Source organism: Lycium ferocissimum, chromosome 10 (genome assembly GCF_029784015.1).
Source record: "Lycium ferocissimum isolate CSIRO_LF1 chromosome 10, AGI_CSIRO_Lferr_CH_V1, whole genome shotgun sequence".
In the NCBI taxonomy this organism is placed as follows: Eukaryota; Viridiplantae; Streptophyta; class Magnoliopsida; order Solanales; family Solanaceae; genus Lycium; species Lycium ferocissimum.
The window spans coordinates 31,625,062-31,676,361 of record NC_081351.1 but is presented as its reverse complement, the minus strand read 5'-3'; the positions used below and the strand labels follow the sequence as shown (position 1 = coordinate 31,676,361).

The 51,300-nt window shown below is 34.0% G+C and overlaps 2 protein-coding genes and 1 long non-coding RNA gene across 4 annotated transcripts; 1 reads left to right on the top strand and 2 right to left on the bottom strand.

Annotated features, from left to right (window-relative positions):
- Window positions 1-15,394: 15,394 nt before the first annotated feature.
- Window positions 15,395-23,581, bottom strand: LOC132033392 (probable BOI-related E3 ubiquitin-protein ligase 2). 2 transcript variants are annotated; one of them, XM_059423356.1, is made up of 4 exons: window positions 23,378-23,581; window positions 23,180-23,283; window positions 22,557-22,858; window positions 15,395-16,042 (listed from the first exon to the last, which is right to left on the bottom strand). In XM_059423356.1, the coding sequence occupies exons 1-4, from the start codon at window positions 23,461-23,463 to the stop codon at window positions 15,515-15,517; spliced, it is 1,020 nt and encodes a 339-aa protein (XP_059279339.1). In that variant the 5' UTR covers window positions 23,464-23,581; the 3' UTR covers window positions 15,395-15,514. The 2 variants fall into 2 exon arrangements, with proteins under 2 accessions (XP_059279339.1, XP_059279340.1); XM_059423357.1 differs by having other exon boundaries at window positions 23,393-23,580.
- Window positions 23,582-40,699: 17,118 nt separating this feature from the next.
- Window positions 40,700-43,084, bottom strand: LOC132033390 (uncharacterized). Its single transcript, XM_059423355.1, has 3 exons — window positions 42,360-43,084; window positions 41,662-41,847; window positions 40,700-41,344 (listed from the first exon to the last, which is right to left on the bottom strand). Exons 1-3 carry the CDS (start codon window positions 42,849-42,851, stop codon window positions 41,063-41,065), a joined length of 960 nt encoding a protein of 319 aa, XP_059279338.1. The 5' UTR covers window positions 42,852-43,084; the 3' UTR covers window positions 40,700-41,062.
- Window positions 42,216-42,513, top strand: LOC132033391 (uncharacterized). The gene is made up of 2 exons (XR_009408732.1): window positions 42,216-42,255; window positions 42,299-42,513. It is a non-coding gene; the product is annotated as an uncharacterized LOC132033391 (long non-coding RNA).
- Window positions 43,085-51,300: the final 8,216 nt, after the last annotated feature.

The window sequence follows — 51,300 nt, the reverse complement described above, 5'->3', positions numbered from 1 at the left end:
TATTACAATGAATACAATATTACATTGGTTTCCTTTTCATGAAGCACATCATTAATTTTGTAGACAAACCTTAAACAATTCGATCGAGCATTCCTTAATTTCATCGTGATCTATCATAAGAATCCATCAATATTTTTTTTTTCCGGATTTTATACGAGATCGAAGTCATAAGTGTATGATGTTAATATCTTTCTTTTTCTTTTGCTTCCGAAGTCAAAGCATATCAGTGATATAGTTATCGTTAGTGTATTGAAGATAAACTCCACCTAAAGTAGTATTTTTCCTATTTAATTTCTCTAATGTACCGTACAACTTTAACTGTTTTCATGGTAATATTGATCTCTTTTGTCCAAAAAAATATTTTTGTTCTAACTAAAAATTTCTGAACAACGTAATGCACAGCATGCAGTCTGTACATTGAACACGTCAACAACATGGGGATAGACCTAAATTTGACCATATATACAAGGTTATCGAATAGGACATGAAGTTAAAGAAGCTCTGAATATCGGTACATTTGTTTATATATTTAAGGAAAAATCCATTCAAACACAACCAATATTAAAGAAAAACAATTTAAAATATTAGTATTATAGAGGAAGAGTGTCAGCTTTTTTTATTCAAGTTCCGATAATTTTTTGTTAATTCTAATTCTGAGAAGAAGCCTCCCAAACCTTCTCTTCCTCACTATTTTTTCTTACCCCATATGCTATTTTGTTCTCAGCCAGTAGTTCAAATTTTGCAGTTCACACTCCATAGCCACTGCACACTGTACACTGTTTCAGCGGCTGACATGGAAACAGGGTCCTTGTTTTTTTTTTTTTTATTATTTAACGAGTTTACTTACTTTTGGTGTATAATATTTTCATTTGTTTTATTATACCTTTCTCGTGATTCTTGCAGTTTGGAATTTTCCACATCCTCCTATATTTATTCCCACCACTCTACTTCTCTATTCATGTTACATGCTTATATGTGGGAATATTTCACATGCACCTCTCTCCCTTTGCATCAATCTAGATGTACAATCTCAAATGTACCTTCTATTTTTCACCTTTTTAAACTCATCTGGAACCAATATTTATCATCATTTCTTCCTTTTTTATTTTGTTTTTAAGTTTCTAGTCAGTGGTAGGAAGCTAAATGTGTTATGATAGCTAGTTGTAATATGAGTTTATGATTAGTTATGTAAATTATTTTTCATTATTAGGAAATTATGAAGTAGAGAGATTTGTTGATCAATCAACAACAAACTGTGCATAACACTATAATGAGCAATAAGCATTTTTCAGTAATGTAGGAAGGTAAAAATGATCTAAGAATCAAAGCCATTGTGATAGTTGTATCATTGTAGAATGATAAAGAATAGATGATTTCAAGTTTCGGTTGGATAATTATGAAGTTGTTAGGAATAATTATGAAGTAGTTATTGGAAATCTTCTCTACGTAAATAATTCCTCTGTGCAAATAAAAGAAGCTGCTAACTAATCGCTGTTTTGCTCCAATTACATTTTTTAAAATTATAATTTCCATTTTTAAGTGTAAGTAAGTGTTCATTTTAAAATGGCCCTCGCTGCTAAGAATATTTCATGTTGGTCCAAATTATATCAAGGATAATTACCAAGGGAATCATGAAATCGGAGGTAGGTAATTATCAATTTTATATACATATTTATTACTCCCTCCGTCCTAATTTATGTGACACCCTTTGATTTATTTTAAGTTTAAGCAAGAAATGAATTTTTTTGAAATTTGTGGTCGAAAACAAACCTTAGATATTTGTGTGATATAACTCATTTCATGAAGGGTAAAAGGAAATTTTCACTTTTATTTGTTTCTAAATATAAAAATGTGACGTTCTTTTTGGTAAAGGAAGAATGCCACATAAATTGAGACAGAGGGATTACTTAATTATGTATTCTAGTTATATTTTTAATCATTAAGATTTTTTTTTTTTTTAGTTTGTTGTGAACATTAGATGCGGATAAATATTTATTGTCATGATATAGACAGTGGTGAAACCACCTAGGCACCTATGTTTAATAGGAGTCAATTAACAGCTTTTCCTCAAAAATTACACAATGTAAATAGGTAAAAAAAAAAAAAAAATTAAAGTTTATACTCCATGCGATACGTTAAATCTTCTTAATTTTCCTCTCGAGTTTTTTTTTTTTAATTTTAAATTTCTTTACTGAAATTTTGCCATTCCTACTGAATATAGGATGCAAGAAGTAGAAGATAAGAAAGTAACAAAAATCTATATAATCTTTTTTTTTTTTTAAATATTCTATATAATTAAAAAAAAAAGAAAAGGAGAACTGGAAAATCTAAGAGAACATATGGACGGAGCCCACCACATATAAAATAAGTATAGTCCTATTTAATTGATAGTATCAGGTAAGAACATGCAAACACATTGGTTTTTGTTTTGGGTATATATGTAAAATCTTGGGAGAAGGAAGGGATAGTGAGAGGAACCAAGAAGATTCTATTCTATTATATCTCATACTGTATTTTTTTTTTTGCAGTGAAAAGTGAACCCCACTTGAGCACCCTCTCTCTCACATGACCACTGCCTATAAAATACTGTAGCAAATACAAATAAAAAGAATCCTCAAAACCATCATCATCATTATATAATGTAAAGATGAGAATTCCAAGGAGAGACAGCTTAAAACACAGACCGAATACGGATAAAAACACCTACTCTCTTAAACCTAGATACTCTCTCAACCCCACACAATGGCTCGTACAGTTTCATCTTCTTATCTTACTATTTAATCAAGTTAATTAATCTTTGATTGTGTGAATAATGACACAAATGCACACCTTTTTGTTAAAGCTGAAATTAGAAATAGAAATAGAGAGAAGAAAGAATCAAAACGAGTTTAGTGTAGGACAAGCTACAAGGTTCTTCCCTCTGTCTCTTCTCACACTCTCTTTTGTCCCATATATTGGACCCTTTCTGCAGGGCGAGAAACTCCACATTTTATTCCCCCTTCTTTTCTAATAGTATTATTTTTAAGTTTTAACTATGACCCTAGTAATTTTTTCTAGGTTTAGTTTCTTGCACCATCTAGATTAATCAGCTGTTTCCAAAGCAAGCACTCAATAATCTGCCACTTACTAGTATTTTGTTTTAAAAAATTCAGCTAACCTATTAAGATTCCTTACCTTTTAGCAAAATGATGATTTCGAGTAGGAGTGTTAAATAGAAGGGTTGGCTGAATGGCGGGTTAAAAGGGATTAAATATAAAAATGGATAGATTATTGACCCTTTCAAAGATTACTTGGGTTGAAATCAATCGAGTCAAAATGGGGCAACAATGAATAACCCAAGTCATTCAACTTTTATCAAATTTTAATTTAGTAAAACGACATAATAGCAATCCACCCACAAAAAATAAAAAGCCTAGAAAATGTTTAATATATGTATATAAATAAAATGGCTAACAAATGTAAATATTATTCACCGAGTGACCTAATATGTAACTTCTCCTTTAATTTATTCGTTTGTTTTTTTATAATTTATTTTAATTACCTAAATAGGGTATATAACCTTAAACTATCGTAAACATGTTACAGCAGGTTAACATTAGTGTAACTTTGTTTTATGTTGTAGTTGTATATGACTTAATTTCGTCTGACAGCGTATTTACAACAGATTAAAATTCACCGATGATATAAGTTAAATTCTTGTAAAAATGGGTATGACATAATCAACTTTCTAAAACACGGATCAAATAGGGTTTAGTCAAAGTTGGTCGTCTGCAAGATGCATGGGATTGTCTGGTAGTCTGCATTTTGGTCATATATGAAAGAGGAGAGACGGGGCAGGGAGAGGGGGAGGGGGAGGGGAGGGGAGGGGGATAAGAAGAAGATAAATTGGTCACGAGGGGGAGGGGGTGGGGGTATAATTGATTTGAGAGAGTAGTAAATGAAGATAAAATATTAAATTAAAGGGATAAATACATGAATACAATTAAGAAAAAGGGTACACACGAGGAAGTGGCCATCTGAAATAAATGGGCATAGCGCAGGAGAAGAAGGTACCATTTTCTTTGTCTTTTTTTTTCTACACAGAGTCTCTGATTCTGCACACAACTCTCTATACACTGCCTTGTTTTTATGTCCTTTTTTCCTTTGCTTTTCTAATAATATGACAAAATCCTTCTGTAGTGTCTAATCCTTCTGTAGTGTCTACCCATTTTCCATTTTCCACAATTCTATCTCGCTCTCTCTCTCTCTCTCTCTCTCTCACAGTTAGTACCTATTTTTCAGGCCACGTCTACTCCATTAATGCATGCACGTTATTTTTCGTTACATTTTCACCTTAATCCTTCTCCTTTTCTTTTTCTGTGCCTTTTTTTCTCTTTCACTACTCTCTACAGTGGATTTTCCAAAAATGAAGATAATTGTCTCCTGGTTTTGAAAGTTGAACTTGTCGCTTCCGTAGATTAAAAAAAAAAAACTTGGAATTATAACAGAAAAATTTCTGAGATAATTGATGTCCCCAAAATTTAAGAAAGATGAATTGGTATTCCTTTTGTTAAGTGAAATAAATAATAGAACCAATATATTACAAATCAGAGATGAATTCAGGAATTAAAATTTAGTTTCTATAACATTTTACATTCATAGTCATCAAATATTTGTTAGATATTGAGTGAACTTAATATACATAATTTCAGCAAAAGTGGGTTCACGTGAACCCATAAATTATATATTGGTAAATCCACCCTTGACTACAATAAAAGTATAACTACGACCACAAAAGATAACCCAATGTATTGTGGTAACCTAGTCGATAACATTTGCTTTACAAACATGGCTCCTTAGAAATATTAAAGGCTATGTAGAAAATGAGTAGATTTCTAAAGTTTCTTCATTGTTTTTGGGGGGGGGCAGAAAAGAGCCCTTTTATTTGTCAACCATATAGGGATCGGTCAAGGTTGCATCTATGGTACCACAATTTTATAAAGAAATGCCAAAATAAAAAGTTAGTAAAGAAAGAAGAAAAAGGAGGAACTTTGTTTCACTAGTGTTCCTTTGTTTTTCCTTAGTCAGACTAATTTTTTTTTTCTTTCATCTGATTGATTAGGTAGGAAACTAAAGCATCTATAAGTAGAAGATGGATTTATTTAGAATAGTAAAGGGGTTTTGGCCTCCATGCAAAAGCTCCTTTAAGTGAAAATCACCATTAAAAAGCTCCTTCAAGAAAAGATGTGGCTAGACTTGCATGCATGGCTTGGCTGTTCATTTTCCTCTCTTTTTTAAAACACTAAAGAAAGCACATTTTAATACACTTTATTAGAGTTACATTAAAAGCAGAGAAAACAAGGCTCATCTTTCCTCCATTTTCTTGTGTTTGCCTCTTTTCATCTCCTCCTTCTTCTTTTCCTTTTTTATTTCTACCTTTTTTTCCTTTCTTTTTCGATGGCCCCTCTAAGTAAAGAACAATATGTTGTTTGTATATTCCGGGTGAAACCAAACCAAAGAATGAATTAACTACAAAGAGAACAGGAAAAGAGGAAGGTTGAATTGGTTAATTTGTAGCTCATTACAATTTTTATTTTATTTTATGTCAAATTTCTCAAAAAAAAAAAAAACTTTTAAAGTGAAAATAAAATACAAAAGATATTTATAAGGTCATTTTTTCCTTTCAAATTATAAAAGGATATGCTGGAACCATTTCTCCTAGGATGCGACATTTGACGTGTATATACTATATTCCCATAGGAACGTGGGCCAATGCGGATTTAGGATTTGAATTTTATGAATTCTAGCGACATCTTGCTTGTAACTGAACTCGTAACCCATTTACGCTATTGGATTTGCATATTATTATATATGTACATATTGAGTAGATTTCCTAACACATATATACAGCTTAGGCTAGAGTAATTAAATTCTGCAAAACCCGTATAATAAACGGTGTATACGCTTCTGAACGTGAGTGTAACAAATACTTTTATATTATACTAAGTACATAGTAAAAATGAAAGGACAAACATTTTTAAAAAGATGATTGGACCTAATTGACATGAGATGGTAAAGGGACCCACAAAATAAAGGGGATCAAAGGAAGAGAAGTTTTGATGATTAAACAGAAAAGTGGAATTAGTGAGGGAATGTCAAAAAAGACATGAATAGAAGGGTAAAAATAGGTTAGAAGAGGGGAACATAAAGGCTGTTGGATCACATGCATATCACCTCTTTTTCTTCTTCTGTTTGCTCTTCTTTTTATACTGTGTGTGCCTCATCAACGTTAAAGATAAAAAGTTTGTCATTAACAAAAATCATGTCCCACACCTACCAAGGCTGCTTCTTGCACCTCCTTAATCCAAGGGATTCCTATATCATGATAATAACTGCTCCTAATCAGAGGCGAACACAGAATTTTCAGTACCGTGTTCATTATTTATTTGAGTGTGCGTATATATATCACAGTATAATTTTCTGATAAAAGATATACAAATGAACCCTCTTTCACGTTTCTAACTCCGCCTCTGCTGACATCTTAAAAATTATTTACACTATCAGTATAGCTTGACATGTGATAGCAAGATATAACGTTACAATCTTTACCAAATTATTAGTAATAAATACTAGTTATAAATACTTTACCTCTAATTTCCTCATTAACATGTGGAGCTAGAAACAAAGATACGTGTTCCGTCCAACCAATAACCTCAGTTTATATAGTATTTGGCTTAAGAAATTTATTTAATATATATAAATTATTAATTTAAAAATCATAACTTAAAAGGTTTAAAATCTTGAAACAATAAGGTTCAAATCCTAAACCCGCTTCTACGTATAAATAATTATACAAAGATTTTTATACTATTGTGCCTATAGAACTTTGAACTCTTTATTCTAAAGAAAGGAACTGGAAAAACAATCCCCACATTTGGGTCCCTCCATCATATTTGCCATCATTTCGTTCAGATGAAAGACACATCCCAACTCTCATCCATTTACTCACAAAGCATGCTTAAAGTCGAATATATTTAGATTTTTATTTCTACTTTTTTTTCTCTAAGGTCATATATGACAGCTACCAATAATGCAAAGAGGATATGAATTGTAATTTGATTGGAGTAATGAATATCTCATGATATGGGAAACAAAAATTTTGAAGGAATTTATGAGCCGTTTGATGGGGTTATTATTCATTCATCACACCATATCGATCTTGGAGAAAGGGCTTGAGAGTTGAGTAATAATATCATCACTGAATCATTTTGGGAGTATTTATTTTTGCCTTTCTCTCTGTTTCTTCTTCGGGTTCGGTGATAGGAGGTAAAAGGGTTCATGTAACTATATTTTGAATCATTTGGTCTCAAGATTCCCTATATTTTTCCATTTCTTCTAGTTACATATTATAGCTTGAATGTAGATAGCTGGTTCGATAGAATCACATAATTTGGTTCAAATCTTATATTTATTTTAAAAAATTTATTGAATATGTACGAGTTATTAATTTAATTCTCTATAATTCTTAAAGATTAAAATTTCAAACTCATAAACTTTAAATTCTGGCTTCGTCTCGAGTTGAAATTACTTTAGGAAAAACAAGTAATATAAATAAACTGTTTGTTCACAATCTTTTCAGCTACTTGATAAGTCAATAAATACTTTTTTAGTTCCCAGTAATTCGAAAAGAATTTTTGTAGAAAAATTAGTATATACATACATATATTTGTGATGTATAAATTAATTTAACTGCACGAAGAGTCTTTAATTTTCAGCAGTTATTAGTCGTTAATCCACGATTGAGCATAAACTGTTGCTCAAAGTAAATTTTTGAAGCACATTCAAATCCCAAAAGGCAAAAGTCGTGGCTTTTTATTACGCTTGGTCTCAATCTCCACACTAAATTGAATTCTCCTAATCCCAAAGACTGATCGAGCTGAGTACGATTGTCATATCACCGCAAAGTCGAAGCTGGTAAAAATATGTGACTTTACTTCCAACATTTTTTTTACATCATTAGATTCCAACAACTAACCGGAATTCAGGCTTTAATTCTCAAGAAAGATTTTAGGAAATTCAAATTATAAATATCGGACAAATGGTTAGTCGCACTCTGTGTTTATACTAAATCAATGAATGCAAGACATATGTCTTTCAATTTTTACTTTTTAACTACTAAGATTACTACGTATTTGATTTGATGTAAACAACAGGTGGAGATAAATTTTCATGTATTATATATTCACATTGATTATGAAGTTTATTGTGAGTTTACGAGCTTAATGAATATAAGGAGTATCAAAGGATAGAAACACTAAAAACTTCTGATTGCGACAGAAAGAAAGATATTAAGAGCAATTCTTAATTAATTAGTCTATAATATGTTGAATAGAGCTAGCTAAGTGCCATTTAAGATACTCAAACACCGTGTTTTGATACTTTGGTGAAAATCAATGTGACCAAATTGAAAAACATACAAAAAATGATGCTTAAGATTATACCTTTAGAACATCCTATTAGTTACATGTGAAGAAATTTTACAGTTGGTGCTATTTTCCACCTAATTTAAGCTCATGTTGTAGAAATTGAAAGCAATATCTACTTCCTTATATCAACATATTTTTGTGGTACTTTTGCTGTGGTGGGTGATACAGCCATAATTATGTTCTACGTCCGAAGTGGACCTATCTACATGCAAAAGAGATACATAGATTTCGTCAAAGCAGATACACTGCCTTAGCACTATGGAGTTTGCAAAGATAAGGACAAGCTAAGGAACTACTTGAAATTTGGAACTTTTTGTGTTACAAATATGGTGAGTTAGACTTGCTTCCCAAAGGGAAATTTATTATTTGAGTCTCCAATAAACTCACGTGCTCTCTGTTACAGACTACTAACTCAGTGCTCCTTCCCCTTTTCCCTTTTGTGTCTATTTGGCATGAAAGAAAAAAATTCTTTAAAATTGATTATGTGGTAAATATTTATCTTGTAGAATTGTTTTTAGTATAGTATTTGAAATAATTAAAGGTTGGAATAACCTGCATCAACAATATCAAATTAAAAAAAATCCAGCCGTAAAAAGCGACGGCCTACGGATATAATTTTTCTTCTCGTGTTATAAAACATAGTAGTATGTAGTTCTTAAAGAAAACGTTTCAATTAAAGAAAGCAAAATAATTATATCAACTCTAACTTTACCATACCAAACTTTTTTTTTTTTTTTTGTCAGAATCATTTTATTGGAAACATGACTTTAGAAAACGCATAAAAGGATAATGCGAATAGCAAGACCAGCTAATTAGTACAGAGCTTTAGTAGTATTTTTCACTGAACACCACCTAAAGCATGCCCAGGCAGAACAAGGTTTCGACTTTATGGGTTTTGGATTTCAAAACGGCAACTTAATTAATTAAGTGCTAATAATTGAATTTTAAATTCAATACTTATAAATAAATAAAAATTATAAATAAATGAACTTCTTCGTACAAATACATCATTTGAAAAAAAATTACTGGATTCAACCGAACCCGTATATGAGAAGGCAAGTGTACTAGCTCTCTTTGTTTAGCATAATAAGGACGAGTCGAATGTACTTTAATTAAAGATAATTGAAAGGAGAAAATTTTAGTATATCTTTCTGCATATCCATAAAAATACGATTTTACTTTAATCGGGGTTTGGCCTTTAGATTATAAGTCGTCCCAGGTGGACCAAACAAAGGTTACAAAAGGATGAAACTTTGGCAGAGAATATAAAGGAAAGGAAATGCATGTTTGGATTCCAGAACAAAAATCCACATAGATACAACATCAACATCCCTGGCATCAGGCCAAAAAGATATACAAAGTTGAAGTTTAGAAGAGGGCCTGACGACCCCACCCCCTCTCAACACCACCAAGTGAAGAGAAAAAGATAAGAAAAACAGCTTTATGGAAATAAGGAGCTGGCTTTCCATGATGATTGAACTTATTACAAATAAAACTTAGTACAATTTTTACTGTCTATTCCATTTAGTACACGTCTCCATACGTTCAAAGAAAATATGGAAAGAGGTGAGTTAGAATATAACAGCTAGAGCATGGATAGACCTTTTTTTTGTTTGTTTGTTTAATGACAACCCCAAAAAAGGAATTAGCTACAAAATCTGTTGCTAAACAGCCCATAGCTACCAGGATATTTTGATAAGCTGTCACTAATCCGTCGTTAAATAAGATTAGCAACTAATTGCTACAGTTAGCGGTAAACATCATCCATCACTAATTCATGTATTTTCTATAGTGAATTTTATGATGACCGAGAAATTCTCAAGTGCACTCAGGTACTTTGTTTTACATTAATATAGAAATTCTGGAAGGCAAACTATATACAGTTTGAAACTTGGTCGAAATGCTAGGTTTTAATGATTTAGTCTAGTGTAGATCTAATTTGAACTTGTGACATGTGCTACACATAATTGTGTGTCGCATTCTTACTACTAAACTGAAGCACTTCAGGAGGCTTGAGCGTGGCTAACCATTTCAGCCAGGTAATTTAAGTACTGGAATTTTGTCATACTTATTCACACACACTAAATAATTACTAACGGGGTTTGAAATATAACAGAGATAAAGATGCCATCATGGTAAGAAACAGTATTATATAGTCTCAATTAAAGGAAAGAAAATATGGCCTAAACAAATGAGTAAGTATTTGTTTTGCTAATAATCAATTTTGTTTTGTGACAGTCTGATTAGAGAATTAATGCCCGCAAGGGCTAGCAAGGAGTGAGGACCGTGAATTTTCATTATTGTACAGTCGTTCTACTACAAAAAAAATCAGTTTTATGTCATATAAACTTAAATTTCAATGTCGTCATTAATGATCAAGAAAAATTTAACGGTACCTCAACAAGTCCTGCAAGGTATGGAGGGAGAAAATGAATAGAAGAAATTAAGACAGTGATAGGACAGAGGTCGGTTGCTGGTAGAAGGTGGGAACAATAATAATAACAATAGATTGCAATATAGTTGTGATAATCATGGAAGATGCATTATTCACTTTCCTCTTTGTCATCACTTTCCAGAGCATCATTAACAAAGAATCTAATGTTCATCTCAATTACTTAAGTAGTCTTTCTTGCAACTTGCTTTCTTCCAATAGAATTACAAGGTAAAAATTTACCTGTACTGGATGTTTACACCAAATTAATAAATACAACACATGTAATTTTTTTTGATTATACATCTTGTACCGGTCCATCATTAACAAAGTATTCCTCGTGATGTTTGTTGCTAAAAATGATCGAAACATCCCGGAGAGCGAGCAGCGAACCTATGAAAGAAAATTATCTTTGTATCTACAAGGTCAAAATTAATTTTTATAGATGTTGAATCATCTTGACTTCTTCAGGTGCTTAATTACTTATTTATACTTTGAATACCATTAAAAGAATCTTGAATCCGCATTTGATCCTGGCATACCAAGTTAAATAGATAATGTGGGGTTAATCTTCCAATATATGTAGTGTTACATTCCTAAACAGGCAAATGAAAAATTGGAGGCAAGGGGTTCCAAGTCAAACTCATGACCTAAATAATTACTGAACCGCCTTTGGTCACTAGATTCGAAAAAATTTCCTTGTGTTAATACAATTTAACAATCAATATATACCCATAAATTGACAATAAAAAAACTTTCATCTTTGCACAATGAAATTTTTCTGACGAAGGAAAATTAGTTGACAATCCATGAGCCACTGGGCAAACGTATAATAAACACTACGATGAAACCGATGATTTTGCATTATATGTTACGTCTCCACGCCCTTTTGATATAGTGATGAGTTTCACATACTCTAATATCGGCATACTATCTCTGAATCCATCTAATGATCCAAACTGAACATATTTTATTTCCTATACACCTAAATTATGTTTGGTCTTAGCCAAGTAGTTTTCGGCGACACCTTTTATAATACAGTGCCCAATCCATCATCCTTTTTCGTTTCTCTTTATTTACCCACCGTTTAACAGATGATAATATCTATTGTCATCTTACTTCCCCTCCAAGTTTTAACCTCACGGAATAAAGAGGAGGAATATTTAAAAGCTTGACTAGGCCACTGAAATCGTAATAATAAGCAAGTCAGAGGGAGAAGGTAACTTTTTCTCCGATTAAATAGGCTCAAAAAGCAAAAGAACTCAATTGATTCTCTGTAAAATTGGCAATCCAAAGAGGATATTTTTTTTGACTGTCTAATCACTTCATACTCTCTGATGCCTGCTCCACTAATTAGTTAGTGAAATATAAAGGTGCACAGTTACTTTGCTGTCTTTCCACAGCGAAAGCCACCGATTTTTTACCTTTGAAAAATATCACTCACGAGAAAGTTGCCTGGATTAACACACTTTACATAATATAAAAAGTGTAACCACTAGCAATACATAAAATTAAATCGGTATGTCATAAGAATTCTAAGTGTCTGAAAACTGGAAGTTACTAACTAGTAGTTATGTGGCAAACAAGTCAGGAAAGCATTTAAAACCAGGAAGCACTAATAAAAAGAATCAACAAGGGAATGAAACATAAAAAGCTCCTAAGATAACCGTAAATAAAAATTAATGCACCTACCTTTATTTGTTAACAAGTCATCCGTAAATAGGTACCAATATATGAATACTTATTATTTTGTTTATCCGACAAGTCAGTCATAACAGAAACATAATATTCACTCGGATAAATCAAAGAACCACAACATCAATCTCGAACTAATAGGCACCAATATATGAATACTCTATATATTTTGTTCTATGACCGACAAGTCATTTGTTTTTTTACTGCAAAGCGCAAACTAAGACTTGTCCAACATAAGCACTGTGTTTTGAGGTCTGAATGAGAAAAAATCCAACTTATTCCTATCTCAGACCCAATAAGTGCTAAATTTTTAAAAACAAATGCACTTAACCTATAATGTAAAATTAAAAACAACTCAGCCTTAATCCCCACTCGCTGACTTCGACCATATGGATACTATGTCCCGTACTCTATTTTTAGATGAGTCCACATTGGTTATCATAGTACCTTCTCTGATTTCGTTCTCCGAATTATACCTTTTTTTGACTCATCCGATCGTGTACGGCCGTACATCTATCTTAACTACACACGTGCATATTGTACTGTCGGTCTCACAACCGCCTATAGAATTTATCGTTCGCTTTGTTACCGTCGTACTTTAATTATATATGAACCGTCGTCATTTATCATGCCACTCCTAAAGACTGAACCTAAACATCTAGATTGTTTGCATTTGTACACCATAATCATCTCACTTCACATTTATTCTTTTGATGGATTGCAAACCTGCAATACAGATGTTGGTTTCTTCCATTTGTCCCAAAACTCTACTTTTGTTTCTCCGTAGTCTCAACTTCTGAAAGTAATAGCAACTATGACTCTTCTTGGAATCCAGCCCATAAACACTGGTTCCATAACCCAGTGATTTTTCAAATGGATAGAAAAAATCAGCATCAGGAAACTGTACTGTTTAGTATTTTATCTTAGCCTGTTAACTCACAGGTAAGCAAATGATTTTACGAACCATATGAAGTGGTTAAGTTGCTATACGCAGTGGTCAATCTCTTGCTCATAGTGAATCTATACAGCAGTGCTTAGCTAATAAGCTACTCATAATTCAACAGATGGAATCCTGCTCATACCATCTGATTTCCTATTGTCCTCAAAACGTTGACTAGACCACTTCATCCGTCTGAACTAAGATAAACTGTGATGTAGTAATTCACTTAACCTTCGACAACAACACACCCCCAAGACCACCTCTATGGGGTAGCATCAACAAAGTATACAAAAACAACTACGCCTCAGTCCCACACACATATTCGGAAAACTTCTGGTCCAGTTCTCGATCTGTCAGTGCCACAAATATCAGGTGTCACGCTAATCTTTTCTGTGTTAAAAGATGGAGAAGGTTGACGATTGTAACAGAAGAGAAGCAGGTAAACAATGTTCCGAGAAGTGTGGAAGCAATTAGACCAGTTTTTTCTCTTTTTTTTACTATCTGGAATATCCCAAGGGCCAATGTCACAGCTCGAAACTGGATGGATAATGTGCCTTCCCCTCTACCCTTCTCCACTTAAATACTAAACTTTTGCCTATAACACAGTTTCAACCCATTACGTGTGCCTACCCACACTTCAAGCCTTGTGCTATCACCACTAGACCAAAGCCCAGTGGGCAGTTAGAGCAGCTATATTCCTCAGGATAGGCTGATAAACTTGACTTATAAGAGACCAAAGTTTCAGTGGCATAGTCTTCTACATCCATTTACTATGCACAATAACCTGCTATGCCAATGCCAAAATTTCACTCACAAAGATTCAACATTACAATCAGTTTTATCTTCTTAACAGATTACTCTAAAACTTAGCGTCCTTTTTTAGAAAAATAAATTCTGAAACATGGTGTCACAGTTGATAGATAAGGTCATCCACTTTAAGCAAGACTTAGCTGCCACAAGTGCCCTATCTCACTTTCTTAACCATAATATCTTAAGCTTCAACCATCATTCTCATTAGTTACATATTGCAAAAGGAATGAAAAAAGATATATATAACAACCAATCAACTAAACCTGTTGCAGAATCAAGTTGTGTCCTCAATTGTAATGAAATTCTAGTACAAAAATAAAGCACACCCCTTTAGTAGAGTTGAATCAGCCAACTATATGCTTGATAAAAAGAAAGATTAAACCGAACTAATTTAAAACAGCTAGGTGAGCAAGCCTTGAACACAAGAAGTCACAGAGATCAATACAAGTAAGAAAGATGTCTGAAAAATGTCACTGATCTAATGAATAGGGTAAACAGCGCACACAGTATTGCAAAATAAAATGAATCTAAAGTGCAATGAGCATTGCAGTGTTGGGAAACACCATGACCCTTGCTATAGAAACAGTGAAAACACAGTCTCGTATTGCATGCAGAAACATGGTTTCCTTTCATGCCTTTTTCAGCAGCCCTAGATTTCCTTTCAAGTGCAAACTAGTTTTGCTGAGGCACCAGAAACTTCTAAACAAGGACGGCTTTGATGAACTCTTGTGCTAAATTAAATGTTGTCCATGACCATACAGAAGGAAATAGGTTATCTGACCCTAAAATTCTCAAGCAATGCATAATCTTTGGCCTGTCTTCACTACTGGAAGTCGTTTGCTATATATCAGAATGGCAATGTTGTCAGCAACTAGACACGACAAAGTACACAATGTTGCTTATAGAGAGAATATGTCATTACAGAATGGTTACCAGCAAGCCAATATAGACATCAGTATATACTGGTTCTGAAGGAAATGTAACATCAGATGAGATAATAATTGCCATTCCATCCAAGGAATAATCTCTCAATGACAATTAGACTGCCAATAATTTCTAAGAAAGTTTTCCAAAATATTTAGGTGGTGTAGAAGTGTATACAACAAGTCAGTTGACCAGGACGTAGGACATAAAAGTTGGTGAAGGCATGTACATTAGATACACAATATCCAACTACATGTAAACTTCCATACCTATATACTTAGTGGACTGACACAAGGGACAAAGACTAAGCTTACTTTCACACTCTTTACACAGGCAGAGATGCTTACATGGTAACAATAGCATGGAAACTTCATTGGCTCTACAGACCCTACACGTCATCAACTCCTTCATTTCCTTGCTATCCCGGCAAAGCAGGTGGAGATCTTTGGCCCGTCCATTACAGCATGATGCCGTGTCATCTACCTCACTGTCACCACATCCTTCTTTACTATCTCTGCTCTGTGCATAAACATGTTGTAGATTTACCTTAAGCGTGTTAATCAAGTTTTCATTGTATTTGGCACGCTGTTGCCAAGCATTGGCTTCCAAAGCCAATTGTTCCATTCGCAATTCAAGTTCCATATTTTTCTTGTTGATATCATCAACCTCTGCCTCTTTTTCTCGAAGTTTCTGAAGGACCTTCTCTTCAACATAGGTGATAGCCTGAATCTGATTAGCTTGAACCTTCTCCAAAATAGCTTGCCTCAAACGGTCACCCTTTTTGAAAAGAAAAAGGAACAACATAAGAGCATTAAACAGAACATATATAATGAAGTTAATCTTAATACTCATAATTATTATAAATGCCACTATGTCGACTACTGTATATGGACAGATTCCTGACGAAGAGAACTTAACTAGTCAGAATATCTAAACGGGAGTTTAAGATGCCATAATCCAAAACAAGAAGACTAGATATAAGGACTTCCATTGTTATAACCAATAATTTACAGATTCTTAACCTTACACGAGCATAACAAGCAAACTCGAATTTTTACTAATCATGAACCCAAACAAGTATACACACTTTGAATAAGAGCCCTGTATACATTTGGTAGGAAAAAGTTTCAACTATGCATCTCAATTACCTATCAAACTATCTCAAGATAAATGAGAACATCAAATTGACACAGCTAAAATCCCTAACAAACGCAATTTACTGGCTTTTCTTCCCCTCGAAGAAGCGAATTCTCAAAAAGTTCCATGCCTGTAAGTTCAGAAATAGTATACATTTTCCCCTATAGAATCTATACTAATGGGTAAGTTAATCTGACTGGATAACAACAAGGCTGTATGTTCATTAATTCAGCAACATCCTTGTCCCACTCTAGTTTCAAAAATCCCTCGCAACTAGACTAGTTGACGCTCTTTAACAGCCCAGCCCACTAATAATTGTCCACTTTGGGCCTAGGCCCACACGGCTTTAAACGCATCACTACGGTCTAAGGCTTTTTGCTTCCTTATATACCCAGCATCTCTCCTGTGTTATGTCGATGTGGGATTCGCCTAGGGCGTTGCATACACCCCCCTTAGGAACTCAGCATACTCACTGAGCTTTAGCCCACCATTGTTAAGGCTGCACACAGTGTGGCTCCGATACCATATGTAACAGCCCTAGGCGAATCTCACATCGATTGAAAAAAAAAAGGAGAGTGGGTTCTTACATACTGAAAACCAAAGGAAACTGCTATTTCGGAAATGCATAAAATAAAAAGAATAAAACAAAGACGATACAAGTGTCGTTCGTACCCTAGATATAGTACCATCAGCAACCTCAATGTCACCATCTCTGAAGCAAATTATACTTCCAAAGCACGACAAATAAGAGATTATAATTTCTTTTACTGCCAGGCAGTACGGCAAGTTCCCATGGCGATAGTTATAAAGGTAGTATCGCTTCACTTGGCATGAAAGCGATCTATCGACCTAACACTTATGGTTTTCTCCTTCCGATCAACACGTTTGACAACCCCCATACGTTCATAATTATTCAAGACAAAGTACTGATTCAACAAAGAACTCATGAGCCTCAAGATCATAAATTGGCTTCAATATTGTTGAAGTTCGGTGTTTTTCCATATATATATACATACGTATATTCCTATACTTTTTTTATTTTAGATATTCCTTGTTTTTTATTGGTCATCAAATAGGTGATGACCTTGACTTTATAATGGCCATAGTGTTTAGCAACCCATCTTCAAATAATTCATTTTTTTCTCTCTTTCTCAACAGTTTTAAACCCCCTTTTTTTTTCTTAAGATCAAATGGTCAAAGGAGGTTTTTATGTCGTTTGCAAGGGGAGAAAGCAAGGTATCTTTAAGAGTTGGTAGGAGTGCGCACCTTATGTAAATGGATTCAGTGGAAACATCCACCAATGATAGGTAACTTATGAAAGCATTAACAAACTACAACCTTAAACAACAATCTAGAGTTGTGGAAAATAGCATAGTTTATGATGAAAATGCCTCTAGGTTAGCTTTTTTTTTTTTTTTTGCTGGAATTTTAGTTGGATTAAAGATTTCTAGAAAAGCTCCCTAGTTGCTTGTAAATCACTTTTATTTGTATAATAATTCTGTCTTATTTTGGTGTTCCTAATTGTTATTTCTTGAAATATTTTTTCATACTAAGTTCATAAGAAGAACACAGTCTAATTACTAAATAAAAAAAGGAAAAAAAAAAAACATTATGAAGAATTCATGGCAAGAACATATTAAAACATTAAACAAAATGAAATTTCATATTAACAATTATCCATCCACCACAACACAATATAAAAACCCAAACCATCAACACTAACTTCACAAGTACCCAACCACCACCATTAACACTAACTTCACAAGTACCCAACCACCACCATTAACACTATCAACACTAACTTCACAAGTACCCAACCACCACCATTAACACTAACTTCACGTGTACCCATTATAAATTGCGCCATCGTCAAATTGACCAGTGTCTTTGAAACAACTTCTGTCTGATAAAGCGAAGCTCTCTTCGTAGTTCATCATTTCTCCTGAGAGAATCCATCTCTCGTTTGAGATCATCAATTTCTTGAGCAAGTCGTTGATTTCCAATAATAGCATTGTTATGATAAGTAATAAGACGGGCGCGTTCATGTGATTAGCCATGAGCATGTGCAATCTTTTTTGTGAGATGAGGCCATTTTGTACATGATTCAAATCGGTTTTCGGATTGTAATGTGTGTGTTTTTTTTTTCCAGAAATAGTGTTGTTTTATATAGAGGTAGGTAGCAATTCCCAAGCATCACCATTTTGAAGTGTTGCACCGATTAGAGTGTAATTGGATGAATATAGTCATTTTTTTTTTAGTGTAATTGGATGAATAATCCCAAAAATCGCCATTTTGAAGCGTTGCACCGATTGATGTGTAATTGGATGAATATAGTCATTTTTTTAGTGTAATTGGATGAATAATCCCAAGCATCACCATTTTTTCTTTTCTTTTTCGTTTTTTTAGAGCGTTGCACCAACTAGTTTTCCCTTCTTTTTTTTCTTTTCTCTTTTCCTTTTTTTTTTTTTTTTTTTTTTTTTTAGCTTCTTCAATTTTGGTAGATAACTTTGACCTAAAAATTCATACATTGAGTGTGTTTGGCCATTTATCAATTAAATTATGTAACGTGGGACAAATTAAAAATTTATGACTTAACTGTAATTAAAATAGAAATCTTTATAATACATTTTTTGGATGTTAAATTGTGTTTGCATATCATTAAACCTTTTCTTGTTCTCGAACTTCACAGAACATTTGATTAAAAAAAAATCGAGAACAAGAAAAGGTTTAATGATATGCAAACACAATTCAACATCCAAAAAAATGTATTATAAAGATTTTTATTTTGATTACAACGGAAAAGAAAAAGAAAAGGAAAAATGGTGATGCTTGAGATTGTTCATCCAATTACACTAAAAAAAATCGAAAAAATGACTATATTCATCCAATTACACTCCAATCGGTGCAACACTTCAAAATGGTGATGCTTGGGAATTGCTACCAACCAATATATAAAGCAACACTATTTCTGGGAAAAAAACACACATTACAATCCGAAAATCAATTTGAATCATCTACAAAATGGCCTCATCTCACAGTATTGCACATGCTCATGGCCAACCACATGAACATGCCTGTCTTATTACTTATCATAACGCCGCTATTACTACAAATCAATGACTTGCTCAAGAAATTGATGATCTCAAACGAGACATGAATTTTCTAAGGGGGTCTTTACAATGCTCTCAGTAGAGAAATGATGAACTACGAAGAGAGTTTTGCTTTGTCAGGCAGAAGTTGTTTCAGCATACTGGTCAATTTTACGATGGCGCAATTTATAATGGGTAAACGTAAAGTGCTGATGGTGGTGGTTGGGTGCTGGTGAAGTTAGTGTTGATGGTTTGGGTTTTTATCTTGTTTTGTGGTATTGTGTTTGTGGTGGATGGGAATGGATAATTATTAATATGAAATTTCATTTTGTTTAATGTTTTAATCTGTTCTTGACATGAATTTTCCATATTGTTTTTTTTTTGCCTTTTTTATTTAGTATTTAATTTGTGTTCTTGTTATGAATTTAGTATATTCTGGAAAAAATATTTCAAAAAATAACAATTGACAACACCAAAATATTATTATACAAATAAAAGTGATTTACAAGCAACTAGGGAGCTTTTCCCGAAATATGTAATCCAACTAAAATTTCAGACAAAAACCATGCTAATCTAGAGGAATTTTCATCATGAACTACGCTATTTTCCACAACCCCATATGATTCACCAGATGATTGCCCAAATTATTGCCTAAATTGTTGTTTAAAGTTCTAGTTTGTTAACGCTTCCATAGCTTCTTCATAAGTTTCATACCATTGGTGGATGTTTCCACTGAATCCATTTACATAAGGTTCACACTTCAGACATCTCTTAAAGATACCTTGCTTTCTCCACTGACAAAAGACATAAAAACCTCCTTTGGCTATTTGATCTTAAGAAAAATAAGGGTTTAAAACTGTTGAGAAGAAGGAGAGAAAGAAAAAAAAAAAAAAAAAAGTATATGAAGCTGGGTCCTGCTAAACCCTATGGCCATTATAAAGTGAAGGTCATCACCTATTTTATGACCAATAAAAACACAAGGAATACCTTTAAAATCAAAATTATCGGAATATACGTATATTTTGATCCCGATAAACTTGAACAAGTAGTGAAGAATAATTGGTATTTTTGTATGTATGATCATGAAGACAACACTTTGCTGGACATCACATCTGACCAGTTGCAGGCTTGCAGCGTATCACAAATATTGATGAGAGGTTCGAGTATGATGGATTTGTACGCAAGGGAGGAGTCTTTATCCATATTTACAAGATTGGAAGGGAGGAGTCTTTATCCATATTTACAGGATTGGAATACCTCTGAGGGACCTAGTCCACTACATCCGGGACAAGAGGTGATGACTTCCCGTAAAAGATGTACGATAGCAAATGTGTGATGGATCTGTATTTGTTGAGTGGACTGCTGAGTCTTGTAGCAATAACTCCACTCCTCCCCATAATTAAAAAAAACCTACCAGTTTGACACTAGCGGACTTTTCATCTCACCCCTTCTGGAAGATAAGAGATGTATGTCGTCATGCCTCATAACCAGAAAGTTTTTCTACTTGTGGATGTTAGAACTTTCGTGGATGTGGCTTGGCAAGACAGCTCGGTAGAGAAGCACCTAACGTCAACAGAAGCCAATTTTTTATCTTAGACTCATGATTTCTTTGTTGATCAGTAGTTGTCTTTGAATAATTATGATAATTATGAACGTATAGGGGTTGTATGGGGGTTGTCAAACGTGTTGATTGAAAGGACAAAACCACAAGTGTTAGGTGGATAGATCTCCCAAACGAGGAGATCTTGAGTTCATGCCACCTAAAGCGACACCACATCTATAACTACCACCATAGGAACTTGGTGTACCGACTAGCGGCAAAAGAAGCTGAAATCTCTTATTTGCCATGCTTTAGAAGTATAATTGTCTTTAGAGATGGTGACATTGAGGTTAGATAGTCTGATGGGACTACATCTATGATACGTACAACACTTATATCACTTTTATTTTTCTAAATAAAAGTTCCCTTTTGGTTTTCAGTATGTAACAGCCTAACCCACTTGTGATATTGTCCGCTCTCGGTCTAGGCCCTCACGAGTCACGGCTTTAAAACGCGTCACTAGGGTCTAAAGCTTGTTTTCTTATATACCTCACATCTCACATGTGTTTTGTTGATGTGGGATTCGCCTAGGGTGTTGCATACACCCCCCTTATGAACTCAGCATCCTCACTGAGGTTTGCCCCACTATTGTTCAAGGTTGCACGCGAAGAGGCTCTACACCATATGTAACAGCCCAACACACTACTAATATTGTCAGCTTTGGGCCTAGGCCCGCACGGCTTTAAAACACGTCACTAGGGTCAAAGGCTTGCTTCCTTATATACCCAACATCTCACATGTGTTTTGTCGATGTGAAATTCGCCTAGGGTGTTGCACACTCAAGGTTTAAAAGGAAAATTTCAGTAAGGACTACAAAAAATATGTATGCCAGTTGAACCTTTTTTAGACAAAAAGCAACACACTCTTCCGTTATACAAATCTCAGAGATGATAACACAAATCTCAAAGAAGGTACCTACCCACTTCCCTAAATTGCTGCACTTTAATAGAAATGGTAAAATTTCCAAACCATAAAATGTAAGGTCAAGAAACAGGCACGGTGTTTTTAAAAGCGAAGAGCCCAAAAGAGTGACAAGGTCCAGGGGATTTGAAGCGAAAAGTGAAGTGCACACTTTTTTGAATTGAAGCACACAAGTTACTGAACATTTAACGATTTAGCATTGTAATAATCAAGTTGTAATAAATTATTACAGTGCTAAATCTTTAAAGATGCTATCCGAGATCAATTAGCCAATCTAGATTTACGAATTATTATAGAGAATTCTCATCATCCTATCATAAAATCCCGAAGCTGTCAATAACCATTTAAGCATTCAATATACAATGACGCTCATATTGATAAATCCCCCAATGTTGAGATTCAAAGTAGCAACTGCTTCACGTTTGGATCACTATGGGTGTCATTATTTGAAGTCCACCTAAACACTGAGCGAAAACATACTTTTGATAATGAAAGCTAACTAAATTTGAGTAGCTGCTAAATAACTGATTGATGGGGTAAAAACCTGAACTTTGATGTATCTATCAATCTCAGCATCTTGTCTCTGCAACTCTCGCTCAATATCATCACCCACAAGCCCAAGAAATGCTGAGTCACCAGACGAAGCCAAACGTCCATTATCCAGAGACAAACCCAAGCCAGTGGACACCGACCGAGGCTGCAATAGATCAAGAGACGATATTTGAGAGTTGTTCTCCAGAAAATCTTGCTCTTTCGGCCTCTTTTTCTTTGGTTCCAACCCATAATTCCACTGCAAATCCAGCCCTCCATCATCAGCTGTACCTGGGGCTAACCCCACTACTTGAACTGCCCAAATAAGTGAGAAACAGGCAAAATAATTAAGATAAATAAATATTTTACTCCCTCTGTTTCAATTTGTTTGCCTTACTTTCCTTTTTAGTAAGAAAGATTCTTTCCTTTTCTTCGCAACTCTTTAATTTCAACTTCCTCACATGGCATGTTTAAACCCACAAGATTATTTTGGTACAATCTAGTGATTTAAAAGTCTTAATTACTTTCTTAAACTACGTGACAAGTCAAAACCACACAAACATATTGAAACAGAGGGAGTATGAAAAATTAAAATTAAAAAAAAAAAAAAACTAAAATTAGGAAGAGAAGAATTACAAGGAGGAATATAAGGAGGGTGTTGTGACTGTTCAGGAAGATTAGAGCCGTTGAAATAAGCAACTGGGGTTGAAATCTGACCATCCATATTGTTGTACATATCTCTAGAAAAATAAAAACATAAACATCATCAAAACACCAAAAAAAGACGTGAATTTTAACAAGAAAATTTAACTTGAAAATTCTAATATTTTTTACCTGTAAGATTTGGACTGCTGTTGTTGTTGTTGATGTGGTTGTTGTTGTTGTATGTGTAATTGGAGATGGTGATGAGGAAGAGCCATAGCTAGGTTTTTAGGGAGAGAAAGTAAAGGGGGAAAAGAAGAAGAAAGGGAAAAGTGGGTGGTGGTTTTTCAATATTCAATACTGTGAAATGTGAAGGTGGTTCGCGAAGAATAAAGATTCTCCTGCATTTGCTGTTTCGTCCCTGTAATTTAAGGAATCGTCAAACTGGGTGCACGGGAGGAGTTTAGGTGGATCCGGGTTCTCGATTGGGCTAATTTTGATTAACTGGGCCATGACAGATCCAAAAGGCCCGTAATGATGAAAAATGAAATTGACGATAAAGTGCATTAGTATTCACTGTAAGAGCTAATGTTTAAAATATATTCACTACTAGTGAATTTATTCGCGCTTCGCGCGGTCGTTAAAATATTAATGAATTTATGAACACTTAATTTTTATTTATACGTATATAGTCAAGATAAAAGGATATAATTCCCGCATATATGCACAATAACTTTTTTGTTGATGGATTAAATCACGAAATAAAATATTTTTTTCTAGCTCCAAAATTCCAGCAATATCGCTAACATCATATTCAAAACCGGATATCTTTAAGTTAAACCAATTAAATCAAAGATATATAAAAAAATTCGTTGGTGTACTCCAACATTAACCTATCACTAATATCGCATAAACAATAATATTTTCAATATGAAGAGACCAAAAAGAGTCATATCAAAATTACAATAATACTTGAAATTATACAGGCATAAAAAACGATTACACAAAACAACATGACATACTACGAACACATGAGATTCAAAGTACCGCTTAATTCAATTTGTGGGTAGAGATATTACAATTGTGCTTGTCTTTCCTGTGATTTAAAGGTAAAAAGAAATGTATACGAGGATATCACATAAATGAGGCTTCAGCTGTATATGAACCTAAACAGTTTTTCAAATTAAAAAACTGCACACATGTGTGAACTTTCTGACCGAAGCAATCGTATCAAAAAATGATTAATTGTTCACTGTACCAACTAAGTCGTTGCTTGATCTTAACATAATTCATCTACCGAGTGTTGAAATATTTAAAACTGCTATTGTTCGTGGAGTTTTGGACGCCCTACAAATGCCCGACTGCCCATTCTTCATATTTAGCAAAGCCCTACAATGTTCGAGTGTTTCAACTTCTTTTTTATAAGAAATGAGTGGGCATGTAAACAACCTTTGAATAAATTGATATGTTGATTCCAAGAGTTAAGCATGGAAGGAATAGGAGAGGTCAGCGTAATAAATATTGACACTTGATCTACATCAATCTTTTAGACTTTTTTGATCCCGGCAAGAAACCTTTAAAATAATCATTCCGTCCGATCGAAATTCTGCCTAAATGTCTTCTCAGTTTTTCTTCTCCCTTAATTCGCTGCTCTTCCTCAATCATTTAAATCAGTACATATGAACTTGAATTTAGAAAGATAAAATAATTTATTCTATTCATACGTTCTTGCTTCAACATAAATGAACTTGAATAAGAAAGATATATACTTACCATGATAATTGTTTTGCTAGAAAATAATTTATCTTATTCATATGGTATAGTTTCTTGATGAATAAATAATCTATTACAATATTACTGAATTGAATAATCGGATCCATGTCATTAATCTATTCAAATATTATTAATTAAGGATCTATTAAGAAACATATAATGTTAATTAACACATCTTTTTGGATCCATAAGTGTTTACACATTATGAGATAGCATAATGTAACTATAAAAAAAACTTACCTTTGGCCTGCTGGTAAATGAACTTCCAGTGTTAGGATAAATAGTTTCATTATTGATTCTTTGCCTAAAGATCTTCATTGTAATAACAATAAAATGAAAAATAATTTTATATGATATAATTATCACAAAAAAAAAATGCTAAATATATTTAATTTCAATTCAAATAAGCAACCAAAGGGGGTCAAAACAGATACCGTAGTGGTTGATTAGGAGGAAAAATCGAAATCAATTTCAAGTGTCAAATTATGTTGTGCTTAGTTTGAGGCCCCCCGTGAGCACTCTCCTGCAAACCTTGAAATATTAGTGGGTGACCTTTAGGCTCTAGCATGGGACTCCATATAAAAAATCATCTCTTCTTAATTTCTTTATGAACGTAATAAATTATCATAAATTTGTACATAATTATTTGGAGTTATGGACATAAAAGGCATGAAAGTTATGGGAATTTAAGGTATAGGTTATGAAACAAAAAGATGTGTGAGTTATGGAACAAGTGAAATTTTTAATATTAAATAAAAGAAAAAAATGATGAAAAAATTCTAAAAAAGAGAAAAAAGAAAAATGCAATTGGTGACTATAGAGAGCTGTCACATAACCTTGTTTATGCATAACTTTGATATATGTATAGATTCATAATTAGACACAAAAATATTCCATGAAACATATAAATTAAACACTGATTGACACAAAACGAATTATGGAGCAGTATCAATAAATTAAGATACACTAATAAAAAAGAAATGAAGGTAAACGAATCTTACTTCTCCTAGTTGATTCTCCGCTTGACAAATAACTTCCTCTTAAATTCAGCAGCCTTCATTAGGTTTCCAAATTTTCAAAACAAATAAAGTTAACGACTCAAACTCTTAATTTCCACTAATAATATTGTTTTTTTCAAGAAGACAACACCAATAATTGCGTTTCAACGTAAAGTTTGACGAAACATCCTATTTGTTTTTTCTTTCGTTGACTATTGTAGTTTTCTCAGTTTTCTTTTTTCACTATTTTCTCTTAACACAAATTTTCCACTCTCAAAATAAGTACTGAGAAAGGCAAATGGAGAGAAAGAAGAAGAAGTGGAAAAGTTTCACTGAATCTCCATGCTTGATCTCATACTCTCTTAAACCTGATGTTAAAAGAAAAAATGAACAATCAAGAAAATCAATCACCTTTATCTCATAATTATGCAAATACCACACACATAATACAGAAGCACCAAATTTTAATTCACAACAATTCAAGCATTGAAAAGTTGTAGCAAGTAGGATGCTTGAAAATAATAACCCACCGCTGATCACTTGATTTTGATGGCTGAAAGCATGATTCTAACATTTATCGTTAATTTTTTGGTTACATTAGGGAATAAATACACCACGATTATCTATCATTATTGATTATAGTTATTAATTTTCACACCCTTTAGTTGTGCTGCTTCATCTGCTCAATTTAACGGTTTTGTTTTTTTATGGACTATTTAGTTACCTTCATATATATATATATATATATATATATATATATATATATATATATATATATATATATATGAGGAACATTTTCTACACATATAAGCTAACGGTTGTGTTTTAAGACTCTTAATGGCATATAGGAATAGACACGTAACATTTACTTTTGGATTGGTTAATGCAATTAGACAGTTACTCTCCAATAACCCAAAACATTAGTCATTTAATAATTGAATAATTGAATAATTGAATAAAAAATGAGGAGAAAATTCAACAAATGTCAAAAAAAGGAGAAAAAAGATAAATGCAAATGCTAGCCATAGAGAGGTGTCACATCACCTTGTCAATGCCTAGCTTTATATTATATATAGATTTGCAAAGCATTTAAAGTTTAGCTACAGCGTAAAAGATTGGCGAAGACCAGTTACCAAGGAAGAAAGAGAAACTAAAAGCGAAAAAAGGAAATTGATGTCAAAAACATCGTCTTTGTAGTTCTGAAGGTCTTAAAGACATTTCTCCGTCTCGATGTGTTGAAAAACTTTATAAACTCTACACAAGATCGCAAGTAAATTAATAGTATAAATCTAGAAGAATACTAAGCACACTTACCTCGATCCATTGTAAGAACACTATAAAGTTTTGATTATGTACAATTTTTCAGAAACATATATGGTTCGTGTGGGGAGATTGTTGGAAATTTCAAACACGATATTGATAATAACGGAGCTGAAAAAAGTATGGGTAATTGCGAAAACAACAATTTGAAAGGATCTTCAGTTGAAGTTAGTTCGCTTCGTTCTAAAATTTATTTTAGCAAACGAAAGTGTTGTGAATATCCTTTGTAATAGGTGGAGTTGATCAACACTTTTGTCTTTGATTTCAACTTTCGCACTAAGGTTTGAATTTGAATGGAATGTAATTCAAATTCAAAGCCTCGGGTCTAAAGTTCGCCTCTAATGAAGCGTAACTTCAAACTCCATGGTCTAGAATTTTCCATGTTAAGTTTTAATGATATTTTTGGCCAAATACTATCCTCTTATTAATTACAAAGTAGCTAAGCTTTAAATACTTTATAAAAACCAATTGTTTTAAACAGTGCCATCACAAACGGACATCTGGCGTTAATCTTCTTCTATTCGTTCTGTTCACTTTTACTTATCTCCTATTCTAAAAATAGATTTTTATTTTTATTTGTCATTTTTCGCATATCAAGATAAGAAAACTTTTTTCTTCCTGTTTTACCCATAGTATTAAATACGGAATTTTTACGCGTTATAGCTACTTCTAATACATAATTAGTGGTAATAACTACCTTTTATTTTAATTACTAATAATAACTAAATACTTTTCTAATTTAACTATTATCATTTTTTGAATTACCATTTCACAAATACACCTAAAAATTAGCACCCCCAATCCCATATCCCCTTTTAATGGTAATAATATTAATCACTTAATATACATTACCATTCTCTCTCTTTCATAACTTATTTACCCCTCTACTTTCAAAAAAGGTTCATATTTACCCTCGTTATACTATCGCCATTTATACCCCTACCGTTACAATAGTTGAAATATTTGCCCCTATTTTTAACGGAGGGGTAAATATGAACCTTTTCCAAAGTGAGAGGGTAAATCTTCTAAAAAATAAAACACCCTAAAGTTTCCAAACAAAACTTACTTCGGGTACCTTTTACTGACTAAGAAGTCTACATAGTGTATTGAGCCTACATTATCAGACGAGCAAAAAATATCGAGTTCTATATAAAATATTGACGTTTCGGAGTCTTGACACACCACTAATCATGTATGAATTCAATTTTTTTCAACCAAAACTTAGTACTTTTTAACCCAAAATAGTCCAATCAAGAGCAGTTGACAATTTCGAGAAAAAAAATATCGGGTTCTATATAAAATAATGACGTTTTGGAGTTGACACAAACTAATCATTGGTCAAAGTATGGAAAATAACACTAATTCAAAAAATAAAGTTGGCCAATTTTTTTTTTATTCATACTTTGACCAATGACAGTGGTGTGTCAAGATCGTCAATATTTTTATTTTTCGATATTTTTTTACGTTCAATTTTTCAGTTCAAGGAAGACATTTAGTTATATTATGGGTTGAAAAGGTTCAAAGTGTTGAAAAAATTTAGTTTTTTTTTCATACTTGCGACCAATGATAGTGGTGTGTCAACCGAAACGTCAATATTTTATATAGAACCCGATATTTTATGTACAATAATGTAGGCTCAATACATCAAGGATATGTAGACGTTCGGATAGTCACAGACGAAAAGGTACGAAGTAAGTTTTGTTTGGAAACTTTAGGTGTTTTATTTTTTGAGATTTAATGGAAGTTCATATTTACCTAGCCGTTAAAAATAGGGGCAAATATTTCAACTATTGTAATCATATAAATCTATATAACGAGGGGTAAACATGAACCTGAAATGTAAGCCCTTTTCCCTACCTTTTATGATCGTCTTCTCCTCTCTCTCTCACTTCCATTCTCACCAATCAAGAAGTAGAATTCTTTTTTTTTTTTTAAATTGCAAAAAAAGGAAAAAGAAGCCTTAAAGTACTAATTCTTATATCTGCGTGAAATATTTGTGTTATTATTCTTGACAAAATCAACTTGGTGGAAGTTCAAAGCCATGGTGGTGATGGCGGCGCACACGAGAGAAGGGAGAGAGAGAAAGTTTTATTTGAGAAACGAAAAATATATGTATTTGTGTATGTTCTATGATATAACTACCAATTGTTGTAGTGGTATTTTTGTAAGTTTTTCTATATATTTGTGTATTTTGTTCAAATTAATTCCAGGCTCATCTAGTTTCAAATACATCATAAATGATTATATATTTATGTATGTTCAAATTAATCCCATCAAATACTGGTGATGCAAATCTGCTACTCACACAAATACATAAGATTTAATATAAAATTGGACTGGAAACTTCAAATACATTAGTTATTATCAAATACATGGGTAAATAAAAAAACGAACCCAATATCGAAAATTTCAAATACAAGTTAATTGATCGTGTTGTTTTGAAATCACATAAATACAACTTGAATGGACGAAATTTGTGAAATCCTACTGGCGATGATTGATCGTTCTTATGATTTAGGTGTTGAAGATTTAATTTGAAATTTAAAATTCTACAACAAGAATATATTAATTCAATAAATGTTATCCATTTTTAGTTTAAAGTATGGTTTCCTTTTTTTGAAAATTTTTCCATTGTATTTGGCCGGAAACAAATACATGCGAAAACATTACACAAAGGGCAAACCTTCAAATGTTTAGCACATGAGGTAAAAGCGAGGTTAAAGTTCAAGACTCGTCATTTGAGAAATTTTACCATTAAATCTTATAAATCACCCATGCAATTAATGAGAGTAAATTGGCCCAACTCCATTATCTTTTGGTTTGTATTGACTTCCAAATTATAGAGATGTTGCAAAATCAAATTAACTCCAAGTATAAAAATTCAAAATAGTCCAATCAAGAGCAGTTGAAATTTCAGGATATTAATGGGTAGTTCAAAACTTCACGATATTCTATTCTGAAGTTCATTTTTTCAATTCAAACTTCAGGACACGAGATCGTGAAGTTTAGTTTTTCCAATTACGTTCAATTTTTCAGTTCAAACTTTAGTTATATTATGCTTTCAATTCAAAGTCACCACAAAGTTTAGGTGCGTAATAGCACCGTAAGATATTTTTTGAGATAATATATGTAGATTGCCAACTGATCTCAGACAGACACTCTGCTTGGTTGAGAATGGAAGTCAACAGCTAGCCGGGGCTGAAGCACATGTCATTATCTATTGAAGCTAAATGTAAGCCTTGATTAGGGATCTTTTTCTATTTGTAGAATATAAATTGCAAATAGATAGAGTTGTTAATTCTTAAATTGCCCATAATATGAGATGAAAATGACAATTCCCCCTGATTAAGAGGTCTTATTCGGAAACATTTATCAAGGAGCAGCAATAGCAGTAAGGAAGACATCATAAATGATTACTTAAGATGGAAGAAGAATACTCGTGAATCTGCTCCACCCGTTGACGACAAATTGGACTGGACCTCATTCTCCATGTGACCCTTCGAACATTTTAAAGTTAATGCATGTGCAGACATAACAACTCCTACTGGCGTTTCGTTCTTATGATTTACGAGTTTAAAATTCTACAACAAGAATATATTAATTCAATAAATGTTATCCTTTTCGTTTACGAGTATGGCATTGAAAATTGGTGATCTTGAACTTTTGACCCTCATTACTCCAAGGGCAAACCTTCAAATGTTTAGCACATGAGGTAAGCGAGGTTAAAGTTCAAGACTCACGTCCAAGTCAATTCTTATAAATCACCCATGCTGGAGAGAGAATTGGCCCAACTCCATCTTTTGGTTTGTATTGACTTCCAAATTATATCTATGTTGCAAAATCAAGCTCAATATAAAAATATTAGAACAAGAGAAACAATATAGAATAAAACAATGTAAAGATGACTTTCTTCTTTTCTTTCAAGTGTATAGTAATCACATATCATACCTCTATTTATACTACTACATAGAGAGGGGGTTACAAGATTATCTTGAATATGGCATTAACCAGTTAAGAAGGTGGGGAAGAATATGTGGTTGTAGGAGATGAATGAGGGAATAGTGGAGGTGTGGTATAACTACACATAATGGTGCACATAATGATGAATTAACTCCTAGAAGTTATGGACATCCACATTATCATATTTACAACACTCCCCCTTGGATGTCCGATAATGTGCCTTGTTACGCATTATTTGCTGCCTTGTTAAAAACCTTGTCAGGAAAACCCAATGGAACAAAACCTTGACCAAGGAAAAAAGAGCGCAGCGCGTATTTTCTCCCCCTAATGAAAAGATCACTTTAGTTCTCGGAGACGACGCATTCAAATCTTTTATATCAGCTTCTTAAATGTCGAGGTTGGTAATGCTTTAGTGAACATATCTGCCAAATTATCAATCGAGCGAATTTGTTGAACATCTATCTCACCTTTCTTTTCAAGATCATGAGTAAAAAAGAACTTCCACTACTAAAAAACTGCCAAAGACCGACGGACCGCATCGGTTTTTTCAATGAAACCAATGGTTAACCGACCCTTTACGGTCCGTCAGTTTATATAGCGTCGCTTTTTGAAAACTGACGGACCGCGTCATTTTTTTGCCACGGACGGCGTCGCTTACGTGGTTCGTCTATTTTTATGCAATAATAAATAAATAAAAGAAAACCGACGGACTACATCAGTTTTTTTAATTTCTGATTTTTTTATCTTAAATAAAAACAATATAAATTTTATGAAAAACCGATGCACTACGTCGGTTTTTTATTTAATTTTTTTTATTTTAAATAACAAAACCGATACAGTGCGTCGGTTTTCTTGAAAATTTTAAGAATTAATTTCCAGAAAATTGACGGACTGCCTCGGTTTTCTGCAAAATTTCCTGCATGCAATTGCTGCATTTTCTGCAACCACACCTGCACAAAAACCAGTACCAAAAGCTACTCAAAACTAGCATTAAAATGCTCCAAATCAATTCTAAAAGAGCTACAACACATAAAATCGCCCTAAGTAATAATAAAACACATCAAACACTATCTAAACACATCAAATACAATCTAAATAGACCTTCAAAGTTCAAAAATATTTAAATGTCCAACCAAAAGTACCATTAACTAGTTTTAACATAAGTCCGTTATTAAATCCAAATTACTACAACTGATCATCCGGTGTCCAGGCTACGTAATCACCATCATCTTCTGGGTCGGGGGGAAGGGGGCACACCAAATTGTCCACATGCAATGTGGCTTTTAACTTATGCCTTGAGCGATTCAAGGTTCGCTTTCATGAAGCTACTTTCCTCAACTCTTTTTGTCTCAATCTCAGCTAATTTCCTATTAAGTTCAGCGATTTGCTGCGCCATAGCTGCGACCTGAACACCATCAACTCCCTCGGCTTGTCGAGAAGACCCTTCACCTTGCAATCCTGACCGAAGGCGACTTAAGTTTTTCCTTGGGCCTAGACCGTACGCTCTACCCTTTTGTACTCCCCCAACTGCTCTACACCAAAAATCTATCTCTAATTCAGGTGGAGGACGGCTCGGCTGGTCAGGCTAAGTTTGGTTGTACTGGTTCACATCTTCCATAAATTGCGTCTATATATTAAAAAATGAAACATAGTATATAAAGATACGTCATAATTAAACTAATATATAATTACTTAAATAATAAAATTATCACTTACATAGGAATCACGAGCCCTGTCCTCAACCCATACAATCGGATCCGACTCCTGCTTCTTCTTTATATATATATATATAAGTAAACTAGTCAAATAAAGTTTACATTTTTTCACAAATTGAACATCAATAATTTAAGAAAGCACAATACCTACCAATTCTAACTTTGAATTCTCAATAACAATTCTAACTTTGAATTCTCAATAACAATTCTAACTTTAATAACTTATGGATTCTAACTTTAATATAATTTTGAAAAGCATAATCCCAACCAATTCTAAATTTGAATTCTCAATAACAATTCTAACTTTAATAACTTATTGATTCTAACTTTAATAACTTATTGATTCTAACTTTAATTCTAAAAATTGAAAAGTAAATCTAGTCAAATAAAGTCTACATTTTAGTTTTGAGGTTATACAAATATTATAACTTAATAATTCTAACATAACTTCATAATTCTAGCCTTGAAAAGCACAATCCTAACCAATTCTAAAAATTGAAAAGTAAATCTAGTGAAATAAAGTCTACATTTTAGTTTTGAGGTTATAGAAATACTATAACTTAACAATTCTAACTTTGAAAAGCACAATCTCAATCAATTCTAATGTTGAATGATCGATAACAATTTTAATAACGTATGGATTCTAACAAAAAGCACAATCTAACCACGAAAAAAAAAAAAACTAAGTCAAATAATTAAAGTATACATTCTTGCACATATTCAACATCAATAATATTACACACAATGATAACTAAGCTAACACAAATACATTGACAATGAACATAAAATATAGCACAATCTCAAGCAAAAAAAAATAAAATGAAAAGTAAACTAGTCAAATAAAGTTTATATTTTTTCACAAATTCAACATTAATAACATTGCAAATGATGTTTAACAAAGCTAAATAGACTAACATTAGGCCTAAAATCTACAAATAAAACTAAAATTGAAAGAATTTTAAAAGCTCTAATTTAAGAGAAACTAACCTCAATTTATTAAGTTAAAAACGGGTCTGGGGTAGGTGGGGGTGGGCTGCGCAGGCGGCGGGGCTAGACGGACAGGGGCGGGGCAGGGGGTAGGGTTTTAGGGAAATGGGGATTTTTGTTTGGGAAGAGAAGGAGAAATGAAGAAAGAACCCGTCTGGTCCATTTTGTTTAAAAAAAAACCAACGGACAAAACCGACCCTGTCCGTCGGTTTTTTTTAAAAGTTGACCGGTATTTGACCAAAAAAAAAAACTGACCCGGTCCGTCGGTTTCCTAAAAAAATTGTTTATTAATTTTTTAAAAAACAAAATGAATTACAAATTATTTAAAATATTTTTAAAAATAAAACCAACGGACAATATTAATAATTATTATTATTATTTTTTTAATAAAATCGACGTTGACGGAAATATATTTTCAAAATTCTACCAAAAAAATCGACGGACGAAATTCTGCCCAAAAAACCGACGTCGACCGTCGGTTTTCTAACTAAAAAAATTAGAAATGCAAAAAACTGACGCATTTCGTCGATTTTTGGCACTTTTTTAGTAGTGTTTGGTGAAATGTGTTTTGTTCTGTCCCCTTTAATGTATCCTCCCTTTCGTTGAGCAATACATGCAACATTATCTTCGTACAATATAGTTGGAATATCCCTTTTCAAAATAAAACCACACATTTTCTGAATATGTTGAGTCATTGATCTCCACCAAACACACTCCCGACTAGCTTCATGAATGGTTATTATCTCCGCGTGATTTGAAGAAGTGGCAGCTATTGTTTGCTTCATTGAATGCCATGATATAGTTGTACCTCCATATGTAAATAAATAGCCTGTTTGAGATCGGGCTTTATGTGGCTCAGACAAATATCCTGCATCTGCATAACCGATCATATCTGATTTGGATTCATAAGAATAAAATAATCCCATATCAATTGTTCCCTGAAGATATCCGAATATATGCTTAACACCATTCCAATGTCTTCTCGTTTGGGAGGAGCTGAATCTTGCTAATAAACTCACTGCAAAACATATATCTGGTCGGGTATTATTGGCTAGATACATCGTCTGCCCCAGTTACACTGAGATATGGAGTTTCATCACCAATGAGCTCCTCATCATTTTCTTGAGGTCGAAATGGATCTTTATTTATGTCAAGCGATCTCACAACCATCAGGGTACTCAACGGATGTGATTTATCCATGTAAAAACGCTTAAAAACTTTCCAGTGCATGTTGATTGATGGACAAATATTCCATTTGTCAAATGCTCAATTTGTAGGCCAAGACAAAATTTTGTCTTACCTAGATCTTTCATTTCAAATTCTTTCTTCAAACACTCTACAGCTTTTGAAAGCTCTTTAGGAGTGCCAATGATATTCAAGTCATCAACATACCCAGCTATTATGACAAATTCAGACCCAGACCTTCTTATAAAAACATAAGAACAAATAGGATCATTTTTATATCCTTCCTTTAGTAAATATTCACTGAGACGATTGTACCACATCCGCCCTGATTGTTTCAATCCATATAAAGATTTCTGAAGCTTTATTGAACAAGTTTCCTGCGAGCTTTTATATGCTTCAGGCACTTTGAATCCTTCAGGGATTTTCATAAAAATATCGAGGTCCAATGAGCCATATAAATAGGTTGTGACAACATCCATCAGTCGCATATCAAGATTTTCATGAACTGCCAGATTTATTAGATACCTGAAGGCAATTGCATCCACCACAGGAGAATATGTCTCCACATAATCAATGCAGGCCTCTGTGAAAATCCTTGTGCCACAAGTCGTGTTTTATATCTTACGACTTCACCTTTTTCATTACGTTTTCGCACAAATAACCATTTGTACCCCACTGGCTTGACATCTTCAGGTGTTCAGACTATTGGTCCGAAAACTTCACGTTTTTCAACTGAAGCCAATTCTGCTTGAATTGCGTCCTTCCATTTTGGCCAATCACTTCTCTGTCTACATTCATCGACAGATTTTGGCTCAAGATCCTCATCTTGCTGCATTATTTCAACAGCAACATTATACAGAAAAATATTTTCGACCACAATATCATTTCGGCTCCACCTTTTTCCCGTCGAGAGATAACTTATTGAGATCTCTTCACTCTCATTGTTTTGAAGTATCTGGACCTCCTCTGTGGGCTTATCATTTATTATGTCTCGGGGCTCTTCTTGAGCAATTTCCCTCACATTATGAGTCAGGCGTGGCCTAGACTCATTTGCATTAACTGTTTGTCCTACCGGGACATCAACTCGAACTGGAGCATTTGCAGCTGCAATATGAGATTTAGCAACTCTTGGAAGGTTAGTAAATGCATCTGGCAGTTGATTTGCGACATTTTGCAAATAAATCATCTTTTGAACCTTTTGCTCACATTGATTTGTTCGAGGATCTATATGAGATAGTGATAATGCATTCCAATCTATCTCCTTTTCCAACTGCTTATGTTCTCCCCCTAATGTTAGGTATACTGATTCATCAAAATGACAATCAACAAATCTTGCTGTAAGTAAATCTACAGTCATAGGTTCTAAATATTTTAAAATTGAAGGAGATTCATACCCAACATATATCCCCAACCTTCTTTGGGGACCCAACTTTGTGCGTTGTGGTGGAGCAATTGAAACACATACCGCACATCCAAAAATTCAAAGATGGGAAATATTTGGCTCCTGACCAAAAGCCAATTGTAATTGAGAGAATTCATGATAACTGGTTGGCCTTATGCGCACAAGTGCTGCTGCATGCAAAATAGCATTTCCCCACATCGAAACAGGAAGTTTTGTCCTCATTAGCAATGGTCTAGCTATCAATTGTAGGCGTTTAATCATTGATTCTGCTAGACCATTTTGAGTATGAACATGAGCAACCGGATGTTTAAGTGTTATTCCAGTGGCCATACAATAATCATTAAAGGCCTGAGATGTAAACTCACCAGCATTATCAAGACGAATTTCGTTTATCGCATCATCTGGAAATTGTGCTCTTAACCTTATCATTTGAGCCAACAATCTCGCAAAAACCATATTGCGAGTTGATAATAAGCACACATGTGACCATCTTGTAGATGCATCAATCAAAACCATATAATATTTAAATGGTCCATATGGAAGGTGAATTAGCCCACATATATCACCCTATATACGTTCCAGAAATGCGGGGGATTCAATCCCAACCTTAGTTCCTGATGGTTTAATAACCAATTTTCCTTGAGAACAAGCAGCACAAGAGAACTCCTTAAATTGAAGAATCTTTTGGTTCTTCAAAGTATGCCCATGTGAATTTTTAATTATTTTGCGCATCATATTAGAACCGGGATGGCCTAGCCGGTCATGCCAAATGATAAAATCATTAGAACCATTAAATCTTTTGTTTACTACAACATATGTTTCAACCGCATCAATACTTGTATGGTACAACCCAAAAGAAAGTGAGGGTAATTTTTCATGCACAAACTTTTCCCCCGCTTTCATTGTAATACTATCAAGGTACTCAACCTGTCCTTCATTGGCAGTCTCAACATGATAGCCATTTTGGCGAATAACCTTGAAACTTAATACGTTTCTTCGAGACTTTCTACAATACAGTGCATTATTAATGGCCAGTATTGTTCCTTCAGGTAGTAATAAGGTTGCTTTTCGTAGCCGTCAATTAATTTTGTACTACCAGATATTGAATTAACACAAGCCTTTTTCATAACCAAATGAGAGAAATATTTCTTTTCTCTTAGTATAGTGTGAGTTGTAGCACTATCCAAAAGGCACATATCTCCATTACTCATCTTGGATCCAATTGAAGACTGGGAAATTTTATTTATCTTCATAAAAAACAAAAAATACATCGTAAGAAATACGGAAACTAACAACAAAAAACTTAACTACTAATCCTTGAAAATAAAACAACATAGAGAACTTAAGTACTTCTAGAAAATAAAACAACATAAGGACAAATTAAAACACATAAATAAAAAATAGCAACATAGCACATTCCCCAGTGAAACGATCAAATCTCAATTTTGATCTCCAAAGAAGTCTTCAACTTCCAAATGAGTAATATCATCAAGCCCATCAAAATCATCATCTTTCAAAGCCAAATTAGCTTCAACATTATCATCATATTTTCGTGAAGGCCCTGCTTCATCGTCATTTTTTAAAGTCATGTGTGACTCCACCCGGGCATTAGCAGAAGAGGCACCACCTCTATTTGCCTTTCTTTTGAAGGAATTTTGATAAAGCCTGGCAAAATGTTCAGGCGCCCGACATTCATTTTTCCAGTGAGCTTTCAAACCACCACGATGACAGTTGCTCCTTTAAGGATTGCCTTGATAACCCATATTGTTCTCTCTTTTATGGTGACCACCATCACAACGATTATTATATTGTCCCTTGCCCTGGCCACGCCCATGCTCATTATTTTGGCCCCGATTATTTTGTCTTCTTTCAACTGGGCCATGTGCTGCTACCACATTCGCTTCCGGAAATGGAGCAGTTCCAGTTGGACGGGCTTCATAATTTTCAATAAAAGGGTATTATGCTACTCAGCCACAAGAAGGCATGAGATCAAATCAGCATGCTTTTTAAAACCCTTTTCACGGTACTGCTGTTGTAATACTAAATTGGAGGCATGAAAAATCGTAAGAGTCTTTTCCAACATATCCTCGTCAGTTATATTATCCCCACATAATTTCAATTGGGAAGTAATTCTATAAACAACAGAGTTATAATCACATACAATTTTAAAATCCTGTAACCGTAAGTGAATCCACTCATAACGAGCCCTGTGCAATTCCGTTACCTTAATGTGGTCATACCTTTCCTTCAAACCAAGCCACAATTCAAGTGGATCTTTCACTGTCAGGTATTTAACCATCCTTCATCCAGATGATGACGAAGGAAAACCATTGTCTTCGCTTTGTCCTAACTCGATGTTGTATTATCCTGAGTAATAGTGGCACCAAGACCTTTGGCGTCTAGGTGAATTTCAGCATCGAGTACCCATGATAAGTAATTCTTTCCGAAGATATCAAGTGCCACAAACTCAAGCTTCGACAAATTCGACATGATGATCAAAACTATCATAAAAATATTAGAGTTAGAAATAATAAAACAACGTAATTTCAAAACAGTATCTTTATTTCCACAAACAAAAAAAGTACATTTTTCACAAAAGGAGTTCTTTTTTTTTTTCACAAAAGAATACCTTTTTTTTCTCTCACAAAATAGTATCCTTTTTTTTTTTCCACAAACAGTACCCTTTTTTTTCTCCTCACAAAAGAGTACGTATTTTTCTACAAAACAACAATATTAATTTTTTTCCCAACAAAACAGAAGCATAATAATTATGCGTATTCTAACATATATACTAACTGCTAGAGTTAAACATATAATAGTTAATTGTATACGTCATATTTGATCACCCAAAGATTAACTAGTATTAGGCATAAAAATAGGAAACATTTGCATCAAATTGAAAACGGGCTAAATGAGACTTTTGTTTTATATATAGCACATATTAGAAGGATGGTTAAAACGCATACCAGATGAAAGAGTAGACTCAACTTGGAACGTCGGTAGTGGAGTTAGAGACTCGTCTTTGATAACGTGTTGCAAAATCAAGCTCAATATAAAATATTTGAACAAGAGAAACAATATAGAATAAAACAATGTAAAGTTGACTTTCTTCTTTTCTTTTAAGTGTATAGTATATCACATATCATACCTCTATTTATACTACTATATAGAGAGGGGGTTATAAGATTGTCTTGAATACGGCATGAACCCCTTGAGAAGGTGGGGAAGAATATGTGGTTGTAGGAGATGAATGAGGGAGTAGTGGAAGTGTGGTATAACTACACATAATGGTGCACATAATGATGAATTAACTCCTAGAAGTTATGGATATCCACATGATCATATTTACAACAATTATAGAGTTAATAAGACGAAGATGATAGTAGAAGTTAAAAAAGATTAAGAATTAAGAGTTTGTTTCCTTCCTTTCACCCTGGACAATAGAGGAAATGAGTGAAATATTTTCAGATATCTTATATATATGAAAAAAAATTTGTAAAAATCCCAAAACAAGTTTGTAAAAGCTACCAAACAAATTGACCAATATTGTGCGTTAGACGCTGTTGATGAGAAATGTCTCTAGGTGACATTACGAAATCCTTACTTAAAAGCAGTGAGGCCAAATCATGCTTAATCCATCTTATTTCATTTGTTACCGTTGACTTTGAGTGAATATCACTCACATATCACCAACGTATAAACTAATCGCCAACTCATCAGACCAGTTCCTTCTTTATTTTTCTTTTATCAGTATCACAGTTGTACTTCTTTATTGATCCTTCCTTGCGAGATCTTCTGGAAGCAAAGAACAAGAGAATATACACAAAGCATCATACATATGATAATATCTGGATTTGTAGATTTGATGGTCTTATTAAGTGTCGTGCTTATTAAAAAAGTGAACTATTAAATGTCAATGCTGCTATCACTATCAGATGGTGGCTATTCGAGCACAAAATATTAGTACTGATTTCAAACAGAACTTATACTTCGCTGTCAACTGGCTATGTGCCTCATTACAATGTTTGTTTTAGTTTAAGGTCAAGTATATATTTTTTTTAATAAACTTTATTTCATGTAAGAAATCTAAAAATAAAACACAAGAGATCTTTAAATTATCATTTGCTCCAACTGCAAAGGGGTTGTGATAAACCATTTCCTGTAGCACATGGTGGACACCGAACCAACACTAATAATTTACTAATAATGACAATAAGTATTCAACTTTCAAACAAATAAACAAATCAGTCCACAGTATGATAGGATTGTATACTCCTATATAATAATAACAAGATAATTAACATGGGAAATGAATTATTGTCACATCCTTTTCTTTTGTCCATTTCCCGGTAGCGGCTATTTGTAAAATTGCTTGTAACAGCCTGTGCATATTCCACTCCATAGAAAGTTGGTAAAGTGGGGGTAAAGATAGAGACCATGAGCTGCCCCAATAGCTATCAACTTTACTTTTGTTGACAATAATAAAGATTGAGAAAAAGATCAAAACTTTACCAACCCCATATAGCTCAATAAGCATTCAATTGTAGGTACAATTCTTTAGTGGAATTGCAATGTTCAGCTTCTGGGAATTAAAAGTAATTAAGCAGTCAATTGTCTTGTAGAACTTCGGTTTCACCACTTTGCCCAAAACATAAGCTCTTGATCTCAGCTTGAAGTTTAATTTCAGTGGCACTGGCAATGTCGTCGCCCCTTTTGGTGTGCTCAAAGTTGATCCACTTCCATATAATGGAATCTTGTTACCTATCACTGATACAGCTACAACTCTTTGGCTCTTTCTTGATTGATAGAATTTCTTCATCTGTTTCAACCCATTCCACAAATCAATAAAAATTGAATAAAATCATTCATATTTATGCCACATGAGCTCATATTTTAAATTTATAAACTGATCAAACTGGCTTAAGGTACTTTTAGATTTATTTACACGTTTGATAAACACCCAAACTACTTATAAGTAAGTGCTTACAAACTAAAATCAGTCAAAAACTAAGGGTGTCTAGTCATCTTAACAAACACATCACTTGCTTATTATCAGTTTAAGTACTTTTACCCGAACAAGCTTATATACAAAATCAATTTCAACATTCAAACGAGCTTTTAGGATGAAATGCTTACTGCTCCAGAGCCAATTGTGAGTTCTGAAAATGAGAGATCAACAGGGGATGATGTGACGTGTACACCAAAAAATGTAGCAGTGTTACGGTAACGGAATTTCACAGTAGCGTTCATGGAGATCATATCAGTAGCTACTCCTGAATTATCAGAACCAGCTTGAATCCTGAAGCTCTCAAATTTTATGTTCTGAAATCACAATTCAACAAATACCCATTTCAGATCTCCGGTCAAATCATCAAAATGATAGAAATTAGAAGAGTTAATTGTCAAAAACACACTTAAATTATCACTTTTTCGTGAATTTGACACCCCAACTATCAGATGTTTCTCTTTTTCTACCTAAATTATTGTCAACCATCTATGCATTAAAACACGCCTCGAAACTGATTAAGCCTACTATCAATTGTTCCCTGTTTTTACCTAAATTATCACTATACATATGTATTAAAACAAGCCTCAAAACTAATTAAGCCAACAGCCAACTATCAGTTGTTTCCTTTTCCTACATGAATTACCTCAAAATTAATTAAGCCAACTATCAGTTGTTCCCCTTTCCTTTCCTGCCTGAATTATCATCATCCACCACTCAATTAGGTATGTTTTAATAGATAGATGGTGATAATTCAGATAGAAAAAGGAAAAATAATGATAGTTCGTGAAAAAAAAGTAATAATTGATGTGTGTTTTTGAGGACTTACCCTCATGGTGATTTTGGGTTTCTGAGAACGACTAGCACCCCAAAGAATAAGCGAAAAGAACGAAAACAGAACAAAAAACCCAACAACAAACGCAAGAAAATAACATCTCCTAGGAATAGATTTACTCCTCTCTTCATCATCAAGCAACCCTTCTTCTTCAATAACATCACATTCCTTCCAATGTTTCTGTCCTTTCCTGTTGTTCCTTCCACCATTTGCAGCATCATTAGGTGAAATCTTTCTAGATCCAGGCTTTAAGGACCCTGAAAATCGACTGGAAGATGATTCACGCGAGTGACGACCAACGGATGAGTGAGAATGAGGTGGTGAACCCATTGGACTGAGAACTGGAGTTGATTGAAACGATGTTGTTGTTTTTTCCCCATCGTGTGAGTCACGTGATGGGCTTTGAACATAGTATACTGGTCGGCGAGTATGGTCTGGTGATGATGGAGCTAAGCTCGTATCTTCTGAATCAGTTTTGGTATGCATTTTTAGAAATTGATGAAAGAAGAAGAAGAATTGTGAGTGTGGACAGTGAAATTGAGGTACAAATTTCTAGAGTTTAATATGCTTGCACACTGTTTGGTTGACGCAACCAAAAACTGTGTTTGGTTTAATAAAAGTTTTTTTATTAGTCACCGACGGGACAAAAGTGGGAAATATAATACTGTAGTGCCTAACAAACATTATTGTGGATGGAAATTATTAAAAGTTTCGTTACAGCTGCCATAGAGTTGGCAACTCTAGCAGTACAATTGTACAAACGCGTATTCAAGGTTTTTTACTATGGGACTGAACTTCACCTTTAAGTTGTAGTACAATTTTTAATTAATAGTTTCCATTTTATATGGTTTGCTTTTTGGAAACTGGCAAACATAACATTTTATATTCTCTTTTATTCACTTTTACTTGTTTATTATATTAGTAAAGATAGATTTTTCACTGTTGCTTGTTCAATTTAGCATATTAAAAGGAAAAAAAATCTGTTTTCTACCTTTAACATTAACAACTAATTTCTCAAATTATTTTTCAAGTTTATTATACCATACACCAATTAATTTGGTTATTATTGTAATAAAAACGCTTTATTTGTTAAGTACTTCTTAAGGGGTGTGTAAAAAACCATTATAGAGCATTAAAAGTGAATAGAGGGAGTAATTCGAATAGAAACAAAATTGTACAAAGATATTTTATGTATTATTTTCTCGTATATGTAGAAATAAATATTTCTTATAAGAAAGTGACGAAGCTAATTTGTATAGATTTTTCTGCTCGTATTCTGTCAAATTATAGTAAAGTTTAAGATATCGTTCCACAGAGATTGGAACCACCTATACTATAGATTTGTATTATCTTTGTTACTATTTGAGAGAATCAAATTGATGAAAGGTGAGTTTGAAATTATAAATTACTTAATTAAAACAAACGACTTCCGGAAGATTTATATATAAAAAGAGTTGGGAATTCTTTGTGAATTCACTTGATATATTTTTATGATAAAATCCAGTTTCTACATGCATTTCTCTAAGGAATAATTGCTTATTGCTAATACAATTATATATTCACACTAAGAAATAAATAATTAATTAACACTCCATGAGGTTATGTCAATTAATTGCTTTAAAACTAGTGACGATTAAACTAAAATATTTTCTTGCTTGAATTGTGCTACAGGAGTAAAGACCTCTTGCGTTTAGCCTTTAAGTCAATAAGGTTATTTGAGTCAATCCCTCCGTGAGAATTAGGGCTGATAGAAATAAAATAAAGACCGTTTAAATCAATAAACTTATTTGAGTCAATCCCTCCGTTAGAATTAAATTTGGAAGAAATAAGATAAAGATTTGGAATAATGATACTAAAAATTACTCTCACTCTGCTATTTTACTCACTGGTTATTATATATTAATTTTGCTCCGCGAGAATTACAAAATTAATATAAGAATAACTTAGAGATAAAATATTAATAATGAATTGAAATTATCATTCCAGCACAGTTTGAAATATAAATAAAAAGTTTCAATCCAAGAACATATAAAAACTGAGATAGCATCATGAATATATCAAGCTTCCTCAACTATTCCAACAGAAAAAAATTACTCCATTATGGAGTAAGAAAAACTAAAAAAAAATTAGAAAATGCTATCCTACAAAGACAAAAAGAAGAGAAATGGACCAAGACTAATTCTTCCCCCTCATCAGAGTTTGACAATGTCCATTTTATAGCCATGAGGTGACTTCGTCATAACCGTTTTGCTTGTTGGTAACGGTTTTGATATGATAACATGTTATAACTTCTCGTAACCATTTTGCTTGTTGGTAACGGTTTTGGCATGAAAACATGTTATGAATTCTTGGTTTTGTTGTAAAATGTCTTCCGTATTCTTTCAATGACACTCTTGCTCTCCTTTTATCGTTTTGTTGTGTTTTTTGTGATATCTTACTTGACCCTGTATTAATTATTTCTTGTAATATTTTGTTAAAAATATGAAAAGATAATGATAATTTTTATGTTTTTGTAACAATAATTATATATTTATAATCCAACAAAATACACTTATCAGAAAGACATATAATTAAAAATAATTTTGTAATTGTGAGTTTGTTCTAAGGAGTTACACTTTCATAGGATGTCATGAATGTAATTAAAACAATAAATGTTAAAAGAAATTTTGTTATATTCCAAATTTTTTTAATTCAAATTCGGTATCCAGTTAAATGTAAAATGAAACTGAAGGAGAATTTTGTTTAATCTAATTTGCCTTTGACTCCGAAATAATTGTCCACGTTCGAAGAAGTCATATTGAACTAGAGATTAGAGAAATAAAGGAAAATTGCTGTTCGGTGGAGTGGGGTCCACCTTGTAACATTCAAACCATGTGAATTAAGAAAAGGGCAAACCATGATTTCTTTTGTAGCTTTTTTCTCTTCCCTCTTTTATTGGGAAAAAATAAAGCATGTCATGTGGGACGATGCAGTGTGCTTATGGATCATATCTTTCTGTTTTTTCTCTTGTCCAAGGCAACCCAAGATGCTTCTGCTCATACTTAATTGAGTACTCCTTAATTGATTCTTTCTTGACAATTTAGTGAGTTGGAAGGAAGTCAGAATCATATTATCTCAGATTATATACGACACTAAAAATAAGGTATTTTTTTAAGTAAAAATACTTACAATTTGTTACTTATTTCCTTAGTCGGATTATGAAGCAGCTTGCCAAATGATCTTCCGCCTGTTTTAGGCCTTTGTTGGCCCTATTTTGTACTTTTGTCCCTAGAGCCATTTGTACTTTTGTCCCTATTTTGTGCTGGTCTTTAATTTTTGTCCCTAGAGCCAAATAATTTTTTCGCTGGACAATATATATTTTTGCATCATAATATCCCACAAGTTACCCTCCGCAACCTTGAAAAAACTTAAGTCCCACTGGACATAAGTTTGATTTTGAAATGCAAAAATTAAAGACCAGCCCATTTGAAAGTAAAAATGTGCAATTTCTTCTTGTTTGCTTGAATACCAGCAAGGTTAAGGGACAACAATTTTAGAGCTATCGTCCACCAGAGCAGGCTTATACACATGACATTGGCAGAAGTGCACCCATGGACTATTTAAAGTTGCTGTTTCAGACATATCCAATTTTTTAAATTGTTCAATTTCTTCCAGTATGTAAAACGTAAGTAAAATTTGATAAAAATATGCTTAAAATAAAGACAACCCAAAGTACTCTGCACAGTAAGTATGCTTAGTTGAAGATAGCAGAGCTCCTACTTTTCTCTGAAGAGTTGCATGAAAGAACACCTTTGAACTAAAGGTTTTTTGAAAGCATAAGGGCAAATCAAAATTCATGTTAGCATTATACTGGCTATTTGTGCACAATAATTAGAAATTGACTGCACATTAAATAGCAGGGTACAAATAGGCCATCCATGAAATTCGCTACTGGTACAAGATGGGCCTATCTAGTTGTCGAGTCCGCTAAACCCAAATTGGAAAGTCATTTGGGGTGGTCTTTAATTTTTGGGAAATCTACATGGTATTGAGAACATTTGGCCTTATTTATATTTAGTAGCTATACTTTACCCAAAATTATATCCCACAGCTAAATCTTGTATGTTAATTACACAAGGTCACTAGTACACTAAAATTATATTGTATTTAGTATTAAAAACTATACTCTCTCACATTCTGCTCCCATTTTCCTCCATTTTCTCTCTCCTCCGTCACCTCTCTCTCTAAGAAAATTTCTTCTTAACACGCTGCAACCAACAACTGCCGGCGGAACTCCTTGACACCACGGATCGTTACCACGCCCTCGTATCCGGCCACCACGAAACCACCAATCCCGCGTCCCTCCATTCTCCTCAAATCATCCTCGCCTTCGATCCCTTTCTGTTTGCCATCTCCGCCAAGATGTTATACCTCGCATTTCGTACATTGGAATATTCCGAGTCAATCGCGGGAAGTTAAGGCAAGGCCATTCTCGGTTTTTTGCTTTAAGGCGCGATTCTTTGTAGGTATTGTTGGCATAAGCTAAACTTGGAATTTGAAAATTATTATTCATGACTTGTGGAAGAAGTCTTGTGGCCATCAAGTTGGAGTAGACTATGGCCCACATGATGCAAAATACATGTGATTAAAAAGATGACTAAGAGCAAATTCATCTTTTATTACTATAAGGAAAATTCTAGAAAATTGAAGAAAAAATTGGAGACAAACAAAAAAAAGGGAAAAACGGCCAAGGGCACATGACTAGGCATGTGCCTATAAATATATATATATATATACAAGTGAGGACCATGGAAGACATATATATTTTCATTCTTCATCCTAGAAATTTCAAGAAACTTGAAAAAAAAAAAAAAAAGAGGAGGAGCAAACGGCCGTGAAAACGTGGCCGAATCGCCTATGGGAGTGATCAAGAAAAATTGTTTTCTTCATGCTTTCATGCTAATTGAGAGGTCCCACAACGTGGAATAGTTGGTGGAGCAACAAAGTGTCTAGTTTTTGCGAAATCAAATCTGAGGGAAACTAGGTGGGAAAAAGGTATGGATCAATTTTATTTTTCATGTCCTAGGGATGATTTATACATGTTGTAATATGTGGAAGTGGATGAGAATCATGAAACTTGGGTGTGTTGAAGGGTAGCCGTGTCGTATGTGTTGGTGTAGGTACGACGAACAAATTTTATTTAGTCTTGGTTGATATTGTTATGGACGTTTTGAGCATGTCGTAATGTGTCGAAATGGATGAAATGCATGAAGTTGTGTGTGTTGAGGGGCTGACCGAATGGTGGTACACTTGTGTGAAGAGATGGACTAATTTTATTTGATATAATTTGGTTGTCGTATTGTGAATTCTACAATGTGAAGTGAAGGTTTAATGACTTAGGTTGGTGTTGCAATTGTTGTAGTCGTTGTTTTGAAAGTCAATATGGTTTTAATATGTTTTCTTATAATTGTAAAGATAATGTTGTAGTGTATGGGATTGTTGGTGTAGTTATGAATTTGGAAGGTAGAAAATATGTTATGAACGTTTCTAATGAAGTTGGAAGGTTTCGGGTGCATTGTGTATTGCACGGGTTTGTTTTGAAATATTGTGCGACTTGCTTAGAATGCGTTATGAATTGATTATGGATGTCGTTATTATGATTATTGGTTTGGTTGTTGTTGATATTAGCCGAGTTGAATTATCGGGGTTGGTGAATATATAGGGGAGGTCTTCGAAATTTTCATAGAAGAAGTGACGGCTTGGAATTGGGTTCTTTAATGCTTATGGCTAGTGTTGGGTGTCCAATGACATTTTTGTAGATCGCGAGAAGCCGAGACATAAGCGTGGATTAGTTTAGAGGGCGGCCAAGGTATGTAAAGCTCACCTTTCTTTCTTTGGCATGTCTTAGTATGAATAGGCTATGATATGCTCCCCGAGGTAACTCTACTCCTGCGATCCGAGCATGTCCGTGATTCTTATTTGTTTCTTGACATCCGTATGCATAAGGTAGTCAAATTATGGTTTGTATGCCTTTGTATGATTGAATATGAATGTGCATAAAATATTATGTTCATAAAAGAGTCGGAAACTACGAACGTCCGTATCTTTCACATATGAGCTCGGATCGCTCCGAAACGCTCGTGGGAGGTTCCCTAATGTATAACGTCCCCGACATTCATAGACGGGCTCGGGCCGGTTTGGTACTTGCCCGTGGGCCCGCAAGACGTTCCGTTGTATAGTTCTAACAGCTTGTTAATATAACTTAATATGGCTAATAATCTGAATTCCGAATATGATTGCTCACTTATCTGTTGAGTTTGAACTAAAGATTCGTATATATGTGACTCTGATACGCGATTATGACGTCTAAAGTTCTGTTGATAAGTCCCGGATAATATCTGGAAGAGATTTGATTTGGTCAATGCCATCAGTTTGTAAATGATAATTCGTCTGAATATTCTGGTAAGTCTGTGTAAATGTATGAAACGAGAATCCGTATGCATATAATTTTGATGCATAATAATGATGGACTAAGATTTATTTGATATGTTTCCGAGTAACGTTCGGAAGGCACTTGATCTGACCATTGCTTTGGTTTGTGAATGATAAATTGTTTGATTATTATGTGGAATTTGTATGAATGATTGAATGGTATATAAATCCCACGACTCTGCTCGTGCCACTATTATGACTTCCTTCGCCGGATCCCGGGCCGGTTGTTATCGTGCGCATTATGCTATAATTCCGGAGTATGATGTGTACGGTTCGCCGAGCCCCGCTTTGGCGGGAGGCAGGGATAATGGTGTTATGATGTGTCCGGTACGCCGTGTCCCTCTTGGCCGGGTACCGTGGTATATATGATGTGTTGTGTGACGGGGATACGGAGATATGAAAACTCCTGGAGTATGATGTGGTGTGGCGCCAACGACGGGCGGGCGACCACCGTTCTAAGAGCCTATGCATGATTTGCACTCTACTCAGTAAGTATTTTGATATTCGGATTATTACACATGTTTTCTGTAACTCACATATGATCTCTGATAATTGACGTGCATATGATGGTTCTAATTACCGAGTCCCTCACTAGAGGGCCGGGACACGTTTTGTATGCATGTGATATGTGATTTTGATAGTCTGGACTATGATTTGTTGGTTTCGGAGCCGGTGGTGGGGCAAACCCAGTGGCGAGGCAAAATTCCGCACTGGTTTAGGCAAATCCCACGGCAATATCGAAATTTATTATGATATGATCTATTTTTCTATATGTGAGACGAAGCGTTTTTCAAAAAGAAGAAGAGTAAGCTAAGCTTTCGACATTAGATTACTAAATACGAGTTACATACTTCGTATATGATCTCGAATTGACTTGATTATGATATGTTTTGCTCACCGGCATATGTAGATACACGATAAGTGTTACACGGGCAAGTTATGACTCTCGGTTCCTATACCGTTTTTCTGATGATTTTTCATTCCGGTTATGATTACGGTAATGGATTTCACCTTTACATACTCGGACATATTCCGTGCGACCCCTCTTTTCGGGGGGCTGCGTTCGTACCGCGCGGTACACCCGAGGTGGTGGAGGTATTAGCGAGAAGGTGTTCCCGGCGGGATTGGCGAGCTCCACTTTCTGGGAGTCTTTGCGAGTCGGTGTATACGTGTGTGTGGTATGCGATTATGTTAGAGACTTTGCGGACGGAGTCGGTGTATAAGATGTCCGTTGTGAGCGGCTCCATAAGCCGTAGTGTTGTTATATGTGATTTTACAGATTTTTGTACGGTCGCAAGTTGAGTTTGATTTGAAACGATATAAAGTATGTTCGTTTTTCGTACAAATTTTATTATGTACTTATGATTTGGTCGAGGGCCCAATATGAATACGAGTATTACGATAGTTTGAGGGTTCGCTCGGCCACAGAATAAGGGTCGGTGCCCATCGCACCTATCGGAAATTGGGTGTGACACAAACCTTGACTCCGGTGAAACCCGGCTCCCGGCGAAACCGTCGGCGTTTTTACGTCGCGCGGATACGAAAGTTGTTACTAGCATTATTGCGCCATGTTTTGGTTCTAGATGATTTAACAATTACTAGACGTGCATTTCCTCTAATGTGATGTTGTTTTTGAAATCTGCAATGTGGTATTGTGCTGGAGATCGTGTTTTTTTTTTCTCTAAATTTCCGACGTACTAATCGATTTTCTTGGTTGCAAGGTTTGTTTGCTAATTGAGGGATGCTATCTGGTTTAGGTAGATGGACGAGTCAATGATAATATTAAATCTGGCTCAGTGAAAAGAAAAAGATAGATGGCATAACAGGCGTGTAATTGGTCTAAATCGACACAGAGCTACGAATTCTGATATCGTAAATTCAGATAGATACGAGATAAACTTCTGCACAGATCTGGCCGGAACTAATGGTTGGTGTTGTTGTATTCACGAATTCGACATTGTATTCACTTTTTTGAGCTTTTTTTGTTATTTTTTTAGATTGTATTCATTTTTTAGGGTGTATTCATTAATTTGTGGTGTATCTATGTTTTTATGTATTCAATGTTTGGGGTGTATTTTGAAGGATTTTTTTTTGTATACAATCGATTTTAAATATAATAAAGTGAATACAGTGTAAAAGTAGCTACAAATGAATACAATTGAGTTAGATACATTTGACTTGAATATAACTTAGTTGAATACATCTAACTTGAATACATTGAAATTTGACTTGAATACAACGAAATTTAACTTGAATACACTAAAATCTGACACAGTCGAATTTTGAATACAATCTACTGTGGAGCGCGAATACAATCTACTGTAGCACGTGTCTACTGTAGCTATTAAATGTAATTAGCTAAACTGTAGCTATGCCTAAAAAATAACCCTCAAAATGCAGTCATTTATGTAAGTTTCCCTTAATTTTTAACCTTCAAATTGGTTGTCTTTAAGTTTTGTCCTTC

What these genes read in the sequence shown, in the direction of transcription:
- LOC132033392 (XM_059423356.1), bottom strand. Translation starts at nt 23,463, where the DNA reads ATGGCTCTTCCTCATCACCATCTCCAATTACACATACAACAACAACAA. An exon ending in CAGCAGTCCAAATCTTACAG is followed by an intron (nt 23,284 to 23,377) that starts GTAAAAAATATT and finishes TTATTTTTCTAG; the next exon opens with AGATATGTACAACAATATGG. An exon ending in CCCTCCTTATATTCCTCCTT is followed by an intron (nt 22,859 to 23,179) that starts GTAATTCTTCTC and finishes TTATTTGGGCAG; the next exon opens with TTCAAGTAGTGGGGTTAGCC.
- LOC132033390 (XM_059423355.1), bottom strand. Translation starts at nt 42,851, where the DNA reads ATGCATACCAAAACTGATTCAGAAGATACGAGCTTAGCTCCATCATCA. An exon ending in AACCCAAAATCACCATGAGG is followed by an intron (nt 41,848 to 42,359) that starts GTAAGTCCTCAA and finishes TTGTGATTTCAG; the next exon opens with AACATAAAATTTGAGAGCTT. An exon ending in TCACAATTGGCTCTGGAGCA is followed by an intron (nt 41,345 to 41,661) that starts GTAAGCATTTCA and finishes GGGTTGAAACAG; the next exon opens with ATGAAGAAATTCTATCAATC.